Source organism: Malania oleifera, chromosome 1 (genome assembly GCF_029873635.1).
Source record: "Malania oleifera isolate guangnan ecotype guangnan chromosome 1, ASM2987363v1, whole genome shotgun sequence".
In the NCBI taxonomy this organism is placed as follows: Eukaryota; Viridiplantae; Streptophyta; class Magnoliopsida; order Santalales; family Ximeniaceae; genus Malania; species Malania oleifera.
This window is the reverse complement of record NC_080417.1, coordinates 155,078,666-155,150,754: the sequence shown is the minus strand read 5'-3', so window position 1 is coordinate 155,150,754 and position 72,089 is coordinate 155,078,666. Positions and strand designations below refer to the sequence as shown.

The window sequence follows — 72,089 nt, the reverse complement described above, 5'->3', positions numbered from 1 at the left end:
AAGTTATCGAGATTCGTCCAAATTGCCTACGTCCCCACCTTGGCCAACAAGTACAAGGATTACCACTATAGGCTCACTTAATAGGTGGAGTGGCACCAAAACAACCAGGTCAATTAGCACAGGGCTAACCTCAACCTTAACTAGGTCAATTAGCGAGACTGACCTCAACCTACACGTCTTAACAGGACGACGCACCTAACTTTCCTAACTGGGTCTAAGTCAATCCGGGACTATTCCAGGGCTAGTCTCCGTCTTCAGGCCCGTACTTGGAAATACAATAGATGTGTATTATAATCAAATGGTACAATGATTGTGCTTTCATGTAAAGAAGATATGTACTCAAATACGCGCAATAACATACACCACAATATGAAATAATATGTAAGCTCAGTGTGGTTTAAGATGTCTACTCTCAAATATATTTACTATCATTGTAATGAGTACGTGGGAGTGCAAACCTATACTGAAACGCCCTGAACCCTTAAACCTGGGTTCCATGCGTTATACCTGATCATATCCTCATAAATCACATTCCATAACATACGCAGTGGAAAACATGATCATAATCTCCATATAACATAATACCAGAGTTTACTAATTCTAACTACCAACCATAATAAATTAATCATCCACTAGTATTCAATTATATACATGTCTTCAAAACATTATCCACTAATACAAGTATGTTTCACAACTATCCTTTCATAACTGAGTTAAAACATAAAGATATAAAACATAAAATATACATATCAGAATTAAGATAAAAATATACCCTTTTTTTTATATCTTCCAAAAATGTTATAAAATCTCGAGCTCTCAAAGCTCGATCCTGAGAAATCCTGAAAAAAATAAACTCATATTCGGGTGAGACACATCTCAGTAAGGGAAGAAACCATATATTAAAGCATTGTGTGGCCAACATGAGTTTATATATAACATAATATTTAACATTTGAAAATCCTTAACATAATTTTCGAAATCAGTCCTTAATCCTAATCAAACACATGCAAATATTTAACTCGCGAGATTTCCCGAGGATAGGGGTGATTACACGCCCATACAAGTAGCACCCCTCTGCTCTGATACTTAGGCAACCCAAAGGTCGCAGCTAAAGCATATCAGGACACTCACCTTACTCAGTAAGCCCTCAAGTGATAAATTAATCTCGTACTCACACCATTCAACAATAGCTTACCGGAAAAGGCCCTAAGAATAGGGAAATCTACCCGCCCATACAAGTAGGTTCCCTCTGCCCTAGTACGTTATGCGGCTACCGCCACATCTGTAACTACTAGTGCACTCGCCTTACTCAACAAGCCCTCAGAAGAAAAGTACGCCTTACCCAATCGTAACATGTTCTATGTACATACATACTTCTAATATCATAATACATCATTCTTTATATCATTATTTAATTATACACATCTGTTCATATTCATGGCTTAACATTGTTTTGTATTTCACTTTAAGTGACTCTTTCCCATTTTACATTGTTCACATTTCACATTTCATTTCCATTCATTCATTTCCCTTTTCATTTCATTTCATTTCATACCCAGCATCTTTCAGCTGTTTTACCCAGCTTCTTTCAGCTGTTTTGCCCAGCATCTTTCAGCTGTTATACATTTACCCAACCACTTTCAGCTGTTTCACATTTACCCAACCACTTTCAACTGTGACACATTTACCCAGCCACTTTTAGCTGCGACACATTTACCCAGCCACTTTCAGCTGTGATACATTTACCTAGCCACTTTTAGCTGTTTTATGACTCACTCGAAAAATGAGCAACTCGGAAGCTATCCCAAGTATAGGAGTTCTGTCGTGTAATATTAAGCCCAAGGGCTAGATCGTCTCCTCAGGGAATGCGTTTAATCTCAGATTTTACGTTCATCCAATCGAAAATAAAAAATGCACTGAACTTGGTTCAGATTCGGGGTCTCAAGTTTGTTCAATTTCGCTTTTAACGAATTAAATAACATGTAAATTGAAATCCTAAATTAACATGTATTGAACTAAAGAACAAAGACGGAAACCCTAACCTACTCAAGGAAACATCATAGCACGCATTAATTAAGGATGGTAACCTAGAACATGGAATTAAAAACACACAATAGAAGCTAAACCAAACACACACACGCGCAATAAAAACCGAACCTTTAATTAAAGAAAACTTCGAACCAAAATTAAACTATTAACGATGAAAACAAAACACGATAAAAATTAAATAATTAAAACTTTACCAAACTAATTAAATAATTCAAATATTAATTAAATCTATGGAAAAATTCAACTAAGAGAATATTAAATAAACAATCAAAGTTCAACAATAATAAAACACCCAAACTAATGTTCAAAATCCAAAATTTCACTAGTTAATTAATAATAAGTAATGATAGAGAGAAGATGAGAGAGAGAGAGAGAGAGAGAGAGAGGAAGAAGAAAAGTAGGAGCTAGCTGCTGGAAAAAAAACGCTGCGGAGGCTGTTCGGTGCTGCTGCAGACGGGAACTACTCGTCTGGCTTTACTAGTGTGGTGAGGCAGTTGTGGAGTGGCTTCGGGGAGCTGGCATGGCCCCTGGAATTGCAGAGGTACGGGTGGTCTCAGCAGAGGCCTTCGGGTGCTGTTGTGTTGCTGATGTGCTTGAGGAATGGGGGCTGGCCGAGGAAGAAGGAAGTTGTTCTGTTGCTGTTTTGCTGGGACTGGAGAAGACAAGCGACTGCTGTGGCTTAGAGAGGTTGCAGAGGGTAGAGCAGAGGGGGCCGTATAGATATGCTGGTGTGAGGGAAAACATAGGAGAAGAAAGAGAAGGAGGGAGAAAAGAGAAAGCTCGGGAGAGGAGAGAAATAAAATAAAAATAGAGGGGAAGAGAAGAGAATAGGGTGAGGGAATAAGGGAGAATGAAAAAAATAAAGGATCAAAGGAAGAGAGGGAAGAGAGTTGGTGCGTAGGGCACACCCAGAACAGGGGAAAAAGAAAGAAAAAATAGGGGAGAAGGCTTGCCTTAACCCACGACCCGGATAGGAGACTCGACCCGAATTGTTATATTTTTTCATTTTTTTTCATTCTCTGTTCATCGCATATCTGACTCTTCTGAAGCTCGTTTCTCAGAAAACTCAAAACATAAAAGTTGTAGATAATCCTTTCCTCTTTCTCCAGAAATTTGAATCGTCTCGATCGAAGCTCGGACAGAAAATTTATGCACGAAATATGAATAAGTATCGGTTTTGATTTCCGAGATTTTTCTTGCAACAAAAAATTACCAAAACTTCATAAATAGTGAAATAAAGTTCAAGAATGATGATTTTGGAACTTTATTAAAATTATTGGATAATTTTAGACATTTAATTAAAAATATAAACCGTAAAACCAGGGTTAAGATGCCCAATTACGTAGTTTTGACGCGTAATCATTTTACCCAGCATATTTCAGCTGTTTACCCAGCATTTTTCAGCTGTTTACATGATTGCATTAACACACATAGGCAACATTGTCCATATCATATTTTATTCTCATTATTTTACTTACTTAGCCTGCATCTCATACATTTAACATTTATTTGCACTGATTCTCATGCCACAGAATTTAACAGTAAAATTCATACATTACCTGTAAAATAAGCCAACCAACATTTAACGTTTATATATTGAAAATACCTTTCATTTCTTACATAAATATTCTAAAAATATTTTTCCACTTTCATTAGTTTATTTTCACACATACATATCTAATAAACAGCCCTAAACTCGAAAAAATATAATTTAAACAGTTGGCATTTTACCCACAATGAAACATATGCACGTACATATAACACAATTTATTTTTCCATTAAATTCATAAAAATTCAGATTTAATATATATTTTTCCCCTTACCTGATTTCTTAAACTACGCCAACAGAGACTCCGAAAAATACCTGCGGCGCTCACCCAGACCCTGAAATTAAATTCCTAGTTCCAATAAATTATTCATAAATAAAATATTAATTTAATACTTCCTATGGCCATAATTCCTAAATAAATAATAATACCCTTAAATTTAGCTAAATTGCCAAATTTCCCAAATCCCACTTTCGCTTTGGAGTAGGGCCTAGAAAATTCCAATTGAAAAATTACCCACGTCAAAATGACGATGACGACGACTAGGAGCCCATGGTTGTGTCCGTTCATCGATTTAACCACATATTAACGGCGAAATTGAGAAAATAGGAAAAAATTACCTTTCCCCAAGAGCAGTGCCTAAGCCATTCCCATGAAAAATCTGCTCCAGTAGAAATGTCGGCAGCAGAATCAGGATTCCAACGGCACCTTCCGTTTCCCGATCCGTCGCAAACTCGCCGAGAAATGGAGAGAAGGAGAGAGACAGAGACGAACGCAGAAAAATATTTTTCAGCGGGGGGGCATGCAACTCCAGCTTCTGTTCTTCTTCTTCCTTCTTCTTTCTTCTTCTCTTCTTATCTCATTCTTCTACTTTACTTTATATATATATATATATATATATACATATTACTTTAACATATACTTATCTTTTATATATATATATATATATATATATATATATATATATGTGCATCTCCAGGCTCTGTTCTTCTTCTTCCTTCTTCTTTCTTCTTCTCTTCTTATCTCATTCTTTTACTTTACTTTATATATATATTACTTTAACATATACTTATCTTATATATATTACATATTACTTTAACTTATATATATCTTATTTTAATTATTATTATTTTTAAATCCAATACAATAATATTTAATTTAACAACTAGTTATTTAATTATTTAATTTATCTTAATTTAATTTAATTTCTTTAATTTTTAATTTTTTTTCTTCTTTTTCCCACACCATTCCTTTTATTTATTTATTTGTTATTTTATTTATTTATTTTTTTTTCTAAATTATTTTAATCCTTTTAAATTTTCGGGTCTTTACATATACGATCTTTGTATCACTAGATATTCAATCTAAATGCTCAAGCAAAGATATTAGCCACACTTCATATATTTCAATCAACAAGTTTTCTCAATACATATATGTATATGAAGCTCAAGTAGTATATTGATTTGGTTTGCAAAATGAGATTAATCTTTTGTATTCAACTAAAGATATAAATCAATGAATATAACAACAAATATTTTTCTCACACAAACAAATATCTCTTTAAATATTTATCAAGATAAAGCACACTAGATATTTGAAGGTATTTTGAAAATATTTTGCAACCAAAAACAAATACAATCTTCTCAAGATATTGCAATGAAAGTGCAAGCTTAGAAGATCTATCAAAGTCTTCTCAGGATAGACTTATCAACAAAGTCCCCTAAGAATCCTTAGGTTTGGCTCTCAAGAAAATTGTGTCAATCAAATAGAACAAGGAGAGCAAACATTTCCAAATAAACACCCAATCGACTTATAGAAGGTTTAGACAATAGTAGCAGGTAAGTATGAGTGACTGGGGCTTAGATCTGAGTATTATGGATATTTGAACTTGAAAGAGAATTTTTAATCAAGTAGGTTAATCAAGTTTCTAATCTTCCCAAATGAAGGGGTATTAATAGACATGGGAGGAAATATGATCGATGGGGACCTATTAGGAATTATTGAAAAAGTTTGATGACATTTAAAATATTTTAATCCTGTTTAAAAAATATTTAACTGCGGTCAAAATCAGGGCAACCCGAGAGGTCCGGTCGACTAAAAATGTTTCGGTCGACCAAGTCTCATATGGTTCGGTCGACTAGGGGGATTTTGAACTAAAGGCTCGGTCGACTAGGAGAAGGCGATTTTTCAAAACTCCGAGGTTCGGTCGACCGGGCCATTTTGAACTGGCTGGTTAAGTCAACCAGACCATTGGGATATCTCCCGAGGACCCTCGGTCGACTAGGTAATGGGAGTACAAAAGTGGTTCGGTCGACCGAGAGGTCAAAGTGTTGACTCCCAGGTGGTTCGGTCGACCGGGTATAAATGAACTGTATAAGTTTGGTCGATCGGGCTATGGTCAAACTGTTGACCCAGTCAAGGTTCGATCGACCGACAAAAAATGAACTGCGGAGCTCGGTCAACCAAGCCATGGTCAAAATGTTGACCCGGCACCGATTCGGTCTACCGGGGCAGAATTAACTACCAAGGACGGTCGACCGAAAGTGCACAATGTGTACATTTCGGTCCTGTTTCATCACACATTCATCCTATTCAAGTGCCTATCAATTATTAGTGCAATGGTGTGTGTTTTAAGGTCATTTTTGTCCAAAATAAAGACACCGAAAACATCCGGTGTTGGTCGACTGAAGGTCAACCGAAGGGTGTTCCCTAAGGTCTTTCTAGATGCTTTTTGGTTATTCTTAGTTTGAGCTTACATATTAGATCATGCAAGTCATGCACGCAATTATTACAAGCCATAAGCCCTAATTACTATTACAGACCAATTACACAAATGAATTATATATTACAACACAAAGTAATTGGGTCTTCAATCTTTACTTGCTCTTTGTGCATTGGGATCTATCATTTTGAGTTCCTGCACATAATCTCAAACACCCATTAGATACAATGAGGATTTTTTCATAATCAAAACCAAGCGTGACCTATAAGGTCAACACTTAGAGGCAATCAGATAGAAATTCAGGGAAAAGTATTACTAGCAGATCTTATTGTATTTGATACGTGTGGGTTCGATATAATACTGGGTATGGATTGGTTGGCTGCCAATCACGCCAGCATTGATTGTTTTCAGAAAGAAGTAATTTTCATACCTCTTAGAGAGCAGGAATTCAAATTCGTTGGTTCACGGGTATGTGCTCCAACACAGCTGGTGTCCGCCAAGCAGGCAAGCAGATTACTCATGGATGGAGGTCAGGGGTTTATAACATTTATGAAAGAAGCATCTGAAAATGAATTGAAGATTGACAGCACCCCAGTAGTACGAGAATTTCTAGATGTTTTTCCAGAGGAGCTACCAGGGTTGCCTCTTGTGCATGAGGTAGATTTTCCTATAGATTTACCTCCAGGGACTGTGCCGATCTCTAAGGTTCCTTACCGTATGGCTCTATTTGAATTGGGAGAGTTAAAGGGACAGTTGCAGGATTTGTTGAACAAAGGGTTTATACGACCCAGTGTATCGCCATGGGGAGCTCCAATGTTATTCGTAAAAAAGGAAGACGGGTCCATAAGGATGTATATTGATTACAGGGAGATAAACAAAGTTACTATCAAGAATGAATATCCTCTACCCCGTATAGATGATTTATTTGATCAGCTCTAGGGTACACGGGTATATTCCAAGATTGACCTCAGATTCGGGTATCATCAAGTGAGAGTAAAAGCGGAGGACGTCGGGAAGACAGCCTTCAGGACCAGGTACAGGTACTATGAATTTCTCGTTATACCGTTTGGTTTGACGAATGCCCTGGCTGTGTTCATGGACTTGATGAATAGAGTTTTTCACTAGTATCTGGATCAGTTTGTAGTAGTTTTAATTGATGATATACTGGTGTACTCGAGGAGTTTTGAGGATCATGAGGTGCATTTGAGGCAGGTGTTGCAGACTCTCAGGGAGGAGAAGCTTTATGCTAAGTTTAGCAAGTGTGAGTTTTGGCTTGAGAAGGTGGCATTTTTAGGCCATGTGATCTCAAGAGACGGTATAGCAGTGGATCCCTGCAAGATTGACACGGTGGTAATCTAGTCTAGGTCGAGAAATGTGCAGGAAGTTAGGAGCTTCTTAGGATTGGCAACTTATTACCATCGTTTTGTTGAGAGGTTTTCAGCCTTGTTAGGTCCTCTCACTTGGTTGACTAGGAAAAATGCCAGATTCGTGTGGGATGAAGAATATGAGCAGAGCTTCCAAGAATTAAAGTAGTGGCTCGTCACTGCACTAGTTCTAACAATTCCATTGGGAGGCGATAGCTATGTTATCTACAGTTACGCATCCTTGAAAGGACTCGGTTGTGTGTTGATGCAGCAGGGTAGGGTGGTGGCATATGCGTCCAGACAACTAAAAGAATATGAAAAGAACTACCCTACTCACGATCTAGAATTGGTTGCGGTGGTACATGCATTGAAGATCTGGAGGTATTACCTTTATGGTGAGAGGTGTGAGATATTTTCTGATCATAAGAGCCTAAAATACATCTTTACACAGAAAGAGTTGAATATGCGGCAGAGGAGGTGGTTGGAACTTATCAAGAATTACGACTGCACCATCAATTACAACCTAGGTAAAGCAAATGTGGTAGCCGATGCACTGAGCCGTAAGTCAGGAGACACAGCACAGCTAGCAGCGGTAGTTTAGCAAGCGATTCTAGCAGACTTAAAGAGACTCGGTGTGGAGTTAATGGAGGATGTTCCTCAGGAGCTTATTGTCAGTTTGATTGTACAACCCACATTGTATGAAAAGATTAAAGCTGCTCAGAGAGATGATCCAGAGTTAGTGGAGGTGATAACCAGAGTACAAAATGGTCAGGGGGAAGAGTTCAGTATTTTTGATGATGGGGCTTTGAGATTTCGCACCAGATTGTGTGTGCGTGCAAATGACAACATCAGGAGGACGATTTAGAGGAGGCACACAAATCTCTATATACTGTTCATCCTGGCAGTACAAAAATGTATAGGGATCTACGAAATTATTTCTGGTGGAGTGGCATGAAGAGAGAGATAGCAAAATTTGTGCGATAGTGTTTGACATGCCAGTAGGTTAAGGCTAAGCACCAAAGGCCGGCTGGTCAGTTGTAGCCATTTTTCATTCCTGAGTGGAAGTGGGACAACGTGTCCATGGATTTTGTTACTGGGCGGCCGCCGGCATCGCATGGTCAAAATGTCATCTGGGTGATAGTTGATGATTGACGAAGATAGCGCATTTTCTGCCTATTAAGGTCATCTACCCTATGAACAGGTTAGCAGAGATTTACATACAGGAGATTGTTTGATCCCATGGAGTGCCGATATCCATAGTCTCGGACCGTGATCCACGTTTTACATCACAGTTCTGAAGGAGTTTACAGGAGGCACTAGGGACTCAGCTAGCATTCAACGCAACTTTTCACCCTTAAACCGATGCTCAGACTGAGAGAACCATCCAAGTATTGGAAGATATGCTTCATGCCTGTGTGCTAGACTTTGGAGGTAGCTGGATTCAGTTTTTGCCGCTAGTTGAATTTTCTTATAATAACAGTTATCAGGCTAGCATCGGTATGGCACCCTATAAGGCATTATATAGTAGGAGATGTAGATGTCCTCTTTTCTAAGATGAAGTAGGCGAAAGGCGAGTTTTGGGTCCAAAGATATTCAGCAAGCATGTGTTAAAGTCCAACTTATTCGAGATAGGATCAGTGCAGCACAGAGTTGGCAGAAAAGTTATGCAGATACTCGCCGCCTGGAACTGGAATTTGGAGTAGGTGATCATGTATTTCTGAGAATAACTCCATTGAATGGGATTTTGAGATTTGGGAAGAACGGTAAGTTGAGCCCTAGGTTTATTGGCACATTTGAGATACTTGAGAAGATTGGGTCAGTAACCTATCGGCTGGCTTTACCGCCATCTCTATTTCAAGTTCATGACATATTTCATGTTTCTATGTTAAGGAAATGCGTCCCAGATCCTTCCTATATAATTAGTCATGCGGAATTGGAAGTCAGTGAGGCTTTAGCGTATGAAAAAGCTCCAGTACAGATTCTAGATAGGAAAGAACAAGAATTACACAGCAAAAGGATACCACTAGTGAAAGTTCTATGAAGAAACCACGCGATTGAAGAAGCCTCATGGGAGCGTGAAGATGAAATTAGACGGAAATATCCCCATCTATTTGATGAATTATAGTATTGATGTATATGCTAAGATGGTAATTTTATTTTGTGTTGAGTTCAGTGTAATTGTAATGTAGAGTATAGGTTAGGTAGTATTTTGGTTTTGGGAGAAATTTTTTTTTATGGTTGTAATCTCCCAGAACTACCCATGTAACCACGATATTCCTCCACCATAAGAGAGGGCTGGTAATAAAATAAGTAGACCCTTTTCTTTTACTGGATGATGGAGAGTATAGATAGAGATGTAGATAGTAAATTTCAAGGATGAAATTTTATAAGGAGGGGAGAATGTAGTGACCCAAAGAATAATAGTATTTAAATAATAAGAGGGAGAAAAATGGAAAAAGAAACAGAAAGAGACTGTAGACTTCATCGACGAACGCACATTACATTTTGGGGAATAATAATAATTTCAAGGAAATTGTTAGGATTCATCGACGAATGCAGGGGTTCGTCGACGAGTGCATAAGAAAATTCATCGACGAATATAGGGATTCGTCGATGAGAAAATACCGAGCGAGGTTTTTGGGCTACTCTGAATTTCATCGACGAATAAAGGATTTCGTCGACAAATTTACTGAAGGACTCGTCGGCGAGGTGACGTGTCTCGTCTACGAATCTGACCCTATAAATAGCTAAAAATTGGATTTTTATCCATTTTCAATGCCTCTCTCTCTCTCTACGTTTCTCTTTCACTTCTCTCTTCGTTTCCGGGTCTGTTTCTCGCCGGATCGAAGATTTGAGGCTACCACGATGCTCCTGGCGAAGTTCTCTGCAAGTCTACCGTAGCGGATCGTTGGAGAAACGAAGTTGGATTTCATCCCAAATTCAGGGTAAGGTCTTTTAGTCCATTTATGGTCTTATGACAGTTATAAGAAATGATGTAGGCGAAGAAATACTGATATTCTATTCTGGCAATTGTGGTTTTCAAGGTGTTGTGTAGGAGGCCCTGTGGGTGTTAGGCTAGAAAACCATATGGGCTTTCTAGTAGTCAGGTAAGGGAAATATGATATGTTAGGTATTTTTAAAATATTATACAGTTTATTAAATTATGAAAATTATGTATTAAGGTATGGTGTGGCTTGTGAATATGAATATAGTACGGAGATATGTTTTATGATAATTCAGTACCTTGATTTTACGATATTTTAGTACCAAGATTTTATAAATCTCAGTACCATGATTATACGAATATCAGTATTATGAATATGCAGTTTTAGTGTTACGATTATACATTTCTCAGTTTTACGACGTATGCATTACAGTACAGTTTATGCAGCATCATGGTTATTACGATTATTTCAGAATCATGGTAAATCAGATAGTTGTATGTAGAAATACATTATATAGTATCAGACCTTATTGGACCATACAGCAGAGCACGGTACCATTGCTACAGATATTATGTTACGTTATGAGTGCAACCACCTATTTAGATAATACGTGGAATAGGTCGATCACCTAGGCCCTTGACGAGGACAGGCTCCCCATCAGATATAGGTTGAGGTGGGCAGATCAGACCGATGGAGTATAGTGATTTATTCCTAGTTGGCCAGCCAGGGTAAATCTCGCCTACGGGCCGCACAACCTTGTCATAAGGGGTTAAATCATGACACACAGTTATCCACAGGGAACATTTTCAGTTACTATTACGTATGTACAGATTTACAGAAATAGGGAATTTACTTATGTATAATAGAAGTATTCTGAATAGTAACCTATGATACTGTTATGTTAAGCAACATAGAAAGGGGATAAATTTTATTACTTATACCGTACTTACATATGCAGTTACACATGTTTATCTGAAAACGAATTTTCTTTATATTGTAGCTCATTTGCCACACACTAGTAATAGCATATTTCATCTTACTGAGCGTTGGCTCATCCCAGTATTGAAACATTTTTCAGGTGATCCAGGTAGGCGAGCAGACCAGGCTCGCAGATAGAGGGGCCGCGGTGCTGCCCTGTCAGTAGAGAGTGAGTACTTTTTGGGAGTGTTTTTGTATATCCCAGCATAGTTGAGGGAATTTTGGGGAAACAGATATATGTGTATAATTTGGGAAACATGTAGTACTCTGGTATTGATTTTGTATTGTGTATATATTTTCATATGGTTATGTCTATGTGATTTATGCTTCTCACTGCTTAGGTTAATGATTGGGTGTACCCCAGCATGGTATTAGAGCATGTAGAATGTCATTGTATATATATAAAAAAAATAGTTAATTAAGCAGGTCATTATAGGGAGAATGTAGTGACCTGAATAATTTTAATAATTAAATGATAATAGAGAGGGAGGAAATAGAAATGGGAAAGGAAAGAAGCAGCACGCCTCATCGATGAGTGTATGTTTCGTCGAAGAGAAAATACCAGGAGAGGTTTTGAGAGGTTCTGAATTTCGTCGATGAGGAGAGGGTTCGTTGATGAGTTGTCTTCATGACCTCGTCGACGAGGTGACATGGCTCGTCGACGAAAGCCAGTGTATAAGATTTTGGCTGTAGAAATCTCTTCTCTCTCCTCCTTCGATTCCCTAACCTTCTCTCTAAGATCTCGAGCCAATTTTCTATCGGTTCGACGATCTGAAGCCACCACGACGCTCCTAAGAAAGTTCTTTGCAAGTCTGACGGAGAGGATCGTCAGTGGGGCTAAGTTGGAAACCATCCCAAATTTAGGGCAAGGCTTTCTACTCAGTATTTGCTTTCTTGACAGTTGTAGGAAGTGTAGTACGCATAGAAATATTAAACTTTACTTATGGGAAATGTTGTATTTAGGGTGTTGAACGGGGAACCTTGTGGGTGCGGGACTGTTTGTTTTAGGGGGTTTTCAGGACTCGGATAAGGGGATAAACTAAGCTAGTTATTTTATAAAAAAGTATGTATGTTATTACGACATCTTATTTTAGGAAAATAAATATATTTATATATGCTTTATGTTTGGGAAATACTGTTATAAAAGATGGTATGTTTAAATATGTATAAAACCCATTTTGTGTGGCATGAGTGGAATTTTATAATGAAATATTGTTTTTTGGGAATATGACAATGATATGTATATGATTTGCTAGCGTATGTGTCATGCTATGTATATGATTTGTCGGCGTACAAGCCGTGCTATGGATATGATTTGTCGGTGTACAGGTCGTGCTATGTATATGATTTTCTGGAGTACGGGCCGTGCTATGGATATGATTTTCCAGCATACGGTTGTGCTATGAATATGATGTGCCAGCGAACGGGCCGAGCTATGGTAAAATACGAAATACCGGCGTACGGGCCAATGATTTTTATGACATATATATATATATATATATATATATATATGCAAAATGATGCAATGATATTGATGTGGCAAATATTAGTATGAAATATCCATGTATCATAGTTTGATTATATGTTATATGGTATCAGAACCTAGTTGGCTTGGTCTAGGCTAGCACTGGCACGATACCACTACTATGTGTTCATGATTTATCATAATATTTATGTTAACGCTACTGTACGAAGTAGCATAAGGTTGGATGGTCGATGTGGTTTTAAGAAGTGTGAGCACCCCTGGCATACGGACCAGGTCTGGCAGACCCATCAGACTTATAGACTGTACTTTTGACTTTACAGTGGTCGATCAACCATTGTCAGCTCCCGCCTTCGGGCTACATAACCTAGTCAGGTGGGGGTAATACATGACAAAAGTCAACTAACCTACCATAGTTGTTTTCGTATTATTGTTATCATATGAGATAAATTACACTTGTAGAAATCCATTATATTCTACTTTGAAATGAGTATACATGTTTTTCCCAGAAATAATTACATATAGTTTTATTGGTTATGTTTATATATATGATTATATGTATATCATAGGAATACTCATGTTGCCACACACTAGTATTAGTTTATCTCCTTTACTGAGAGGTGTCTCACCCCGAATTTCATTAACATTTCAGGAACCCTTGATAAGAGAGCGGATAAAGCTCTGCTGAGGTAGTACAGCTGGTTTGCCCCTCCAGAAGGGTAACTGTTTTGATAAGGTTGGATGTATTTTGTGGGAATGACCCTAGGAATCCTTTTGAGTTGTAAATATAACTATAGTGAATGTAGTAACTCTGGTATTGTGATGTATAATATAATGAGGTGTTTATGATTTATGTTTCCTGCTGCATAGGCTTTTATTTTGTATTCCTATTATATCCCTGGTACCCACGAGTTCATGATGATTATGATCTGCTGGATTTATTATATTGGTCTTATTATAAAAGGAAAAAAAATGTATGGAAATTAAGCAGGTCGTCACAATTAAAGCAGAGGGAAGTTACTTGTATGGGCAGGTAATCTTCCCTATCCTCGATTAATTGTGTGTGTAAGTGTAAAATAAGAATGATTTCATAAATGTGTTTATCTACTTAATGAATTGGTTGTTTTTTGTACACTAAATGCATGTTTGCCACACACTGACATTAACTTAATCTTTCTCTTATTGAGTTGTGCTTCATCCCTACTTTACAAACTATCTTTTCAGGAAATTTCGGGAAATGTTCTTAGCAAGCTAGAGGGGTTGAGACAGTAGTATAGTTTTTTTTTGTATGTGGTGAGTGTAGTTCGAATGGGTTTTTGTATAAGTATAGTACGTTGGTTTGTATTAAGGATTGTGGAACCTTTTGTATATAAAGGTAGTATAGAACTCTGGTAATATAATTTGAGAATTTCATATTTTATTTTCGCTACATTTTATATGATGAGTTTGGTATCAGGTACACAGACGTCACTAAAGTAGCACCTTGAGCCCCACGTGGTGGGTCGAGGCATTACAAAACCTCAAATGGGTCAGTACACAGAGGGTATCCTACTCACTGCCTACACTTCAGGGCTAATCGGCCTCCAACCCACACTTCCTGAATAATGTGGTTGCACTGTCGGCTATACACCAATCTAGTCCGCCCATCCTACTCTTCGTCAAACCTCTATTGGGTCGGTACACAGTGGGTGTCCTCTCTTCGATTTGGCTAGCTAGTTGTAGTACCGTGCTCTTAACATATGTAACCAGCCAAGTTGTTACTATATAATACATTTCACATAATGTATTTCTGTTCATAAATAACATTTTCATATTTCAAAAATAAACTCTGACTTTTGCATATTTCTGAATAAAAGCTATCATTTCATTATTTTCTGAATAAACTGTCATATAAAATATGGGTTTCAATATTTCTGAATAAAAGCTGACATTTCATAATTTTTGAATAAACTGTCATATTAAAACTAATCACGGCATCTGCGCCGACTGTCATTACTCGACATCTGCATCGGCTATCATTTCACAATATACTACATATATCTTAACTTCTGTAATGTTTATGATTTTTCTAAAACTTTCTATAATATCATACTTATTTTATGAAATAATAACATATTCTGACATGTTGTTATAACATTAAATTTATACCCATGTCACTCGAGTGAGTGCTACTTTGTATTATACTATAACATGCTATAAAATTTGTTTTCTCTATTCAACACCATTATTCCCAAAAACTACATTAATTCATAAATAAATTTCTGAAACATATACTGTATAATAATATTAAATTTTCTAAAAAATACCTGACTTAATCTACTCCCTTACCTGTTTCCTGTGAAGCATGTTCAAAACCTTAAATCATGCCCGCGGCGTTCCAAATTCCAAACCCTAAAATTATATTTATCCCAGTTCAATCAACTCAAACCCCTGTATATTAACATCTAACACATTTTCTAGGTTCAGAAATTCCAAATAACCACATAAAACCTAAAATAACTTACTTACCCTTATTTCGGGATGGTACCCAAGCACCCCAAATCATCAATCTACTCCGGTTAAATTGTAGAGAATCTCCATGGGATCAATGTAATAACTTCGAATTGTCAAAACGGGGTATAACAGAGCCGGATTAGAGGAGAGAAGGAGGGAGGGCCGAAGTAGAGAGAAAAAATGAGAGAGAGGAAGATTTCACGCTAAATTTCTGATTTCAGCGTATTTATAGACGGATGGCCACGTCGACGAGACACGTGTACTCGTCAATGAAATCTAAAAGGACATTCGTCGATGAAGATCCTAGGCTCGTCGATGAATTCCTGCTGAAGCCCTTTTTTTATAATTCTTTTTTCCTTATTTTCTTTTCCTTTATTCTCCCTTTTTCCTTTATTATTTTATTGTTATTATTTTTCCAAGTCTCTACATCTTCTATATACACTCTCGGTTGTTTAGGAAAACCATCGACGATTTTCCCTGAGCTCCTGAAACCGTTGATAGTTTGGTCCTGTGCCAAACCAATTTCCTTCTTTTCTTTTATTTTTTTTTTCTTTTCTTGGTTTGGGTTCCTACAATATGGACTAAAGCAATATGGATGCATGTGGTACAATTGATTAAGTGAGTACCTTGTGAAAGAGGGATTCATAAATGATCTAATTTGTCCATGTGTTTTTATTAAAAGATCAGAATCCGGATTTGCTATAGTTGTTGTTTATGTTGATGATTTGAATTTAGTTGGGACCTCTTAAAAGCTCACTAAAGCTGCTAATTATTTAATGGCGAAATTTGAGATAAAAGATTTAGGAAAGACAAAATATTGTCTTAGCCTGCAGATTGGATATGTAAATGGTGGAATTCTTGTTCATCAATCTAAATATTATGAAAAAAGTATTAAGGCAATTCTATATGGACAAGGTTCATCCTTTGAGATCTCCAATGATGGTGCGATCACTTGATGTTAAGAAGGATCCATTTCGACCTCATGATGAGGAAAAGGAATTACTTGGTCCTAAAGTACCATATTTAAGTACTATCAGCTCTCTAATGTATCTGATCAATTGTACAAGACTCAACATTGCATTTGCTGTAAATCTACTAGCAACATATAGCTCTGCTCCTACTCAGCGGCACTGAAATGGAATTAAGCACATTCTGCGCTATTTTAGAGGTATATCTTATTTGAGTATATTCTACTTATTTGATTCCAAATCTCAATTAGTAGGATATGTAGATGCTGGATATTTATCTGATCCTTACGATGCTAAATCTCAAAATGGATATGTATTTCTTTACGAAAAAACCATTATATCTTGGAAATCAATAAAGCAGACGATTATAGCAACATCCTCCAATCATTCTGAAACACTAGCTATCCATGAAGTTAGTAGAGAATACGTGTTGCTCATATCAATGATTTCTCATATCAAGGCAAATTGTGGTCTTCAATCAAGGATATTCCAACAATTTCATACGAAGACAATACTATATGTATAGCTCAACTAAGAGGAGGATACACAAAGGGTGATAGAACAAAGCATATCTCTCCAAAATTCTTCTATACACATGAACTCTAGAAGAATGGTAATATAGATGTTAAGTAGATCCGATCAAGTAATAATCTAACAGATTTGTTCACCAAAACTTTACCTATTACAACATTCAAGAAATTGGTTCATCTTATTGGAATGATACATTTTAAAGATCTTAACAGAATGAGTTAATATATAAGTGACATCCAAGAGGGAGTGTTATGAAATATAGGTGGATGTCCCCTATGTCAAGTATGAATCTATCCTATATATCTACACTAATTCATGTCTCATGTGAACCTGCCCCATATATCTGCACTAATTCATGTTTCATGTGAACCTGCCTCATATGTTTGTACTAATAAAGTGTATATCACCCCATCTTCCACCTCTTAGATTTTTCCTCCAACAAATGCTTAACTATCCATATTGCCCTATAAAGGACACTCTCCCCTTCTCATTTGGGACAAACATTTGATGTTTCCATGTAAGTAGACAAACAGTGAGGATAAGAAAAAAAGAGATATAAAGTGAAGTAGAGATAAAAATAAAACAGAGATATCTTGTATAATGTCAATTTCATATCATATCGTAATTTCTCACATGATAGTGAAATTTTGATTTCATCTTGTCTCTATTTATTTTCTATTTATTTTTTGCATCTTTTATAACAACCCTTTAATTAAATTCTTAAATTTTAACTTTCAAGCAAATTTCAACTTCTTTTTACTTATTTGAGTTAATTATTTTTCATAATCGCTCAAAACCCAAGAATTTTATGATGCTGCCTGCAATTTCCCAAGGCCCGTCTTTCCAAGAATGCGAGGCTATTTTCAAAGCCATATCTTGCGATAGGTCAAAATGCAGCAGGAGGGCTAAGCACACAACACATTAGTCTTGAACACACCAAGCATGCATCGAAGAAGGCTGTTGGCCACTTGCATAGAGACCCTAAACACCTTGCATCTTGGAATTGTACTTCTAACCATCACTTACATGCATTAACATTCATACCCTACCAAGTACCAAAAACATTAAAACCATCACAGCCGCAATTAAGTTTTATACACGAAAACATTAAACTTTGGCATACAGATCTTCCACCCGCTAACCAAGCTTCCTCTGCAGCACAAGTATGTCTGTGTTGCATAATATATATACATACATATATATATATATATAACACTAGATCACATCCTTCATACCAGCCAAAATATCAAATTGCCCATGAAACATTCTGCTCTTCATTTTATACAAACATATGATATATAGCTTGTTATGTAGCCAAGCCTTCAAACTCTACTTATTCCTTTTATTTTAAGGTCCAAATTTGTAAGTTTTGCTGGGGTTGCAGTCGAAGTTCTTGTCACCACCATAGCCATATTTAGTGTTGTAGCCCGGATAGTCCGCCAGCTGAAATCGCACCTTACCAATAGTTCGGAGGCCGAGATTTGAAGCCAATTCTTCTAATTTCCACCGGCTATGGAAACCGTTTGATTTGTGGGAAATGTGAATTTCCCCCTCGCCTGAGATCAGTTTCTTAGCATTCTTCAAGAATAGGCGCACCAGTTTTTGATGTCGGCTACAGAAATTAAGAAACAAGGGCATAAAAAGGAAATTCCATTAGTTCATACTTCATATTTGAACACAAGCAAATGCTTATACAGATGAATTCATGTAATTTAAGATAGACATCAATGCAGATTGCAGAGGCCTAGCTAGCTCTCACCGAATCTGGGACTCCTGCGATTCATTCTGGGAAAAGCCCGCATGCGGGAAATTAAAAATGATTCGATCAAATATCTTCTGCTTGAGCATGCCGTGGTATTTCATCTTGGTGGCATCCACCCCATGCATTACTTTGCATCCCCTAACCTTCAACTCTCTGATGTTGTCCAGGGCTTTCCCATAGTTTCCAGTCAAAAACTCTGAAGAAGTCATTGTCAAATTAACAGAAAGGATATGAAAAACTTTGAAATTTAAATTATACTTCTGCAGTAAGGATGAGGAAAATTATGAAATTTGTGGTCTAACTCATCCTATACTTCCCAGCAAGAATAAGTGGAAGATTTCAGAACATAATGAATTTATGCACTTCCATGGACAGAGTCAGAGAGGAAGAGGTAACAGCCAGAACATGGTTTAGCCAAGACCAGATTAAAAATAATTTAAAGGTAATTAATTCTCTAATCAGAAGAAAACGTTGAAAGAGAGGAATGTGAACAATATTTTTTTACCTACGGAGTTGAGAGAAGTTGCAATCATGTTAGTAGCAGATCCAAAAGCCAGGGCCAAACAAGCAGAGAATGAGAAGTCTCCTTCCCCCACCAGAAGTATCTTGTGCTGATTGCTGTAGTGCTTAATCCATTTTTCCTTTACTACAACTTGTTTGCACAGCTTTACCTCCTCTTCCTTCTTGGGTTCAGTTCTTTTTTTTGGCCCTTTACTCTTTCTTCCTTTGGTCTTTTGAGGATGTGGAGAAACTTGCCTCCCACCCAAGTCACATTCTTCAACTTGGATGTTTGAATCAACAACTGCAAACTGTTCAAAACCACCAACACTAGTGTCACCCGAACCCGAGCTTAGCGGGGTACCCACTAAGCCTTGATGGAATGCATCATTTACACTTGTGTCAATGCACAAGTCAGTCTTTGGTGGATAAATCTGCAAGTCATCTTCTTCAGACCAGATCTTCGGAGTAACCATAAACAGATCAAAACCACCATTACTTTTTGGTTGGGGAAACAGCACCTCCTGGCGCCAAGAAGCAGTTGGTCCAGAATCACTACTCGAGTCTAAGCACGGTGGAGAAGTTGCGTGAAAAGAAACACCTGCGCTCCCATCGCTACATGGACTGGCGATTGGCGGAGAAGTCTTTAGGCTTGTATCCAATGCATAATTTGAATCAACCACCAAAAATGGAGGCAATGCACCATTAGTATTGCCCAAATCCCTACATGAATCGCCCCACAAGTCCAACTTCGCTGAAGGAATTAGACGGCTATGGCGGTGGAAGGCAGAGCTTGATCCAGAGTTGCTCTGAGACTCCAAGTCTGGCTGAGAAATCAGTAACTTCAGCCCACTTGACCTTTCTTTCTCCTTTGCTCCACCACACAAAGACGAAATAAAATTGGAGATAACTTGACCCATTGCACCCCTCTTGCTAATTCCTCTCTGCTTCTCTGTGCCTTGCGTGGTTGCCTTGTCACTTATTCCTCACACGCCTGCTCATTGTAATAAAATAACCTTTACATTCCAATACTCTAGGCCAAAGACAAGAAGTTTAAGATCTCTTTCCTTCTTAATTTATTATTATTACTATGACTATTACTACCACAGTTTCTCCCCTTTTAAAATCATGTAATATTATGTACTAAATTTTCAACACTGACGGCTTGACACAGAAGTGTTGATTTCTCATTTCCTCTAAGAAAATCCAACAAGGCTAGGTTGAGAAACTCACAATGTTCAGCAATGACGATTAATCCTAAAACTGAAACATGCCATTAACTAGCAGGATAAAGTTTTCTGAAAATGGGAAATAGAGAACAGTATGTACCCAGTTAAGACATAGCTGTAAATGATCATAAAATGACTCATAACATCTAAAATTACATGCAATCTTAAATGCCAAGAGTAATTTAGATCGACGTACTGGATCATTTTGGAAGTTCATGATTGCAAAAAAGCATTAAGATTAGACAGATACATTTATATACACGCAAAGAGCAAGAACAGATGACGGTAGCTTCCTTTGTTCCTTTTCTCTAGAATTTTGATTAAAGAAACTAAGATCGATCTTTTAATCCTGGAGAACTAGCCTTTCATGCTTGAATATTTTCAAATTTTTTTTCCGGCATGATCATCTTTTCAGCGGCCAAACGTAAATAGCACAACCATAAAGGGCAACAATATAAATTCTAGGAAAGAGAGAGACATTCATGTCTGAATTTTACGGCAGAGGAACGATCAACTATATATGAATATTAACTTATATCCACTGTAAGTCTGCTAGTAATTAACCTCGGCAACACCCAAATGAACAAACGCTTTTATTCATGACCACCCCCCCCCCCCCCCCAACACACAGCAGATTTTAGATTTTGAAAAAATAAATTAAAGAAGGGTAATTACCATGACATTTATATGATCAGCCCAGCTACTCGCAGCATGTCAAAAGAAGCGTCAGAACCATAGTGGCGATGAAAAACTAATCCATCGATTGAACGAAAGAGAGAACATTAATTAAACGATCGAGATGATGATGAAGTTCATCACACCCATCGATCTAGATCATATCATCCATCGCTCAAATGGCCTATTCAATTCCTTCTTAAACATTGAAGTCCACTGTGAGAGAGAGAGAGCGAGAGAGAGAGAGAGTGAGTATATAAAGATGAAGAAGAACATGATTCTTAGGGACGAAGGAAGAAGGGAAGTGGAGACACATCACGTCCGTACGGTCAGGTGCTTTTTCCAAGTCTTCCTAAAGTCGTTTCACATTCTAAGAAGCACAGGACTTCAGTACAGAGTAGTAGTTGGTAGCTACTTTAACTACGCGGAGTGTATAAACATATATATATATATATATATATATATTAATTCAAATTTTTTTATAAATTTATTATCATAATTTAAACAACTTTTCTTACATAATAATGTTCATTCTTTATGACCGATTCGTCACGGGTTCAAAATCAAGAAAACAGCTGCTCTGCATTTTTTTTTTTTTATAGAGCCTAGTGGTTTGAAACACCCTTTACCTTTAAAAAATATAAATATTTTTTTTCCATATACTGTTCATACTTAATTTTTAATACAAATATTTTATTTATTTATTTATTTATTACAAAATTCTTAATTTTATTAATAGTTCTCCCTTATGATAAAGTAATACCATACTTACAAGCGTGACACATGAAATTTATACATAAACTATCAAAATCATCCCATAGATCAAAACCAATACTTAAAAAAAAACTAGTATTATTATCCAACTAAAACAATTCAAACATATCTATATGTAAACAAAACCGAACAAACACAAACATAAACAAATTATCTGCAAAATAATGTCAATTATCTGCAAATATAAATCAAAGGAAAACAAAGAAAAATCAAATGATGACAATTAAAGACAAAGGCTTAAAATACTCATCTTAATTTAGATATAGATATTCATATAAATTTGTGTAATTTTGGTCTGAATTAATTTATAACACAATTTTTTATAGGAATATTTGGTCTTACTTTCCAAAGATAAGGGTATTTTTCAAGTACAAAGTGATTTACTCACTTTAATTACCATAAAAATTTAATTCTTTTAGGATTATTTAATATTAGTTGTTGACCTTATAAGTTATTTCTGGTTTTGATAATGACAAATACTCTTTGTATTTGATGACCTTCAAGCTTGTGTACGGATCATACTAATTAGATCATATTGATGGTATGCGGCGACTTATAGAGAAGTGAAGACGTGACATATTTATTCATTATATTTTCTATTTGAGTTTGTAATTTCAATTTAAAAAAAAAAGCCTATAATAATTTGCATATCATGCATGTAAGATCTATAAGTTCAAGACTTTAAAGAGACCTTAGGGATCACCCTTCAGTCGACCGACGGCAGGTTTTTTGGCATAATTAAAAAGGTTTTAGAAAGACCCTAGGTCACAACACTTGTACGTAAGAAGGTCCCCAACATCACTTAAAATATCCGGGGAATTAATTGAAGCAAAATTGAATTTAAAATGAAAATCACCATGAGAGGTCGGACGACTAAACCCTTGATGTTCAAAACACCTCAGGTGCCCGAACTGCTGGGAAGTCAGCGAGTTGACTTATAGTTGGTTCTTTTTATTCATGGTTCTTTAATGTTAATGTAAATTTATAGATGGTTGTTTAGTGTTAATGTAAATTTATAGATGGTTCTTTTTATTCATTCAAAAATTGACTTATATTCCATTAATATTTAATATGTTATAATACATAATAAACTAATATATAATTATTTCTAATGTATATAAATTTAAAATATAATATTTTAAGTAAAAATTTAATAATAATTTTAATTTCAAATTGTTATTTAAATATTTTAATAAAATAAAAATAATGTAATATTATTTTTCAATTAACAATAATCTCATTCTTAATGTATATTTATAACATATGATTATCATATTAATTTATGTTAAAATAATACTATTAATTAAATTAATATTTTTAATTTTAAAATATTAATTTAAATTAATAGATGATTTTTCATTTTCATTCAAGAGTTGAATTATGTTTCATCGATAATTAATATGTTGTAATACATACTAATTAATAATGATTATCTTCTAATATATTTTTTTTAATTACAAAATAGTCAATAAAATTTCTTATATTTGCAAAACTAGTCTCGCCTCTAAATAGTGTCATTTATAAGTGACCAAAAAAGCTCTCTTTAATAGAGTGTTAATGAACTTCAAACACCATCATGTTTCATGTCTAAAAATTGAAATGGAAATATCATCTTATATGAATATTTTTATTTTTAGTTTTACCTTATTCTCAATAATATTGTTATTAATATCAACAAAAAATGAAGCCTTAAATCCCACTAGGTAAGGTCAATTATATGAATCATTCTTCACTGATTTACATGATTTGGACAATTTCCTCAACGAATTAAGGGCTATTAAATCCTTATTATCTCATTTCAAGTTATTTAATACATACCTCTTCCCCTCTTACTACTACTAATAATAACTAGTTTACGCTTTCTCATTGGCGTGCTAGCTAACATTGCAAATGTTCAAACAATTGCTCATTGGCTTATGTTCTATAGGTGTTATTTCAAACTGTGAATATGTTCATGCCTTAATCTATCTTTGTAATGTCATACGATTCATTTACTTTGTCGTTTTCATTTTGACAGTTTGTACTTTTTGATAATATTTCTTTAGTCACTCAATACTCTCTCTTTTTTCTTTTTTCTTTTTTTCGGTAAAAGAGGGCGACACCTCCTATCTTTATTAGAAAACCCCTCACTTATAGCGGAAGAATACCGTAGTTCCAACTGATTTAACCAATTTATTCAAAACCAATAAACCAATGACCAACAACCAAACAAATAAATAAGAATTAGACAACTATAAGTGAAAAACTAACAAAACTCTAGAAGGTCTCGAGAAATAAACCATCTATTACAACCTTCACAAATACCAGTACAAAGCATCACAAGCACAAGGAAAGAAATCCCAACAAATCCAATCAAATTATTCTTCTGACTTGCTGTGGAAGATCATCCTGACAATTATATGATCGAGATATACCAGATTCACCTTACTTGACAAAGAAATTCACACTTTGATTCTCCTCTCTATACACATGTTCCACTTTATAATGTATATGTAATGACCCCAAAATTTGCATGCATGAAAATGTAAAAATAAAATAAAATAATTAATTAAATTAAAATTAAAATTAAAAATTAAATTAATTAATTTTTTATTTTAAATAATAATAATTATTAAATAATATAATATAATAATATAATATTATACTAATACATATTATATTATAAAAGTTAAGCTGAAGGAATCATGATTCCTTTAGAGTATAATATAAGAAATCAACAACGTTTTTTCTTTCTTCTTTGTTTCTTTTTCTTTTCTCCTTCTCTACTTCCCACTCCTTCGTCTCCTCTCTCCCACTTTCCTCAATTTTTTCTCTAATATTCGATTGATTGGAAATTTGAAAATACCGGTGGACTCTGCTCGCCGCCACCGACACTTCTACTAGAGCGGATCTATCGTGGGAGCGGTGTAGGCATATCTCCTAGGGTAAGGTCAATTTTCAAACTTATCTGAATTTCTCTTAAACCATAAGTTCAATTAATAAACAGAAATTGTCAGGAGACTTGTAGGGAGATTCTCTACAATCTAACTAGAGTGGGTTTTTCGAATTGGAGCTATGGAGCACCAATCTTAAATCGGAGGTAAGTTTAATAATTTAGGTTTTATTAGGCCATTTAGGGTATTCAGAACTTAGGAAAATTTTAAGAAAAATTACTCTAAAAATTGTGATGAGTAATGTAATGAAATTTGAATTTCAGGGTTTCAAAGATTTTGAACGTCGTGGGGCGTAAGCTGAGGTGTTAGTAGGCTTTTCAAGAATCAGGTAAGAAGATTAAGTTAAATCAATAATTTTATGAAAATGAATACAATTTAATTGTTATGTTTATATAAATATATTTATTTATTTATTTATTCATTTGGAAATTTAAAGGCTATTTCGAAAATCAACCATTCGAAATGAATTTTACAAACTTATGATATATGGTATGGTATTTTTGAATAAAATGAACGGTGAAAAGTTTGTTTTTTTATATGGATATATTAAAATGTGAAAAATCGTGTGGCAGATGATTTAATTGGTATGGATTATTATATATCTGGATTTGGGATTGTGAAATACTGAATTATTTGAGAAATACTGGAATTGTTTATGAAATGCAGGAGTTTAAACTAACAGCTAGTGGTCGGGTATTGTTTGATTGACCAAGGGCCAGGATTATTATTTGACGGTCAAGGGCCGAATTATAATTGATAGCTATATGTCGGATTATATTTTGTGGTCGGGGGCCAGGTTTTTGGAATAATAAGAAATATATATAAATTAACGTTTTAAATGGTGATTTCTATTATCTAAATTGCATGATATGCTTTAGGAATCATGGGAACCAGTGTATTGTGAGCACGATACCATTGCTAGTTAGACCATGTGCACCCACACTGTTTTGGATAGAAGTGTAGGGGGTCTAGCCGACTGCCTACGTGAGGTTGAAGTTAGGGCGTCAGACCTGCAGCTTTTCTATGGATGCCTGCAGATGTGTTTGCAAAGGATGTTGTTTTCTGACTTTGTTTGGATTGATCACCCAGGCTTAGTCCAACCTTTGGGCCGCACAACCCATGCCATGGGGGAAGTAAATGACGTGTTTGTCACAAGGAGTGTCTTATATGCATATCTGTTAATTTATGTGAATACGAATAATTAATAAGATAATTTCGAGGGCTTACTGAGAAAGGTGAGTGTCCTGGTAGCAGTAATGGTACTAGAGCAGAGGGAAGCTACTTGTATGAGCGGGTAATCTTCCTTATCCTTGGCTAATTGTGTGTGTGAGTATAAAATAAAAATGATTTCATAAATGTGTTTATCTATTTAATGAACTGGTTATTTTATGTACACTAAATGCATGTTGGTCACACACTGACACTAACTTAGTCTTTCTCTTACTGAGCTGTGTCTCGCCCCTACTTTACAAACTATTGTTTCAAGAAATCTCGGGAAACGTTCCTAGCACGCTAGAGGGGTTGAGATGGTAATATAGTTTTTTTTGGTATGTGGTGAGTGTGGTTTGAATTGGTTGTTGTATAAGTATAGTATATTGGTTTGTATTAAGGATTGTGGAACCTTATATATATAAAAGTAGTATAGAACTCTAGTAATGGATTTTTGGAGATTGTATTTTTTTTTTTTTTTTTCGTTGCATTTTATATGATGAGTTTGGTATCAAGTACACAAACGTTACTAAAGTAGCACCCCGAGCTCATGTGGCAGGTTGGGGCGTTACAGTATGTCTCTTAATGCTAACACAAGTTCTTCCCACAATTCCCATAAGTTCCAAGTCGAACACTTCTCAGAATTAATCCACTGAACCAACAAAGCAGAGTCATAGGCAATCTCCACTTGATCAAACTCGAAATCTTTGCACAGATTAATCCCTATAATAATTGCTTTCAATTCAGTCATATTATTGGTTTCATAACCCAGTAATGAGGAAAAAACTATTATAAATAATCATTTTTCATCTCTTATCACGCCTCCACCACCATAATTACCTAGATTACCTCTATAGCTTCCATCCACATTCAACTTAACCCAACCTATCTCAGGTTTACACTATCTGACCACACGAGGAATACGAACCCTCACATTTTTTACTTAAATATCCAAAGCACGAAGAACTGCAATATCCATGTAAGAAGCAGGTCCACATTTAGATAATTTGTTCGAAATGGATCTCATCCAATATTTAATATCAAGCCACACAGTTCTCACTAAATCATGAATTGATTTCATCCTAACTCTACATCGACGAGTCTAAAGTCTACAAAAGATCCCGTGCAAAACACATGATCTAGAGATTCAATCTTAACATTTGAACAACAATCACACCGAGAGGCATGATAACTCTTATATTTGTTTAACAAAACTTTTCTTTTAATTTTAAGGACGCACAATAATCACACAAAAACACTCGAAGTGCTTTTCTATTTCACCCAAAAAATTCTTTCACCCTTGTGTGAGTAATGAGGCTTAAAGGCATAGGTTCATAAGAGCATGTTGTTATGCACATTGAACCCATTTCGTATGTTGGGACTAGAAAATGTTGCCATTGACATTATGTAACATAACATAACGTCGGGAAATAACTCCATTACACGTCGCTAAGTGAGAAAAGCAGCCTCAATTGCCCCAGTAGGCCTCACATGAACAATTATACTGGAGGACTTCTTCCTTCATGTGTTTATGTGCATGTATTTTAGATGTTATATATGTTGCAAATTGATCTTATATTCATTAATATCATGCGTATAAAATAAGAATTCATTTCCAATATATTTAGAATTTAGGAAAGAGGTAAAAACACGTGGAGAAAGAGATCTCTTATATAATATCCCACGCACAGCCACATAATATGGTTCCTACTCATTTTGTTATAGTAAATTAGCGCAAGAAATGGTACAATAGAAATAGAAGTTTGGCGATAAAATTAGAAGTAATTATGGTCAAGTGAACAAAATAAAACTAAACTAAAAGAGGTAAAGACACATGGAGAAAGAGATCTCTTATATAATACCCCCCCCACAGCCACATTAATATGGTTCCTACTCATTTTGTTATAGTAAATTAGCGCAAGAAATGGTGCAATAGAAATAGAAGTTTGGCGATAAAATTAGAAGTAATTATGGCCAAGTGAACAAAATAAAACTAAACTAAAAGTTTAATGACAATTTTAATAATTTACCCTCCCCTCCCCTCAACCCCCCATCGCCGAAAAAACACATGCCACTTTTTCTTGTCATATACATTGTTTACTAACCATAATTTTGATGACTCACAGTGACGCAGGTACATAAGCTTTTACCAAGTTTCTATTTTAATTTTGCAAAAATATCAAATTTTCAATTATGAAATTTAATAAATTGCTCAAGTTCTAGTAGAATAATTGGTGCAAAATTATTAATATTCATTTAATCTAGTAAATAAAACAAACCGAGATGCATGATTTCAGACACATGGCATTACCCTCTAGCAACCATGAATATGATTTTCAAATGAATGTAAATAGAAAGCTCGGCTGCAGAATGGAGCTCAGCTCTGAACCCCAAGCTCTACAAGTGGAAGGCCTTCTTATCTCTGCGTGTTCAAGTTTACGTCCAAGATTTTTTTTTTTTTTTTCTTTATCATAACCACATGAAGTAATCACCTGGTGACCAAAAATGGGCAGCACATAACCCTGTATTAATTAATTCTCCTTGTTAATAATCATATTATGCAACTTTCGGGCCATCATTCCAAAAGAATTCTACTTTGCATTAATCATATTATATTATCATCATCATTATCTCATACCCAGCAAATTAAAAATCGCAGCAAGAAACTAATACAGAATGCACATATCAAAACCAACGGGGATGATGTTAAGTCATCAATCAACATGCACCAAAATCCAAGTCATCGGTTTGGTTGATCACAACAAGATCAGTGGATCACCATTTGGGAGATCCCAACAAAAAGCACAAATGAACCCTGAACCACGGGGACTTTTGCATTTTCTGTAAGCATTAGAACAGTGTCAAAAGCAAAAAAATTCAAATTCAGACCCAACTTTAAATCCACCACCACCCCCTTTTGCCATTCTCAAGACCAACACATTGGTCCCACCACCTTCAATCAAAAGCTTCTTTCCCTCTTTGCTTTCCTTAATCCAATCGACTTCATAGTTTATTTAAAGAAAAAAGAGAGAGAGAGACTCCCACATCCACCATTCCCCAACATTCCTTCCTCAAGAGGTTTGTTTTTCTTCACCCAAGATGCTTCCCCTCCCACCTCCACCCCAACTCCAAAAGCAAACCACACCAGCCCCTCTCAACCAAATACTCCTATCAAAGCAATCTATAATAAAGCTCCGGCGACCTCGCCGGACCAACCCAGTTGTGTGGTGCTGCTCAGTTGTGTGCCTCCTGTTGAGCCTTCTTCTCATCTTCTTTGGGGTTGCAACTTTGATCATTTTCATCGACATCAAACCAAGAAACCCGTCTTTCGACACCCCTGGTCCAAGCCTCGGCAGCATCTACTTTGACTCGCCAGAGTACTTCAATGGCGACTTTACCTTCATCGCAAATTTCTCCAACCCAAATCGGAAAATCACGGTGAGGTTTGAGTATGTAGACGTACAGCTCTATTTTCATGACAAGCTCATAGCAACTCAAGCACTTCAGCATTTCACACAAAAGCCAGGAGAGACAAGATTGGAATCAGTTCACCTGATTTCGAGCCTGGTTTATCTGCCACATAACATTGCAGGAGAGCTTCAAAAGCAAGCACAGAGCTACAGTGTAAGAACCCAAAATATGAAAAATGGATTTAAATATTAAGAGAGGGGCAAAATTGGAAATTCTAGGTCAAAGGGCTATAAAATGAAATTTCCTTTACTTCCTCATTAAGAAATCTCAAATATTTCTCTCTCTCTCTCTCTCTCTAAACCTCTCCCTACTCCTTCTCTTTAGAATCTTCGCCGATCGTTGACAGAATCGAAAAACGGAAACTACTACAAGGATCATGGAAGGATTCTCTACAACTTCTACGGATCAGAATCTCGTTTCGAAGATTTTTGGGTTTCGGCGTAAAATCGAGGTAAGACTCGGTTTTTAATTCTGATCTGGTAGTTTTGTAGGTATCAGTATTGTGAGTATATTCTGTACTATGATTTGTAGGTTTTGGAACTCGGTTCGCTGTTTAGGGACCTTGGAGTTCGGGATTTGCTTACGGGGTTAAGGTAAGGGGAAACTGTGTTATCTTAGTTATTTTTTAAATCGGATTAGGTGGAACTGTGGTCCACAGTCTTGTATGTGTTTTGGCTACTCATTTGGGGGGGATCTAACGGAGAAAACTATAAGTTTTTCATTATTACAGTTTTTAGGAAAAAGGGGGCAACGGGCTGAATCTTGGGTTTTGTTGAAAATCCAGTATATGTGTGATTTATACTGTGATATTGGGATGGTCGTGTCTTGACTTTGTTTAAACTGTATTTTTTTGAAAAACCATAATTTAGATTACCAAATGAGTGTGGTTTGTTTGGTTATATGAGCATGCATGTGTGTGATATGTTGAAGTGCTAATAGAAACGTGGTTCCGAAATTGTTCCAGGTACGGAGAGTGGCCGGCTCTATATCCGAGGGCGTGAGCCTATTTCAGCAGATCAGGCCGAAGGGTATGGATCCACCAGTTAGAGTCGGTACGATGCCATGGGAGTCGAGGACTAGCCATGTGTCGGTGGCGCCGTGCTTCGCAGGTTAGCTACGGGCCAACGCCGGAATGCCAAACCGGCTTCGGGCCGATGGGTGTGACGACATCGGATTACTGATCATGTGTGTGTATTGTTACGGGGCTGCGTATAAATGGTCGTCGTGTGCGTGCGTGTGTGCACTATGTAAATTAGTACTAGATTGCATTCAACTGCTTGTATGTTGTGTCATGATAACACTCAAATGCCACACACCGATATAACCTATGTTCTTCCTTACTAAGAGGTGTCTCACTCCTACTATACGTACATTTTTACAGGTCCTTCGAGTAACCGGAACTAGCGTCTTGGTGTAAGGAGCGTAGTGGCCAGTGTACTACGTTAGCACTTGGGTAAGTGTTAGGATTGTAGTTTTGTTGGGTTGCCATTTTGAGTTGTATTTGGGCACCTAGTTTGTACATTTTGTTAGAGCCATGTTCTGCTCTTGTATAAACTTTGGTATGGTATTACATATGTTGATATAGAATGACTCTTTCCACTGCGTATATGATTATGATTAGATGTGTTTAGGGTGCCTGGGAACCCCACGAGGTCGGACCCTCATCCAGTGTACTGTATCTGTGAAGATTTATATGATACAGGGACAGGTTAGGTTACAATTTTCACCCTCAGGTCCCATTTCCGGGTTCGGGGCGTGACATACAAGGTAACGTATTATATACAAGGAAACTTTAAAGTGAAAGCCTCTTTGGGTGTAACTCATTTTTCTTATTGGTTGCACGGAAGATGTCAACTAGAGATGACTGGTCCACCAACTAGTACCCTGGTAACTCGAAGCTGCAAAACAAAGAGATGAAAATGCAATTTCCATTTTTTTTTAATTCCCTCTGTCTGGATAGAGATCTGGAAGGGAGTTTTCATATACAATTTGTCTCGTGTTATATACCCTGAATACAGCAGAATTCTTTGAAGGCTGTAATGGTTCAAGAGAAGGGACTAATTGTTAAACCTCAACTCCACTGTGGAGCCATCGATCTTTATGACTTTATTCTATGTTTTTCATTGTTAGTTTTTGTTGTGAAACTTGAGATTGTTCCACCTAACTTTACCACAGTTTACTATAGTACAGGTAAATAGACAGTAAATAATTGTTCAAAATTACACCAGGTAAATTCCCAAGGAAGTGGGAGGTCACAACGGACTGCTTAAATCCCTCTTTCCTAGACAGAATTTTCCTTAGACATGTAATTAACACAATATATTACTACAACTATACCCGACAAAAGTTAACTATTGAATAGATGAAAGGAAGAACACCAAAATTTAACAAGGTTCGGCTAATTGTGCCTACGTCCTTGGACACTATCAATCAAAATATTTCTCTATTGTAGAAATATTACAAAATGAGATAGAGAAGAGAGAATGTGCCTAAGAGATAAGTAGGCAAATTTGAGGATGAGATTACAAATGGAGGTGATGGGTTTATATAGGTTTAGAAAATAACACTAGTACAACAACCCATCACCTACCATTGAAAAACAAGCTCACTATTGAAGACTTCAATGGTAATGGTAAGCTTCTAGAATAAGTCATAATTCAACAAATCTCCACCTTGGCGAAATTCCATCTCTTAACATATCTCATAGATTCCATAATGTCTTCAAACGCGCTTGTAGTGCAAATCTTTCAATTTTCAACAATGTTGATCAAGTTCAAGCAATGTTAAAACTTGACCACACTCACCACTTTTGTCATCATATCAGCAGGATTCTCAGTGGTTCGAATCTTCTGGATTACTACTCCATCTTCTTCCAGAATTTCTCAAACAAAGTGATATCGAACATCAATGTACTTTGTCCTTGAATGGTAGACTTGGTTCTTTGCTAGATGGATAGCACTTTGTGTACCACAATGCACCTTGATGTGCTTCTGTTCAATTCCCAAATCTTTCATCAATCCTTGAAGCCAAATTGCCTCCTTCACGGCCGCTGTGACTGTCATATACTCTACCTCTGTAGTAGACAAAGCAAATGTTGACTGTAAAGTAGACCTCCAACTAACCGGCGCTTTTGCAAGAGTAAAAACATAGCCAGTACCGACGCTTATCCAAATCACCAGCGTAGTCGGAATCACAGTATCCAACAATACTATGATCATCTTGCTTATCCTGCTCAAATATTAGTCCAACATCTACCGTATACAAAATGTATCGTAGAATCTATTTCACAGCTTGCCAATGTTTCTTTCCAGGATCATGCATATACCTACCCACTACTCCAACGGTTTGTGAAATATCGAGCCTTGTACACATTTTGGCATACATCAAGCTACCAACAGCACTTGAATACGATACTTTTAACATGTATTCTCGTTCTGCTTCAGTTTTTGGAGACATAGATGCATTCAGCTTGAAATGAGGAGCAAGCGGAGTACTAATAGGTTTTGACTTCTCATTCATACCAAAACGCTTCAGTACTTTCCTCAAATATTGTTTTGAGTCAAACAAAGTCTCCCCAATTTCCTATCTCTACTTATCTCCATACTGAGAATTTTCTTTGCTTCGCCTAGATCCTTCATCTCAAACTCCCTATTCAACCGAGCATTCGGTTTGTCAAAATCTATTTGACTCTTGGAGGCTATCAATATATCATCAACATAAAGAAAAAGATATATGAAAGATCTATCTTGTAGTTTGAAAAAATACACACAGTGATCATATTTGCTTCTTCTGTACTTTTGCCCCATCATAAACTTGTCAAATCATTTATACCACTGCCTTGGGGATTGCTTTAATCCATACAACAATTTTTCAAGTTTGCACACCATATTTTCTTTTCCAGCAACTTTGAAACCTCCTATCTGAGTCATGTAGATTTCATCTTCCAAGTCTCCATGTAAAAATGCAGTTTTTACATCTAATTGAACTAGTTCCATATCCAATTTTGCAACCAAAGCCAATAAGATTCTAATGGAGGAATGTTTTACTACTGAAGAAAATATTTCATTGTAATCAATTCCCTCCGTTTGTGCATAGCCTTTCGCTACCAACCTTGCTTTGTAGCGAACACTATTCTTGTCAAAAAATCCATCTTTCTTTGTATATACCCATTTACACCCAATTGTCTTCTTTCCCTTCGGAAGACTAACAAGCTTCCATGTTCGATTCTTATGAAGGGACTGCTTTTCTTCATTCATGGCTTCCCTCCACTTTTCTTCTTCTGAACTTTGGATTGCTTCATTGTAAGTAACAGGAGTATCATCGTTTGCAATTGGAGATGCGGAAGCCACCATGTCAACAAAGTGAGCAGGCTTTCTAATTTTTCTCTTTGGCTTACTCAATGCAATAGATTCATGTTGCTATGGAGGTTCTTGGGTTGAAACCTCTTCTACAAGCGACTCTTCTTCTACCATAGGAGAGTCTTCATTTTCTCGGTAAACAATTCTTCTATCAAACTCCACCTATTTTGGAGCACCTTCTTTTCGCTCAACACTTTCTGTTGTCACCTTTCTTAAAAAAAGTAGATTCATTAAAGGTAACATCCCTGCTGAAGATTATTTTCTTTGTCTCTAAACACCAAAGACGATATCCCTTTACTCCAGAGGTGATTCCCATAAAGATTGCTTTCTTAGCCCTCGGATCCAGCTTTGATTCCTTGACATGATAGAAGGCAGTGGAACCGAATACATGTAAGGAATCATAATCTATAGCAGGCTTTCCAAACCATTTCTCCAATGGTGTTTTACCACAATTAGCAATAGATGGTAGGCGGTTGATGAGGTGGCAGGCATATGTTACAGCCTCAACCCAAAATTCTCTACCCAACCCACCATTGGACAACATACACCGAACCTTCTCCAACAATGTTCGATTCATACGTTCTGCCACTCTATTCTGTTGTGGTGTACTTCTCACTGTGAAGTGTCGTATAATACCTTCATCTTCGCAGACTTTAAGAAATGAATCACTTCTATATTCTCCACCATTATCTGTACGAAGGCACTTGATCCTTCTGCTTGTTTGAGTTTCCACCATATTTTTCCATTTAAGGAAGCCTCCTAACACTTCATCCTTAGTTTTCATAGTATACACCCATACTCTTCGAGAAAAATCATCAACAAAGGTCACATAGTAGTGTTTTCCTCCTAGTGAAGTTGTCTTGGAAGGTCCCCACACATCAGAGTGAACATAATCCAAAATGCCCTTGGTATTATGGATTGCAGTACCAAATTTCACTCTTGTTTGCTTCTCTTTGTTGTAATGTTCACAGAAATCTAACTTGCAGGTCTTTGCTCCCTTTAATAATCCTTGATTTGTAAGAAGTCCCAAGGATTTTTCACCTGCATGCCCCAAACGTATATGCCATAACCTAGTTGCTTCTATTTCTTTATCATTAGAAGAAATTGTTGCTGCCGTTCCAATAATTGTACGACCTTGATAGTGATACAAGTTATTGTTCTTCCGAATTCCCTTGATTACCACGAGTGCACCAGAGATGATCTTTATGACTCTGTTTTCTACTGTTACTTTGAATCCCTTTGATTCTAGGGTTCCCACAGAAATAAGATTCTTCATCAAACTTGGTACATATCTAACGTCCGTCAATATTTTGATTGATCCATCTTGATTCCTCAAGCGGACTGAACCAATCCCATGTGTGGTAAGAGGAATATCATTTGCTGTGTAGACGACTCCACCTTCTAGTTCTTTAAAATCAAAGAACCAATCCCGATTGGGACACATATGATGGCTACACCCAGAATCTAGTAGTCATATACTCGAAGAACTAGTTAATGGCGTAACAGCAAGTGAAAGATCTGAGCTTCCATCTTCGTACTCAGCCACATTTGAGATAGCCTTTCCTTTATCAGGTTTGCCTTTATTCTTTAGCTTCGGACAGTCTTTCTTCCAGTGCCCCTTTTCCCAAAAAAAGGCACATTCATCTTTGTTTGGTCTGAACCTTGACTTGGATCTCTCTTTCTTTCTACTATTTTGGCTTTGTGAACGGTCTCGTACTACTAGAGCATCGTTGGCTCCACTTGTGCTTTCAAGCTTGTCTCCTTCCTCAATTCATAGCTGTACAAAGCGGCACAAACCTCGCCAAAAGACACTTTATCCTTTCCATGGAGTAGAGTAGTTTCAAGAAACTCAAACTCCTTAGGAAGGGATCCCAACAAAATCAAAGCCAGGTCTTCATCTTTAAAAGTCTCATCCAGATTAACTAGATCAGTAACCAACCTATTAAAGTTGGTGATATGATCATTCATAGTGGTACCCGAGACATAAGTGAAGCGAAATAGTCTCTTCTTCATATGGAGTTTGTTCTGAGAGCTTTTCTTCAAAAACTTTTCCTCCAGTGTCTTCCACAACTTATTTGTAGAAGTTTGCTTACAGAATGCATACTTCTGCTCTCTTGAAAGACATGATCGAATTGTACCACATGCTAACCGATTGATGGTCCCCCATTCTTTCTTCTCAATATCTTTTGGTTTCTCTTCTTCAATGGCAATGTCAAGACCTTGCTTAAAGAGAGCGTCTAGAACCTCACTTTGCCACATACCAAAATGACCGATGCCGTCAAAAATCTCCACTGCAAATCTAGCATTTGTCACAGTAGTTCTTGCCAAAATAGACGAGTTTGATGTGGATGTTTTTACACTATCTGCCATCCCTGCCATAAATTCTATTCAATAGTTGTCGATGCGGAATGCCAATAGCCTAAGGAAAACTTTTCTGATGTCGAAGATCAGACTAAGCTGCAACCACAGAGCATACTAAGAATAACCTTGGCTTTGATACCATTTGTTGTGAAACTTGAGATTGTTCCACCTAACTTTACCACAGTTTACTATTTTACAGGTAAATAGAGAGTGAATAATTGTGCAAAATTACACCAGGTAAATTTCCAAGGAAGTGGGGGGTCACAACGGACCGCTTAAATCCCCCTTTCCTAGACAGAATTTTCCTTAGACATGTAATTAATACAATATATTACTACAACTATACCTGACAAAAGCTAAATACTGAATAGACGAAAGGAAGAACACTAGAATTTAATGAAGTTCAGCTAATTGTGCCAACGTCCTCAGACATTATCAATCAATATTTCTCTATTGTAGAAATATTACAGAATGAGAGAGAGAAGAGATAATGTGCCTAAGAGAGAAGTAGGCAAATTTGGGGATAAGATTACAAATGAAGGTGATGGGTTTATATAGGTTTAGAAAATAACACTATTACAACAACCCATCACCTACCATTGAAAAACAAGCCCACCATTGAAGACTTCAATGACAATGGTAGGCTTCTAGAATGAGTCATAATTCAACAGTTTTGCTTATAGTCCCCATCGATATGCTCATAAAAAGCAGTACCTATAGCATTCCTGCTTAACTTGTGAACCACACAGGGTATCAAAAAAGCTCATTTCAAGAATCAAATGTACCAAGGTTCAAACCCCATACAGGTATAAACAAGCAGCACATAATCCACAAGGCCAATAAGAACTTCATTCAAATAAATTCATTTCCTTAACACGGAACTACACTGTCGCTAACCAGCTTTGAAAAAATTGGGTGTTTTCATGACAAGCAACTTATGCCTAAATGAGAAGCATCGTTTCATCACCTAAGCTTTATGAGTGTGAAACTTTCAAGGTCCAAAAGACTTGAGCCAAATAATGTTAAGATTAGTCGGAGATCTGTGATGGGATTGAATTGTCAGTTTCCTATCAACACCTTTCCTTCTTTAATTATTACATAATTCAATAACGGTGTCCTGCCATTCCACTTTTAATTTTATGGTTAGCCAGCAAATGCTAATTGATCCTATAACAATGACCAACTAGAGTCATGCAAATGAAATACAATGATCAAAGAGAATTCTGAACTCATCTCCTAGTGATATCATATCAGACTGGCTCACTGGCAGACCCTTGATTACTTTGATAATGCCAAAGCACGTGACGTTGTTAACTTATATGCCAAAGCAATATCAAAAGATGGCTAGTCATGTGGGGTTTGGGGGATTGACATTCTATGTTGCACAGGAGGAAGCACAAAGAATCCGAGGTGTGTGAGAACATAATATGTTTAGAGATGGACATGGTTGGAGGCTGTGGTCTTTGACAACTTTGCTATAATGGCTGATCTTGAATGGTGCTGCTAGATGCTTAACTCCGAGTACATGTCAAGTGCCTCAATGTCATAAGGTGCATGTTCATGTGTGGATATGTGTCACGAGTTAAGTTTGTTCAAGACATTATGTTTGCCTATGACTAGGGGTGAGTATAATTCGAAAAAACCAAATTAACCGGCTGAAATTGGTCAGTTCGATTCGGGCAAAAAAATCGGTTCAGTTGGTTCGATTGGGCTTCACCACAATTCAGTGAATCCAGTGAATCGGGTTTCAATTCGGTTAACAAAAAATATAAATTCGGTCTATAGATTAACCGAATTATTAATTAACTAATTTTAGATATAAATTATTATATGTTAAAGGGTTGGGGCTCGGCTTGGGGGGAAAAAAGGCGGAGCGGAGGGCTAGGGCCTGTGCCTGGCACTGTGCATCGTTTGCATGGCGCTGAGGCAACCAGAGTATTCCCAAGGCACGAAGTACGAGATTCACGTGACCAACGGGTTCAGGACCAACTCTTCAACTCCGCTGGTGATATGGTGTTCGACGGAGGAGGATGATCTTGGGGGGGGAGCACTGCAGGAGGGGGAAGAGTTCAAGTTTCAATTGGGGACGCCGGATCGACTTATGGGGAACCGTCCAATTCTCATGCACCGTCAAATGGGATCGCTGGAGGAAGCAAATCAAGTAGCGAGATTTAAAAACAAATCTCGCTACTCCAAGTAGCGAGATTACGCGTGTCGTGTCGTGTCATGCACTAAACATGTTATGTCGTGTCATGTCATGCACTAACCATGTCATGGTGTGTCACGTCATGCACTAACCATGTTCGGAAGGGTTAGAATCGCCTTTGGACAGTTGACCAAACATGTAGTTCAAAAATTCCTTGGTCGACCGAACTTGGCAACCCAGTTGATCGTTTTGGGTTCACCGTCAAATTGGACTTAGACAGATACATTTATATACACGCAAAGAGCAAGAACAGATGACGGTAGCTTCCTTTGTTCCTTTTCTCTAGAATTTTGATTAAAGAAACTAATATCGATCTTTTAATCTTGGAGGACTAGCCTTTCATGCTTGAATATTTTCAAATTTTTTTTCCGGCATGATCATCTTTTCAGCGGCCAAACGTAAATAGCACACCATAAAGGGCAACAATATAAATTCTAGGAAAGAGAGAGACATTCATGTCTGAATTTTACGGCAGAGGAACGATCAACTATATATGAATATTAACTTATATCCACTGTAAGTCTTATAGTAATTAACCTCGGCAACACCCAAATGAACAAACGCTTTTAATGATGAACACCCAACGCAACACCACCCCCCCCCCCCCCCCAACCCACAGAGCAGATTTTGAAAAAATAAATTAAAGAAGGGTAATTACCATGACATTTATAAGATCAGCCCAGCTACTCGCAGCATGTCTAAAGAAGCGTCAGAACCATAGTGGTGATGAAAACTAATCCATCGATTGAACGAAAGAGAGAACATTAATTAAACGATCGAGATGATGATGAAGTTCATCACACCCATCGATCTAGATCATATCATCCATCGCTCAAATGGCCTATTCAATTCCTTCTTAAACATTGAAGTCCACTGTGAGAGAGAGAGAGCGAGAGAGAGAGAGTGAGTATATAAAGATGAAGAAGAACATGATTCTTAGGAACGAAGGAAGAAGGGAAGTGGAGACACATCACGTCCGTACGGTCGCGTGCTTTTTCCAAGTCTTCCTAAAGTCGTTTCATATTCTAAAAAGCACAGGACTTCAGTACACCGCAGTAGTTGGTAGCGACGTTAACTACGCGGAGTGTATAAACATATATATATATATATATATATATATATATATTAATTCAAATTTTTTTTATAAATTTATTATCATAATTTTAACAACATTTCTTAAATAATGTTCATTCTTTATGACCGATTCGTCACGGGTTCAAAACCAAGAAAATAGTTGCTCTGCATTTTTATTTGATCCTTACGATGCTAAATCTCAAAATGGATATGTATTTTTTACGAAAATATTGTTATATCTTGGAAATCAATAAAGCAAACGATTACAGCAATATTTTCCAATCATTCTGAAATACTAACTATCCATGATGTTAATAGAGAATGCGTGTTGCAACTATCAATGATTTTTCATATCAAGGCAAATTGTGGTCTTCAATTAAGGATATTCTAACAATTTATATGAAGACAATACTGCATGTATAGTTCAACTAAGAGGAGGATACACAAATGGTGACAGAACAACGCATATCTCTTCAAAATTTTTCTATACACATGATCTCTAGAATAATGGTAATATAAATGTTCAGGAGATCCGATCAAGTGATTATCTAACAGATTTGTTCACCAAAACTTTACCTATTACAACATTCAAAAAATTTGTTCATCTTATCGGAGTGATACATCTTAAAGATCTTAATAGAATTAGTTAATATATGAGTGACATCAAAGAGGAAATGTTATGAAATATAGATGGATGTCCCCTATGTCAAGTATGAATCTGTATTATATATCTACACTAATTCATGTCCCATTTGAACCTACCTCATATATCTAAACTAATTCATGTCCCATATGAACCTGCCCCATATGTTTGTACTAATAAAGTGTATCTCACCCCATCTTCCACCCCTTAGTTTCTTCCTCCAACAAATGCTTAACTATCCATATTGCCCTATAAAAGGACACCCTCCCCTTCTCATTTGGAGTACATATTTGATGCTTCCATGTAAGTAAACATATAATGAGGATAAGAAAAAAGGAGATATAAAGTAAAGAAGAGATAAAGATAAGATAAAGATATATAATATCAGTTTCATATCATAACATAATTTCTCACATTATAGTGAAATTTTGATTTCATCTTGTCTCTGTTTATTTTTTATTTATTTTTTGCATCTTTTATAACAACCATTTAATTAAATTCTTAAATTTTAACTTTCAAGCAAATTTCAACTTGTTTTTACTTATTTGAGTTAATTATTTTTCATAATCGCTCAAAACCTAAGAATTTTGTAATGCTGCCTGCAATTTCCCAAGGCTCGTCTTTCCAAGATTGCGATGCTATTTTCAAAGCCATATCTTGCGATAGGTCAAAATGCAGCAGGAGGGCTAAGCACACAACACATTAGTCTTGAACACACCAAGCATGCATTGAAGAAGGCTGTTGGCCACTTGCATAGAGACCCTAAACACCTTGCATCTTGGAATTGTACTTCCAACCATTACATGCATTAACATTCATACCTACCAAGTTCCAAAAACATTAAAACCATCACAGCCGCAATTAGGTTTTATACACGAAAACATTAAACTTTGGCATACAGATCTTCCACCCGCTAACCAAGCTTCCTCTGCAGCATAAGTATATCTGTGGGGCATAAAATATATATATATATATCTGCAGCATAAGTATATCTGTGTTGCATAAAATATATATATATAACACTAGATCACCTCCTTCATACCAGCAAAAATATCAAATTGCCCATTAAACATTCTGCTCTTCATTTTATACAAACATATGATATATAGCTTGTTATGTAGCCAAGCCTTCAAACTCTACTTATTCCTTTCATTTTAAGGTCCAAATTTGTAAGTTTTGCTGGGGTAGCAGTTAAAGTTCTTGTCACCACCATAGCCATATTTAGTGTTGTAGCCCGGATAGTCCGCCAGCTGAAATCGCACCTTACCAATAGTTCGGAGGCCGAGATTCGAAGCCAATTCTTCTAATTTCCACTGGCTATGGAAACCGTTTGATTTGTGGGAAATGTGAATTTCCCCCTCGCCTGAGATCAGTTTCTTAGCATTCTTCAAGAATAGGCGCACCAGTTTTTTATGTCGGCTACAGAAATTAAGAAACAAGGGCATAAAAAGGAAATTCCATTAGTTCATACTTCATATTTGAACACAAGCAAATGCATATAAAGATGAATTCATGTAATTTAAGATAGACATCAATGCAGATTGCAGAGGCCTAGTTAGCTCTCACCTAATCTGGGACTCCTGCGATTCATTGTGGGAAAAGCCTGCATGCGGGAAATTAAAAATGATTCGATCAAATATCTCCTGCTTGAGCATGCCGTGGTATTTCATCTTGGTGGCATCCACTCCATGCATTACTTTGCATCCCCTAACCTTCAACTCTCTGATGTTGTCCAGGGCTTTCCCATAGTTTCCAGTCAAAAACTCTGAAGAAGTCATTGTCTAATTAACAGTACGGATATGAAAAACTCTGCAATTTAAATTATACTTCTGCTGTAAGGATGAGTTATGAAATTTGTGGTCTAACTCATCCTGTACTTCCCAGTAAGAATATGTGGAAGATTTCAGAACATAATAAATTTATGCACTTCCATGGACACAGTCAGGGAGGAAGAGGTAACAGCCAGAAAATGGTTTAGCCAAGACCAGATTAAAAAATAATTTAAAGGTAATTAATTCTCTAATCAGAAGAAAACGTTGAAAGAGAGGAATGTGAACAATATTTTTTTACCTACGGAGTTGAGAGAAGTTGCAATCATGTTAGTAGCAGATCCAAAAGCCAGGGCCAAACAAGCAGAGAATGAGAAGTCTCCTTCCCCCACCAGAAGTATCTTGTGCTGATTGCTGTAGTGCTTAATCCATTTTTCCTTTACTACAACTTGTTTGCACAGCTTTACCTCCTCTTCCTTCTTGGGTTCAGTTATTTTTTTTTGCCCTTTACACTTTCTTCCTTTGGTCTTTTGAGGACGTGGAGAAACTTGCCTCCCACCCAAGTCATATTCTTCAACTTGGACGTTTGAATCAACAACCACGAACTGTTCAAAACCACCAACACTAGTGCCACCCGAACCCGAGCTTAGCGGGGTACCCACTAAGCCTTGATGGAATGCATCATGTACACTTGTGTCAATGCACAAGTCAGTCTTTGGTGGATAAATCTGTAAGTCATCTTCTTCAGACAAGACCTTCCGAGTAACCATAAACAGATCAAAACCACCATTACTTTTTGGTTGGGGAAACAGCACCTCCTGGCGCCAAGAAGCAGTTGGTCCAGAATCACTACTCGAGTATAAGCACGGTGGAGAAGTTGCGTGAAAAGAAACACTTGCGCTCACATCGCTACATGGACTGGCGATTGGCGGAGAAGTCTTTAGGCTTGTATCCAATGCATAATTTGAATCAACCACCAAAAATGGAGGCAATGCACCATTAGTATTGCCCAAATCCCTGCATGAATCGCCCCACAAGTCCAACTTCGCAGAAGGAATTAGAGGGCCACGGCGGTGGAAGGCAGAGCTCGATCCAGAGTTGCTCTGAGACTCCAAGTCTGGCTGAGAAGTCAGTAAGTTCAGCCCACTTGACCTTTCTTTCTCCTTTGCTCCACCACACAAATACGAAATAAAATTGGAGATAACTTGACCCATTGCACCCCTCTTGCTAATTCCTCTCTGCTTCTCTGTGCCTTGCGCGGTTGCCTTGTCACTTATACCTCACACGCCTGCTCATTGTAATAAAATAACCTTTACATTCCAATACTCTAGGCCAAAGACAAGAAGTTTAAGATCTCTTTCCTTCTTAATTTATTATTATTACTATGACTATTACTACCACAGTTTCTCCCCTTTTAAAATCTTGTAAAATTATGTACTAAATTTTCAACACTGACGGCTTGACACAGAAGTTTTGATTTCTCATTTCCTCTAAGCAAATCCAACAAGGCTAGGTTGAGAAACTCACAATGTTGAGCAATGACGATTAATCCTAAAACTGAAACATGCCATTAACTAGCAGGATAAAGTTTTCTGAAAATGAGAAATAGAGAACAGTATGTACCCAGTTAAGGCATAGCTGTAAATGATCATAAAATGACTCATAACATCTAAAATTACATGCAATCTTAAATGCCAAGAGTAATTTAGATCGACGTACTGGATCATTTTGGAAGTTCATGATTGCAAAAAAGCATTAAGATTAGACAGATACATTTATATACACGCAAAGAGCAAGAACAGGTGACGGTAGCTTCCTTTTTTCCTTTTCTCTGGAATTTTGATTAACTAAGATCGATTTTTAATCCTGGAGGACTAGCCTTTCATGCTTGAATATTTTCAATTTTTTTTTCCGGCATGATCATCTTTTCAGCGGCCAAACGTAAATAGCACAACCATAAAGGGCAACAATATAAATTCTAGGAAAGAGAGAGACATTCATGTCTGAAATTTATGGCAGAGGAACGATCAACTATATATGATTATTAACTAATATCCACTGTAAGTCTGCTAGTAATTAACCTCGGCAACACCCAAATGAACAAACGCTTTTAATCATGAACCCCCAACACCCCCCCCCCCCCCCCCCCAACACACACACAGCAGATTTTAGATTTTGAAAAAATAAATTAAAGAAGGGTAATTACCATGACATTTATAAGATCAGCCCAGCTACTCGCAGCATGTCTAAAGAAGCGTCAGAACCATAGTGGTGATGAAAAACTAATCCATCGATTGAACGAAAGAGCGAACATTAATTAAACGATCGAGATGATGATGAAGTTCATCACACCCATCGATCTAGATCATATCATCCATCGCTCAAATGGCCTATTCAATTCCTTCTTAAACATTGAAGTCCACTGTGAGAGAGAGAGAGAGAGAGAGAGAGAGAGAGAGAGTGAGTGTATAAAGATGAAAAAGAACATGATTCTTAGGGATGAAGGAAGAAAGGAAGTGGAGACACATCACGTCCGTACGGTCAGGTGCTTTTTCCAGGTCTTCCTAAAGTCGTTTCATATTCTAAAAAGCACAGGACTTCAGTACAGCGCAACAGAGCTACGTAAACTACGCAGAGTGTATAAACATATATATATATATATTAATTCAAAATTTTTTAATAAATTTATTATCATAATTTAAACAACTCTTTATTTGCTTTTACCTTTAAAAAATATAAATATTTTTTTGTCAATATACTGTTCATACTTAATTTTTAATATAAATATTTTATTTATATATTTATTTATTACCAAATCCTTAATTTTATTAATAGTTCTCCCTTATAGTGAAATAATACCGTACTTACAAGTATGACACATGAAATTTACAAATAAATTATCAAAATCATCCCAGAGATCAAAATCAATGCTAAAAAAAAACTAATATTATTATCCAACTAAAACATATCTATATGTAAACAAAACCAAACAAACACAAACATAAGCAAATTATTTGTAAAATAATGTCAAATATCTGCAAACATAAATCAAAGGAAAACAAAGGAAAATCAAATGATGACGATTAAAGACAAAGACTTAGAATACTCATCTTAATACAAATATAGATAATTATATAAATTTGTGTAATTTTGGTTTGAATTAATTTATAACACACAATTCTTTTTAGGAATATTTGGTCTTACTTTCCAAAGATAAGGGTATTTTTCAAGCACAAAGTGATTTACTCACTTTAATTACCATAAAAATTTAGTTCTTTTAGGATTATTTAATATTAGTTGTTGACCTTATAAGTTGGTTCCGGTTTTGATAATGACAAATACTCTTTGTATTTAATGACCTTCAAGTTTGTGAACGGATCATACTAATTAGATCATATTGATGGTATTCGGCAACTTGAAGAGAAGCGACGACGTGACATATTTATTCAATATATTTTCTATTTGGGACTATAATTTTAATTAAAAAATGGCTATAATAATTTGCATATCATGCATGTAAGATCTATAAGTTTAAGACCTTAGAGAGACCTTAGGGATCACCTTTCGATCGATCGACGCCAGATTTTTTGGCGTACTTAAAAAGGTCTTAGAAAGACCCTAGGTCCCAACACTTGTACGTAAGAAGGTCCACAACATCACTTAAAATATCAGGGGAATTAATTGAAGTAAAATTAAACTTAAAATGAAAATCACTATGAGAGGTCGGATGATCGAACCCTTGATTTCAAAACACCTCGGGCGTCCAAACCGCTAGGAAGTCAGCAAGTTGACTTATAGATGGTTCTTTTTATTCATGGTTCTTTAATGTTAATGTAAATTTATATATGGTTCTTTAATGTTAATGTAAATTTATAGATAATTCTTTTTATTCATTCAAAAAGTGACTTATATTATGTTAATATTTAATATGTTATAATACATAATAAACTAGTATATAATTATTTCTAATGTATATAAATTTAAAATATAATATTTTAATAAAATAAAAATAATGTAATATTATTTTTTAATTAACAATAATCTCATTCTTAATGTATATTTATAACATATGATTATCATATTAATTTATGTTAAAATAATACTATTAATTAAATTAATATTTTTAATTTTAAAATATTAATTTAAATTAATAGATGATTTTTCATTTTCATACAAGAGTTGAATTATGTTTCATCAATAATTAATATGTTGTAATACATACTAATTAATAATGATTATCTTCTAATATTTTTTTTTAATTACAAAATAGTCAATAAAATTTCTTATATTTGTAAAACTAGTCTCGCCTCTAAATAGTATCACTTATAGGTGACCAAAAAAGCTCTCTTTAACAGAATGTTAAAGAACTTCAAACACCATCATATTTCATGTCTAAAAATTGAAATGGAAATACCATCTTATATGAATATTTTTATTTTTAGTTTTACCTTGTTCTCAATAATATTGTTATTAATAACAACAAAAAATGAAGTCTTAAATCCCACTAGATAAGGTCAATTTTATGAATCATTCTTCATTGATTTACATGATTTGGACAATTTCCTCAACGAATTAAGGGCTATTAAATCCTTACTATCTCATTTCAAGTTATTTAATACATACATCTTCCCCTTTTACTACTACTAATAATAACTAGTTTACGCTATTGGCGTGCTAGCTTACATTGCAAATGTTCAAACAATTGCCCATTGGCTTATGTTCTATAGGTGTTATTTCAAACTATGAATATTTTCATCCCTTCATCTATCTTTGGAATGTCATACGAGTCATTTACTTTGTCATTTTCATTTTGACAGTTTATACTTTTTGGTAATATTTCTTTAGTCACTCAATACTCTTTTTTTTTTTTTTCTTTTTTCCTTTTTTGGTAAAAGAGGGCGGCACCTCCTATCTTTATTAGAAAACCGCTCACTTATGGCGAAGGAATACTATGGTTCCAACTGACTTAACCAATTTATTCAAAACCAATAAACTAATGATGAACAACCAAATAAATAAATAAGAATTAGACAACTATAAGTGGAAAACTAACAAAACTCCGGAAGGTCTTGAGAAATAAACCATCCACTATAGCCTTCACAAACACCAGCACAAAGCATGACGAGCACAAGGAAGGAAATCCTAACAAATCCAATCGAATCATTCCTCTAACTTGTTGTGGAAGATTATCTTGACAACTATATGATCGAGATATACCAGAGTCACTTTGCTTGGTAAAGAAATCCGCACTTTGATTCGCCTCTCTATACACTTGTTCCACTTTGTAATGTATGTCTTTCAATGCTAACACAAACTCTTCCCATAATTCTCATAAGTTTCAAGCCGAACACTTCCCAAAATTAATCCACTGAACCAACAAAGCAGAGTCACAAGCAATCTTCACTTGATCAAACACAAGATCTTTGCACAGATTAATCCCTATAATAATCGTTTTCAATTCAAACATATTATTGATTCCATAACCCAGTAATGATGAAAAAGCTGCTATAAATAATCACTTTTCATCTCTTATCACGCTTCCACCACCACAATTACCTGGGTTACCTCTACAGTTTCCATCCACATTCAACTTAACTCAACCTATCCCGGGTTTACACCATCTGACTACACAAGGAATACGAACTCTCACATTTTTTACTTAAATATCTAAACCATGAAGGACTGCAATATCCGTGCAAGAAGCACGTGCACGTCTAGATAATTTGTCCAAAATGGATCTCATCCAATATTTAACATCAAGCCACATAGTTCTCATCGAATCATGAATTGATTCCATCCTAACTCTACATCGACAAGTCTAAAGTCTCCAAAAGATCCTGTGCAAAACACATAATCTAGAGATTCAATCTTGGCATTTGAACAACAATCACACCGAGAGGCATGACAACTCTTATATTTGTTTAACAGAATTTTTCTTTTAATTTTAAGGACTTACAACAATCACACAAAATGCTCAAAGTGCTTTTCTATTTCACCCAAAAAATTCTCTCACCCTTGTGTGAGCAATGAGGCTTAAAGGCATAGGTTCATGAGAGCATGTTGTTATGCACATTGAACCCATTTGGTATTTTGGGACTACAAAATGTTGCCATTGACATTATGTAACATAACATACCTTTGGGAAATAACTCCATTGCACGTTGCCAAGTGAGAAAAGCAGGAGGCTCAACTGCCCCAGTAGGCCTCGCACGGAAAGTTATACTGGAGGACTTCTTCCTTCATGTGCATGTATTTTAGATGTTAAATATGTTGCAAATTGATCCTATATTTATTAATATCATGCATATAAAATAAGGATTCATTTCCAGTATAGTTAGAATTTAGGAAAAAGGTAAACAGACATGTGCAAAAAGAAATCTCTTATATAACACCCCCCCCCCCCGGCGGGAGCGCGCGCGCAGTGACATGGTTCCTACTCATTTTCTTATAGTAAAATAGCGCAAGAAATGGTGGTGGATGGTTGGATTGCTATAGAAATAGAAGTTTGGCGTGAAAATTAGAAGTAATTATGGCCAAGTTAACAAAATAAAACTAAACTAAAAGTTTAATGACAATTTTAATAATTTACCCTCCCCTCCCCTCAACCCCCCACTGCCAAAAAAACACATGCCTCCTTTTCTTGTCATATACATTGTTTACTAACCATATATTTGATGACTCGCAGTGACGCAGGAACATAAGCTTTTACCAAGTTTCTATTTTAATTTTGCAAAAATATTAAATTTTCAATTATGAAATTCAATAATTTGCTCGAGTTCTAGTAGAATAATTGTTGCAAAATTATTAATATTCATTTAATCTAGTAAATAAAACAAACCGAGATGCATTATTTCAGACACATGGTATTACCCTCTAGCAACCATGAATATGATTTTCAAATGACTGTAAATAAAAAGCTCAGCGGCAGAATGGAGCTCAGCTCTGAACTCCAAGCTCTACAAGTGGAAGGCCTTCTTATTTCTGCATGTTCAAGTTTACTTCCAAGATCTTTTGTTTTTCTTTTATAATAACCACATGAAGTAATCACCTGGTGACCAAAAATGGGCAGCACATAACCCTGTATTAATTAATTCTCCTTGTTAATAATCATATTCTGCAACTTTCGGGCCATCATTCCAAAAGCATTCTACTTTGCATTAATCATATTATATTATCATCATCATTATCTCATACCCAGCAAATTAAAAATCGCTGCAAGAAACTAATACAGAATGCACATATCAAAACCAACGGGGATGATGTTAAGTCATCAATCAACATGCACCAGAATCCAAGTCATCGGTTTGGTTGATCACAACAAGATCAGTGGATCACCATTTGGGAGATCCCAACAAAAAAGCACAGATGAACCCTGAACCACAGGCACTTCTTTTGCATTTTCTGTAAGCACTTGAACAGTGTCAAAAGCAAAACAATTCAAACTCAGACCCAACTTTAAATCCACCACCACCCCCTTTTGCCAATCTCAAGACCAACACATTGGTCCCACTACCTTCAATCAAAAGCTTCTTTCCCTCTTTGCTTTCCTTAATCCAATCCACTTCGTAGTTTATTTAAAGAAAAAAGAGAGAGACTCCCACATCCACCATTCCCCAACATTTCCTTCCTCAAGAGGTTTGTTTTTCTTCACCCAAGATGCTTCCCCTCCCACCTCCACCCCAACTCCAAAAGCAAACCACACCAGCCCCTCTCAACCAAATACTCCTATCAAAGCAATCTATAATAAAGCCAGATCTTGGCACCTGCAGAAAATTAGAAAAGCAACCAATACTCCGGCGACCTCGCCGGACCAACCCAGTTGTGTGGTGCTGCTCAGTTGTGTGCCTCCTGTTTAGCCTTCTTCTCATCTTCTTTGGGGTTGCAACTTTGATCATTTTCATTGACATCAAACCAAGAAACCCGTCCTTCGACACCCCTGGTGCAAGCCTCGGCAGCATCTACTTTGACTCGCCAGAGTACTTCAATGGCGACTTTACCTTCATCGCAAATTTCTCCAACCCAAATCGGAAAATCACTGTGAGGTTTGAGTATGTGGACATACAGCTCTATTTTCATGACAAGCTCATAGCAACTCAAGCACTTCAGCCTTTCACACAAAAGCCAGGAGAGACAAGATTGGAATCAGTTCACCTGATTTCAAGCCTGGTTTATCTGCCACATAACATTGCAGGAGAGCTTCAGAAGCAAGTGCAGAGCTACAGGGTAACGTATTATATACAAGGAAACTTCAGAGTGAAAGCCTCTTTCGGTGTAACTCATTTTTCTTATTGGTTGCATGGAAGATGTCAACTAGAGATGACTGGTCCACCAACTGGTACCCTGGTAACTCGAAGCTGCAAAACAAAGAGATGAAAATGCAATTTCCATTTTATTTTCCTGTTAATTCCCTCTGTCTGGATAGAGATCTGGAAGGCATTTTTCATATACAATTTGTCTCGTGTTATATACCCTGAATACAGCAGAATTCTTTGAAGGCTGTAATGGTTCAAGAGAAGGGACTAATTGTTAAACCTCAACTCCACTGTGGAGCCATCGATCTTTATGACTTTATTCCGTGTTTTTCATTGATAGTTTTGCTTATAGCCCCTATCAATATGCTCATAAAAGGCAGTACCTATAGCATTCCTGCTTAACTTGTGAACCACACAGGGTATCAGAAAAGCTCATTTCAAGAATCAAATGTACCAAGGTTCAAACCCCATACAGGCATAAACAAGCAGCACATAATCCACAAGGCCAAAAAGAACTTCATTCAAATAAATTCATTTCCTTAACACGGAACTACACTGTCACTAACCAGCTTTGAAACAATTGGGTGTTTTCATGACAAGCAGCTTATGCCTAAATGAGAAGCATCGTTTCATCACCTAAGCTTTATGAGTGTGAAACTTTCAAGGTCCAAAAGACTTGAGCCAAATAATGTTAAGATTAGTCGGAGATCTGTGATGGGATTGAATTGTCAGTTTCCTATCAACACCTTTCCTTCTTTAATTATTACATAATTCAATAACGGTGCCCTGCCATTCCACTTTTAATTTTATGGTTAGCCAACAAATGCTAATTGATCCTATAACAATGACCAACTAGAGTCATATGCAAATGAAATACAATGATCACAGAGAAGTCTGAACTCATCTCCTAGTGATATCATATCAGACTGGCTCACTGGCAGACCCTTGATTACTTTGATAATGCCAAAGCACGTGATGTTGTTAACTTATATGCCAAAGCAATATCAAAAGATGGCTAGTCATGTGGGGTTTGGAGGATTGACATTCTATGTTGCATAGGAGGAAGCACAAAGAATCCAAGGTGTTTGAGAACATAATATGTTTAGAGATGGACATGGTTGGAGGCTGTGGTCTTTGACAACTTTGCTACAATGGCTGATCTTGAATGGTGCACCCAGATGCTTAACTCTGAGTACATGTCAAGTGCCTCAATGTCATAAGGTGCGTGTTCATGTGTGGATATGCGTCACGAGCTAAGCTTGTTCAAGGTATTATGCTTGCCTATGACTAGGGGTGAGCATAATTCGGGGAAAACCAAATTAACCGATTTAACCGGCCAAAATTGGTCGGTTCGATTTGGGTAAAAAAATCGGTTCAGTTGGGCTTCACCAAAATTCGGTGAATCGGGTTTCGATTCGGTTAACAAAACATATTAATTCGGTTAACCGATTAACCGAATTATTAATTAACTAATTTTAAATATAAATTATTATATGTTAAAGGGATGGGGCTCGGCTTGGGGGGAAAAAGGGCGGAGCAGAGGGCTAGGGTTTTTGCTTGGCGCTGTGCATCGTTTTCATGGCGCTGAGGCAACCAGAGTATTCCCAAGGCACGGAGTACGAGATTCACATGACCAACAGGTTCAGGACCAACTCTTCAACTTCGCTGGTGGTATGGTGTTTGTCGGAGGAGGATGATCTTTGGCCGCCGGGGGGGGGGGGGGGGGCACTGCAGGAAGGGGAAGAGTTCAGGCTTCAGCTGGGGACGCCGGATTGACTTCTTGGGAACCGTCCAATTCTCATGCACCGTCAAATGGGATCGTCGGAGGAAGAGGTTCGAGGCGTTTTGGGTTCACCGAGACGACCATTGGTGTTTCGATCTCAAGAAATGCTTTTGGCTGGTGATGGAGGATGGGATTTACTTCAGTAGCAATGAGGTGAGTTGGAAGAAAGATTTCTCATGGTCGTAGAGTTACTAGATTTTGAAGCATTCCCTAGCTATTTCGGTCCCTGTGGTAAAATAAAATCAGTCCCCCAACATGTTCACCCATCTTTTTTTCCGCAGTTAATTATAATTATATACTATTTTTAGCAATTAATTACAAATAATTTCGGTTAACCGAATTACCCGAAAAGGTAATTCGGTCGGGTGAGGTGAGGTGAGGTTCGGCAGTTCGGTTAACAGCATTTATTAATCGAAATTTTCGGTTAATTCGGTTAATTTCCCGAATTTGGCCGAACCGACCGTTTGCTCACCCCTACCTATGACCGCTTGTCTCATGTGCTCCGGAGAGGTTTCCATCATGTAAATACTAGTGTAGGGTTATTTTCTACTAGTAGTTTCTTTATATGCCAGATAAAGCAATATGACTCCTCGGTCACTTTGATGTTTCCTAGTGCTAGGATGAAATTTACATATAAACCTCTTTAGGGGAGGGTGAGTGTTCATCAATCTTCTAAAACTCACTAGCTATTATCAACGTGTTTAGCCTACTTGCCTCCCTTGCTAAACACGCAATGTCAACGGAGGTGTTGCTAATGAATTTCGTTGCTTTAATGTTTACTGCTTGCTTGCCACTGCTTTCATGATTGTTTACTGTTTCTGCTGCTATTTGATTGAATGCTAATGAAAGTGTTTCGTGGATGAATGTTAGTAAACGATAGGCTGGCTAGTTAAGGAAGAGTGCTTTAGCTAGTGCCACATGGCCCTTTCACAAAGGTGTGAAAATAGTCGGCTCGTGACACCTGGTATCAGAGCAAAGGTTAGTCGCTACGTGAATTCAATTACCTTCGTTGTGAGATTTGGAAAGCTTTGGTAAGTGACCCACCAAACAATGCTGAGAGAATCAACGTGCTAAAAGCATGGGCTGAGGCAACAGCCAACACTGTGGCCGCAAAGGTGGCCCAGATAAGGGAACTAGTTGATGAAGTGGTGGGATCACAAAAGCATCAAGCAAGTTTGATTGGTGACATGTCAGAAGACTTTCGGCATACAGTGGAAATTTTTCAATCGTGGATGGCTGATCTAGATGCAAAGATGAATCTAATGGTTCTTACTATGGGGAACTCCAACACTCTGGGAGTTAGCAAAATCAAGGTACCAGAACCTAGGACATATGGGGGTGCGCGTGATGCTAAAGAGTTAGAGAACTTCTTGTTAGATGTGGAGCAGTACTTTCGCACTGTGAGGATGGCCTCAGAACATGTGAAGGTGGATACTACGACCATGTACTTGGTTGGTGACGCTAAACTATGGTGGCGTACCAAGTACAATGAAATTTAAACTAGACGTTGTGTAGTGGATAGTTGGGCAGACTTGAAGAGATAGCTCAAGGCCCAATTCTTTCCTGAGAACATTGAGTACAATGCTAGGAAAAAGCTGAGAGACCTCAAGCATACTGGGTCAATCAGGGAATACGTGAAACAATTTTCTGCTTTGATGTTGGATATCAGTGACATGTCAGAGAAGGACAAGTTGTTTTATTTTCTAGAGGGGATGAAACTGTGGGCAAGAACTGAACTTCATAGACAAAGAGTTCAAGACTTGTCTACTACACAAACTGCTGCTAAACGCTTGACTAACTACACTAGGAATAACCCCGCTTCGTCCAAAGGGTTTGACGGAGAAGAAAACAGTGGAAAGTCTTTCAAGAAAGACAAACCCAAGAGTGGGGGAGCTGACTATAAAGTATCAACCTCAAAGGTAGCTTCGTCGTCTAAAGGAATCAACACACCCAATGGTAAGGGGAAGAGTAAAATTTCATGCTACTTGTGTGGAGGCCCTCACAAAGTTAGTGAGTGCCCACACAAGGGTTTACTCAATGCCTTACAAGCTTCCACTTTGAGATAAATGATGGAAAGTGATGCAAAAGAGGATGATGCCCCGAGGGTGGGTGCAATGCAGCAGGTGAATGCATTGGAAAAACAAGAAAAAATACCGAAAGTTACACGAGCAAAAGGATTAATATTTGTGGACTTAAGGATCAATGGGAAGAGTACCCGTGCTATGGTAGATACCGAGGCTACTCATAATTTTGTTTTACAACTGGAAGCATGGAGACTCAACTTATCCTTAGAGAATGATACAGGACGCATGAAAATAGTTAATTCTGTAACCTAGCCTACTCTGGGAGTAGCCAAGCAAGTGATTGTGAAGCTTGGGCAGTGGGAAGGTCATGCAAATTTCATAGCAGTGTCATTGGATGACTTTCCAATCATTCTGGGAATAGAAATCCTGAGGGATACGAAGGCAGTGCTGATGCCTTCCGCTGGTTCTCGGTGTCTGATGGAAGATAGTGCATGGTGCAAGTCGTTGCAACGAAAGGCGACGATGGGAAGTCACTTTCATCCATGCAACTCAAGGAGGGATTGAGAAAAGGTGAGCACACATATCTAGCCACGATGGTGGTAGATGAAGTAGTAGGCCAAGAGCTAGTGCCTACGACCATCCAAGTGGTGTTGGATGAGTACAAGGAGGTGATGTCGGATAAGTTGCCTCACAAATTACCTCCGCGACGGACTATGGAGCATGAAATCGAGTTGTTGACAGGAGTGAAACCACCTGCTAAAGGGCCATGTCGGATGGCGCCTCCAGAGTCAGCAGAGTTGGGGAAACAGCTTGATGAGTTGGAAGCGGGATGTGTTCACCCTTCCAAAGCACCGTTGGGAGCATCAGTGTTGTTTCAGAGGAAACATGAAGAGCATCTATGGAAGGTGTACGACAGGCTGAGGGAAAACAGTCTATAGGTGAAGAATGAAAAGTGCTCTTTCACTCAGCGGAGCAACAAATTCCTAGGTCATGTGGTTGAACAAGGTATCCAAAGGGGTATGGAGAAGGTAAGGATGATTCATGAATGGAAGATCCCCACGAAAATGGAGTTGTGTTCCTTTCTTGGCCTTGCCAACGATTACAGGAAGTTCGTTGAGGGGTATTCGTGGAGAATGACTCGAATGACAGGACTACTGAAGCAGAGGTATTATTGGCCACACATGCGGGATGATGTGGTTGATTATACCCGAGTTTGTCTCACTTGCTAGCAAGACAAGGTGGAGTGGAGGAAGATTGTAGGGTTGTGGGAGTCCTTACCAGTACCGTCCAAACCATGGGAAAGTGTCTAATAGACGAAGAGATTCAATGGGCTACTAGAAAAGTACTTGCGCCATTTCATCAACGACAACAGGTGCAACTACTTGATGTGGCTCCATTTTGTTGCAATGCCCAAAGGAGCTCAACAACCAACAAGGCCCTTTTGAGCTTGTTACAGGCCAGTAGCCACTGTTACCTCACACGGTGGGCAAGCCACATGGAGGAAAGGGTCCCAGGGCGTACATCTTCACCTAGAGACAGAATGTAGAGATTGCCCGAGCCTATTTGGAGAAAGCTTCTAAGCAAATGAAGAAGTGGGCAGATCAGGGAAAAAGACCACAGCACTTCAACTGGATGAAAGTGCATCATGTGTTTCACGTCAGCTGCCTCAAGACGTTCAATGTCGGCACCAATGATCTGAGCAGAAGTCATTTAAGCAGAGCGAAGTTTAAGATAGTGCCACCTAACAGACGTGAAGTTAAATATTTCCTTGCAGACAGAGAACTCATATCCTCAAGGAAGAAGCAGCAGGAGTTCCTAGTGAAGTGGAAAGGTCTTGGTGATGAAGAAATCAACTGGATTTCTGCGGAAGATACGTAACCGTTCGTGGACAAGTTGAAGTGTACCAAGCACCAAAATCCATGAGGACATCGACCGCATAAGTTGGGGGAGTGTCACGAGCTAAGCTTGTTCAGGGCATTATGCTTGCCTATGACCACTTGTCTCGTGTGCTAGGGATGGGTTTCCATCAAATACTAGTGTAAGGTTATTTTCTACTAGTAGTTTCTTTGCATGCCAAATAAGGCAATATGACTCCTCCGTCACTTTGATGTTTCCTAGTGTCAAGATGATATTTACATAAAGACCTCTTCATGCGAGGGTGAGTGTTCATCAGTCTTGTAAAACTCATTAACTGTATTGTCAACGTGTTTAGCCTACTTGCTTCCCTCGCTAAACACACAATGTCAACAAAGGTGGTGTTAATGAGTTGCGTTGCTTCAATGTTTACTGCTTGCTTGCCACTGCTTTCATAATTGCTTATTGTTTCCGCTGCTATTTGATTGAATGCTAATGAAAGTATTTTGTGGATGAATATTGGTAAACGATAGGCTAGCTAGTTAAACAAGAGTGTTTTAGCTAGTGCCGCACGGCCCTTTCACAAAGGAGTGAAAATAGTCGGCCCGTGACAATATGTCATGGTCAAAGAGAAATCATGCATCCCACAAGGGGTTGACTGACAGACTATGTGTAGTGTCAATGACAAAGGCAGCAGGGGGTTGACATGCTGACAGAGCGGTTACTTAACAGTTTTCCTTGTAGTGGCTTATATGCACACTTGTCTAGAGGCTATATCGTGGGGTTGGCATATGGCAACGTTTCAGCCATAAAAATATAGACATAATTGGTTATGCCCCGTTGGCAAATGCTGGTTGCATCCAGCACAGCCTACGTAGTTGGGGTTGTCAATTGCTGACGTTAGACCATTAGGGGTGTTAACTATACGAAGTCAACATGTGGTGTGACATGGGAAGTGGGAAATTCGTGGTTAATGTTCCTGCACATGTCTTGACTATGTATACTTTGTCTTGAATGAAAAATAAAGGTTGGGAGGTGTTGCCCCTGCAAAGTTCTTGCCTTGAGTATGTCATACTCTCACCACACTTGCAGAATTAACCAACGAACTTGATTGTGCGTTATTGGCTTAACCAAGCAGGATTTGGTGTCATCACAGTGTCAAGGATTGGTGAGAAAACTTAGACCCTATGACACTTACCCTAGTGGCAAGACAAGAACAAAGAGACCTGTGCTGAAGGACCACAAACACAAGTGTCACACTTGTGTAGATACAGGGCGTCTAAACTACAATTTGCCTTTCATGACAATAAACCGACTTCATTACAGTAATGAACAAAAACATGTAGAGATATTTGAGCTTGCATTAATTTGTAAAAACAGCGAAGGTAAATTAACAAGTAAGAAGGTATTCACTTTATCAGTTTTTTTTCAACGCAATTTCGAAGTAATGATTTGCAAAGGACCTTTGGACATAGATGTAGACTCAACAAATACCTAATAGCTACAAATTGGGTTTTTTTTTGGCCGGGGGGGGGGGGGGGGGGGAACATGTGTAATATAGGATCCTACAAATGAAAAGAGGCTTTGTAGGAAGCCAGTCAGAGGTGTGTTCAAAGCATACTTCAGAACATAAAGCCCACAGCACAAAGGTTTAACAACTAACAAAAGATTAAAAGTACAGCTTGTCATACTGAAAAGCATAGATAATCTCACCCACATCATAGCTGTGAATCGGTAACTTTTCATAATTTGTATTCACTAGATGATAGGAATCATCTAATGTCTCCCCGAGACAAATATTCAAAAACTCTAACACCTTGCATGCATATCACACCATCACATAGTTTAGCATATGGAGGAATCAGAATTTCATATATCTATACACAATGAAGTTCCTTGTTGGCCTTACAAGGCTTAACATCTTGTTTTGATGCTAACAAACAAGAGAAACTTAACATATTTGGTTGAATAATGATATTTCAGGGTTTAAGAAAGAAAATGTGCTAAAAGCTTATATTTTAAATAAGGTTGATCATATGAAGCTTAAAGCATGGATTTCAAGATGATATTTTAAAACTTGAAGTATATGAGAGAGAGCTTGAAAGTATATCAAAGCTTGAAGACTATGAGAGAAAGCTTAAAAATATATCAAAGCTTGAAGAAAAGCAAGAGAGGCAAAAGAAAGCAAAGCAAAAGAGAGCTCAAAGAAAAGACAAGCATGAAGACTCAAGCGCCAAGAATGTTCAAAGTTTTAGAAGTCTTTATGTAAGTGCTTCATATTTTAAATATCTTTTGAAATATTGTTGAAACTCTTTAGGGGATATTTATGAACTTAGAGACCTATTTTAAAACCCCGGAAAATGTTTTATGAAAGATCAAAGCAAGAGAGCAAAACTAATTTTGAAAACTAAAAATGAAAAACTAGAAAAATGAATTGGTCAGCCAACAGACTAGATTACACTGGGTTTACTCAGCTGACTGACAAGAATACAACGGTTAAATAAACTGCCCAGCCGACTGACCAAATGAACTGACCTTACTCAACAGACTGACAATGTCTAGCCGACTGACATTTTTGAACGTGGTTGAGCCAGCCGACTGACAAATTAATTGAATTTATTTCTGGCAGACAGAAATGCCTCAGCCGCCTGTCCAGCCGACTGATCCTGTGAAATACATTACCCAGCCGACTAACTTCACGGGATTTCAAATTTTTAAACTTCAAGAGGAAAATTTTAAAAATTAGTTTTTCAAATGTGAACGTTATAAAAACTTAGTGGACACTCCAAGCAACGTGGGGAATAAGGAAATTCTTCCTAAAACCTCTATAAATACATGGTTTTACAAATCAAACTATACCAAGAGCCAAGGAATTGAAAAATCTGCTGAAAGCTATCTTGCAAACCAGTTGTTCTCTCTTGCTCAAATCTTTGCCTAGCTGATATTGCTGAATTTCTAAAAGAGCTGATCTTCCTAATCTATTCCTACTGCTAATCCTCATCTAAGAAGAATATTGGTGAATTCTATACTTGAACTTCAATTCTATTTCATATTTGATATTTAAATTCTTTAAGTACATAAGTGCTGAATATTGTACTAATCTGCTCTGTTTTTTAGAGTGTTCTTGTACGCAGTGTTTACTTCATATTTCTTGTAGTTCTTGGACAATTCAAAGTGTTTGGATCGTTGGCTAAGCATGAGGTATCGCTTAGAGAGGCGGACTCTAGCCTAATTGAAGGAGTGACCGAGTGAGGGGATATCACTTGGAGAGACGGGCTCTATCCTACTGAAGGAGTGTGTAACAGTGTTGTTCTGCCCGGAAAAGGAACAAGTTTAGTGAATCCTTTAGTGGTTTGCCAAAGGCGAGGACGTAGGCTGGGGATAAGCCGAACCTCGTAAAAACCTAGTGTCACTCTCTTTCTCTTACTCTCCTTACTTTCAGCATATATAAATTGCGTGGATGTTTTAAATTCCTAAAATCATATACACTACGTGGATTTAATATTAAATAAACTTAAGCTTAATTTGTTTTTGGGATTGCGGAAACCGAAAGGAAGTACGTTGGTTGATCCATACTTTGCGGAAACCGTAAGAAAGTACGTTGATTGGTGAAACACTCAAAGACTCTTTAAACTGAAAGTTTATTTAATGTCTAAACTTTTGGAAAGAGAACTGGATTTTATATTGCACTTCATTTTGGGAAAGCAAATTCATTATCACAGGGTTTGCATTAACCACAGGGCTTGAATCAAACTTTCATATATACAGGGCTACAAACAAACAAAAGCTGAATCTTATATCTTAGTTTGGATATTGTGGTTGATTGGAAAATTGATTGGTTGGTTACTTGATTGGTTAAATAAATTGTGTGGTTGTGAATTGTATAAATTAACAAGAAGTCAAGAATTCATTAAAAGAAGTAAAAGAGGTTGAGGATTCTTAAAAGGAATTAAAAGAAAATTTTTAAACTCAATTCACCCCCCCCCCCTTCTTGGGACTACACCTTAGTTTTCATTCCTCACCTTAAATCTCACTGACCCACAGCCTTTTGGACTATCTGCAACAAATGGAAAAACTATCAAATATTAAGACATGAATTGTGTAGTGCAACACCGCCTCAAATGCTATATGGGGCTGGCTACATCAATACTATTCGGCCATATCTTAATACAATAGATTACCAAAGTTGCACATTTCAAATCCTAAATTTGAAGTACAATATTTGAAATCAAATTTTCATATTTGAACCATGAACCCAACACTTGCTTACATTCATTTTAATGGTAAGCAATCCTACTATGTACATAATAATTCATATTTTTTATTTTTTACCTAAAAGATACAAGAAGTAAATTCTGGTAGTAGACTCAGTTGCTCAGATAGTAAAATGCCACAAAGCCATTGTCTATGCTACACCGGGCCTAGGCCTGCAAAAGCCATCACCTAGACACCTTTTGTGCTCTAGGCCATATCTAAATCTATGACCATAATTTTTTTATTTTTTTATTTTTTTGAGAACATAAAGAGTGCCAATTTTCCATTTGGTGTTCTTCAAAACAAAGAAGCATATAAAATGAGGCTTTTGACATGAAGAAAATTTTGGCGATTGATAACAACCAGATGGAACAGCATAATCACAGGCCATTAAATTGATGGCGCAATACTCCAATCCCCTTATAGACATTTAAAAACAAATATGATGTCCCATTGGAAACACAGATAAATCTGGGAGTACAGAAACTTTTAGATGTCAAAAAGAAGGAAGAGAGAGAGAGAGAGAGAGAGAGAGAAATTCAATATACAAAATGTGGTAGAATAGATGTCCAACTAAATTTCAAAGCACCATTTTGTGACAATTTTAGACCAAATAAAGCTTAGAAGTTAGAACAAATGGGAACGGGGTAAATCCTAATTGAATAAAAAATGAATAAATAAAATGAGAACAGAAGGCCATTTGACTTTGAAAGGTCAAGGACAATAACAAATCTCAATCATCTTTCAAAGATAAAAACATTGACAGATTTGTTAAGGAAATCACATCAATGAAGTGGAACAGAGTCCCAAAGTTCATATACAGAATACATCAAATCTCAAAACAACCAACAAATTTGTTAAATAAATCAACCAAAAATACAGTGCTATCAAAAGGAAAAATATTGAGCGCCAAAACTGCTTCCTCTTAGATTCTGACAAAAATTGCAAGAACAAAAAGTATTGGAACTTCAAACAACAACAGAGATGAACAAGGCTTCAAGACATCTCCTTGACTTTATACTGACTATAAATTGAAGTACATTCATAGACAATTAAACATAGAACTCCCAATACAAGAAGTAACTGGTAATATAGGATAAACAAAAGCCAGATCCGTTCAAAGCAGCAACCAAAGAAGATTTATTACACTACTAGATTTCCAATTCCGCACATAGTAGTCAAAGGTGCGCCTTGGCATGAGGCACCCTGGAGTGATGGAGCTTGCACCTTATACAGCAGGTCCAGACAAGGCAACATTTAAGCGGTGCACTGAGGCGATCCAAGGCGCAGAGAGGCACAAGGCGCAGTGGTCATGCATTTTGACCTCACATATTTTTTTCCTATTTCAATCTCAACCATATAATTTGTGTCTATGATTATAAAAAACAAAAGTACAAAGAAATGTGAAAAGCAGTGGATAATATCTTATTTTATCTTGTATCTAATAATTCTCAACTCCCAGCAAGGCCATATCCTCTTGAACTGGAAAAATAAAATAAATTACCCTTTTTTTTTTTTTTTTTTTTTAAATCCTCAGTATCCCATGAGATAGGCAGAGCTACAGTCACAGGCCAATCCAAGATTACTAAGGCCAATTCTATAACTACAATCAAGCACTCATCCAGAATCCATCAACATGTGATAAACCAAGTAATAAAGCATTCGTGTTTCTTTTCTTCTTTTCTGTCACCATTTTCTTCTACTCCTTCCTGATCAACAAAAATCAATGATTTGGCTGCTCAGAGAGAACTGCTGTGCCCCTCCCTCATTCTCCCTCCACCCTTCTTTTTGAAATTTCTGTCACTTTTTCTTGAAAATTTTACTCTACAGCTCTCAGCCTACTTTTCTTCTTTCTTTCCTTCCTCTTTTACTTCAACTTCTGGCCTGCTCTGATCAGCCTGAGACATGGCCCCCTTCTTGGCCTCAGCTCCTCTACCACACACTCATGCATATCACTGATGCTTTGCGTGCCTAAATATGAGCCACGTAATAGGCAAGAAACAGTACCACGTCATTAAACCCACATTAACATCCTGTTATTAGTGACAAATATTTGAGTATGCAAAGCCCCAATGCTATGCATTAGCTCATAGCAGATGAGCTGGAGCCACCTCTTTTGGTGCTATGATTTCCTCTCTTTTTTTCTTTTTTTTTATTTCTTCTGCAGCCCTCAGTCTTTTCTTCTTTCTTTTCTTCCTCTTCTACGTCCATCTTCTGACCTGCTCCAATCAGTCAGAGAGGTGGCCTCCCTTTTTGGCTTTAACTCCTCTATTATGAAATCATGCATATCACTTATACTTTGCACGCTTAAATATGTGCCATGTAATAGGGAAAAAATGTTCCCACATCATTTAACCCACATTAACGTCCTGTTATTGGTGACAAATATTTAAGCATGCAAAGCACCAATGCTATGCATTAACTCATAGCAGAGGAGCTAGAACCACCTCCTTTGATGCTTTGTTCTCCCTTTTTTCTGATTTCTTCTTTTTTAGGACTGGAAAGTACAATAATTGAGAAAATAAGTGAATAATAAAAGAGAAATGCAAGAGCATTGACACAAGATTCAAGTGGTTCGGCTTATAACCTACATCCACAGGAGAAGATGACAAGAGAATTTCACTATTAGGAAGAGATAGAATACAAGAGCATCTAAGATATTATGCTCTCTGACACACTTTCCAAAGAGCCAAAAAGGCATTTATATATACACCCCGTCAAGAGCAACTCCCTAGCAGATCAAATTAATTCTCCCTCAAATTAGGGATGAAAATTAACTCTCTCCTTGAGGTCAACTATTTAATTTTCTTTATTCCAATTAAAAAAAACAAAAAAGACTCCTCTCTTTAATGAGAGAATGAACTCTCAATTTATTACAACCAACTCTTATCTTGAATGAGAGATTTATTGTGAAGCATGAATGCATTGAGGTATGGGAAGACAAGTAACTCCTCTCTTGAATGATAGATTTATTGCGAAACACTTGTATGGAGCTAGTTCTCATATGGGGCTGGTCCATCATTAACAAATCTCCCCTTCCAATCACATATGGATGATAATTTTCTTCTTCCATCTTCTCTATCTTATGCCCCCCATGGGCATATTTCACAAACTAAAAAATTCCAATTAAGTCCAAGCCTCAATATGTTTTGTTCTTTCATGAAACATTTGATCCTTAGTCAAATGAATAGAACCATGGTTATCACAATGAACTATAATCTTGTCCCAACAAGATGTAAGCTCGCCAATCAAACCCCTTAAACCAAATAGCTTCTTCGACTACCTCTGTTATGGCCATGTAAGTTGATATTTATGTTGGATGTTTCAAATTAAAATATATATATATATATATATGATATTTATGTTGGATGTTTCAAATTAAAATATATATATATATATATATTTAATAAATACTATATAACAGTCGTCGATTTTATTTTAATTAACTAAACGTTAAATTTAATATATTAGTTTTAACGTTTTAAAATATTAACTACTACTTTTAACGGTTTTGTATTTATGATGCTGGAAGTTATACTTAATTTTATCTATATAAATTGTGATCTAGCTTCATTTCAAGATACAGTTTGTCTTCTTCTAAGTAATTTTATCTTCTACTCTTTCTTGAGATTTATATTTTGTTAGGTAACTAAATGACACTATATCTCCTATCGCTCTAGTGTTTGTGAGTGCACACAAAACTAAGTCAACTGAGTAATCCTAGAGGTTGTGCGCGCAATGACTATAGGCAAGAAGAAATGTTCTTCGTAGGCGCGAAATTGGCTTTAAAGACAATGGTCCTTCCATGCCTCAACTTCTGATAAGTATTTGTATTTTTATTTAATATTAATTTTATCAGTAAATGTTTTTCCTTCTATTATATTTCCAACAATGTATTCTGCCTTGGTAGAGGATGACGCAACAACATATTGTAGACTTACCTTCCAACTTATGGCGCATCCTCTGACAGTGAACGCATAGCCAATAATAGATCTTCTCTTGTCAAGATCCCCTAGCAAATATGAATCAACATAACCAATAGCATTGGACCTATGCCTTCCAAATTCTAAACAAGCATCAAATGTACCTCTTAGATATCAAAGTATCCATTTTACCGCTTGTCAATGCTCTTTACTTGGATTAGCCATCTACTTGCTCACAACACTAACAACATGTAAAATGTTTGGACTGATACAAAATCATAGCATAAATTAGTTTTCCAACTGCACTCAAATAAGAAACATGCGACATGTAATTACTTTCTATGTCTAATTGTTGAGATGAAATAGCTAACAATTGGAAATGAGCAGCAAGTGGAGTGCTAACTAACTTGGCATTTGTCATCCCAAAACACTCTAGAACTTTTTAAACATATTTTTTTTCGTGTCAAATACAACAATCCTTCTTTTCGATTTCTACGAATTTCCATGACAAGAATCGTCTTTGCTGCTCAAAAATTTTTCAATTCCAATTCCCTAGCAAGTTGGTTCTTACCTTGCTAATCTCAAATTTATCTTTAGAAGCAATAAGCACTTCATCAACAAAATAAATTAATTAATTAATTAATTTTATGTTTGTCGAAGTACAGGAAACTATCAAGTGTGTTCCTTAAATAAGCAATGTCCAACATAAACGAGTTGAAGCTTTTATACCACTGAGTCACTGACAAGGAGATTGCTTCAATCCACATAATGATCTTTTTAGCAGACAAACATGGCCTTCTTTTCTATCAATAAAAAACCTTCAGGCTAATGCATGAAAATTTTTTCCCCAAGTCCACATCATGCATAGCAACAAAAGATAATAATACAAATATAGAGGCATGTTTAACAACAGGAGAGAAAACATAATTAAAATCTACTCCTACAATTTGACTATAACCTTTAGCAACTAACCATGCCTTATACATTGCATCCTTAACTCCTGGAATACTTTCTTTTTTCTTGAAGATTCATTTACAACCTACAATCTTCCTCCTCTTGGGAAGCTTTACTAATTCCCAATTGTGATTCTTATGTAAAGACTCAATCTCCTCTTGCATAGCCAATAACTACTTTAGCGTAATAAACACAAGAAATTGATTATGAATATGTTATAGGTTCTCTAGTTTCATTAGTTTCTTAACTTCCTTGTGCAATTGCCAAAGCAATAGGATTATAATGACAAAATTGTACAACAGTACTATAACTTGAAGGTAATTTGATCTCTCTTCTAGGCCTATGTTTGGGAATGCCATAAGATTCTTCATGTGGCATCTCTTCTACTTCACTAGTGTTCTCGACAAAGCCAATCTGACTAGAAGTTGTTTCCTGCAAAGGGGAAGTGTCATCTTCTATCTCCACTTTCTTGATATTATTCTTGATTTGGTTAACTTCTACAATGGTATCTTTCTCCTTCTTTGGGTTAAGCATAATCGTCTCATCACAAATAACATCTTTACTAATAATAAACTGGGTGATTTGGAATCATGACATCAAAGTCTATAACCCTTCACCCTAGTTGCATAACCAAGAAAAATACATTTCTTGACTCTTGGCTCTAATTTCCCTTAACTAACATGCACATAGGTAGGACACCCAAAACTTTTCGGATTAGAATGATCAATAGATCTACCAAACCATACCTTTTCTAGGGTCTTGAACTCTAAAGCTGAGACTAGAGAGTGATTTATAAAATGGCAAGTAGTAGAAATAGCCTATGCCCAAAAATCCCTCAATAAATCAAACATTTAGAAGCATACAACAAGCTCTCTCCAAGAGGGTTATGTTCATGTGCTCAACTATCTCATTTTGTAGTGGCGCAGGTTTGACCGTCTTATGCCTAACAATGACTTCATTTTTGCAAAATTCTTCAAATTCGTGTAAGCAAAATTTCAATTCATTATCAATTCTAAGTCGCTTGACCTCCTTTTCAATTTGTTTTCCATCATTGTTTTCCGTCACTTGAAAAATCTGAACACTTCGTTCTTATACTCCAAAAAGAACACCCAGGTCTTTCTTGAGTGGTCATTGATGAAGGTAAGCATGTATCGAGCTCCATCTTTAGAAGGAACACAAAAGGATCCCTAAAGGTCAGAATGTATATGGTCCAAAGTACCTTTGGTTTTGTGAATGCCAATGCTGAAAGTGACTCTCATGTATCGAGCTCCACCTTTAGAAGGAACACAAAAGGATCCCTAAAGGTCAGAATGTATATAGTCCAAAGTACCTTTGGTTTTGTGAATGCCAATGCTGAAAGTGACTCTCTTCTATTTTCCAAACACACAATGTTTGCATAATTACATCTTACCTGTACTTTGACCAAAAAGAAGACGTCTTTTGCTTAGTAAGATTAACCCTTTCTCACTCATATGTCCCAATTTCACATGTCATAATTTGGTAATATCAGAATCTAACATAAAGGATTGAGTAACAATAGCAACACCTGAAACTATAGCACCTTGCAAAATATATAAATTAGGAGGTAATTTCTTTGCTTTTAAAATAATGACACCTTTGCTGACCTTCATAACTCCACCTTCAGCGGAGTGAAATTTTTCGAAATATTTGATATTTGATAGAAAATGAGTTCTTTCCTTGCACCCTTTGGAATCAAGGGCCCCAAAAGAAATAAGAATATTTTTCAAATTTGGAACGCGCTGAGCTTCGATAAGAGTTCTCACAACACCACCATACATTTTGATTCGTACCGTTCCAATCCCAACAATTTTACAAGTTGCGTAGTTTCCCATCAATACAATCCCACTAGAGATTGATTCATATAAGTAAAAGCAATCTTTATTGGGACACATATGAAACAAGCATGTTGAATCCATCACCCAGTGATCTTTAAACATGCATAACTGGTGATGGAAAGAACAAATTTAGCACCTTCAGATTAGTTGCGGACAACATTTGCCTCAGCCTCTTTCTCATTATTTCTTTGATTTTGGCCTTGTTTGTTCTCTCTATACTTGTTCTTCAATCTGCAGCAGTTTTGTCTTTATGTGCCCTTTCTTCTTGCAGTAGATACAAAATTTATTTGCATGTCCAGATCTTAATTTGAATCAGCGATCTGAATTTTTTTCCATGGTCCTCCCCTGGCTACGAAAGCATAATGAAGTTTTAACATCCTCTAAAGAAATGGTATCTCTATCAAATAAGAAGGTTTCTCTAAAATGCTTGTAGGGAAGGGGTAAGGAACATCATAATAAAAGGGATTGATTTTCTTCTTCAAATTTGACATCAGTTGAATTCAAATCTACAACAATAGAAGTAAATTCATCTACACAGGATTTCATGAACATACCTTCTACCATCTATAGCATATGCAAGCAGTGCTTCAAATATAACTTGTTAGTGAGGGACTTTGTCATGTATAGAGACTCCAATTTAAACCATAAATTGGCAGCAATTTTTTCTAAGAGTACTTCTCTCAAAACAGTATCTGAAAGATATAATTATATTGCCGTCAAGTTTTTTCATCCATCTCGTCCTCATGATCACTTGTCAAAGTACTCGGCATTTCCTTTTTTCCCAGAAATACTTACACCAACCCCTTTGAGGTCAAGACATCGCGCATTTCTACATGCCAAAGATTAAAACTGTAGGAACCATCATATTTCTCAACGTAGGTACGAAGTTGAAGCCATTGGGAACTTCACTCTAATACCATTTGTTAGGATCGGCAAGTATGAGAATAGAGAAAATAAGTGAATTAAAAAGAGAAATGCAAGAGAACTGATATCTTATAGCCTACATCCATAGGAGAAGATTATAAGAGAATTTCACTATTAGGAAGAGATAGAATACAAGAGCATCTATGATATTATGTTCTCTAATACACTTTCCAAAGACCCACAAAAGCATCTATATACACACCCAGTCAAGAATAACTCCTTCTCAAATCAAATCAATTCTCCCTCAAATTAGGGATGCAAATTAACTCTCCTTGAGGTCAACTCTTTAATTCCAATAGGGGAAAAAAACAATTCTCTCTTTAATGAGGGAATAAACTCTCAATTTATTACAAATGACTCCTATTTTGAATGAGATATTTATTATGAAGCATGAATGCATTGACCAAGGCATGGGACGACAAGTAACTCCTCTTTTGAATGAGAGACTTATTGTGAAGCATTCATATTGGGCTAACCCAAGCATTCATATAGAACTGGTCCATCATATAGAACTAGTCCATCATTAGCATTCTTCTTCTTCTTCTTCTTCATATGGGGCTAACCCAAGCATTCACATAGAACTAGTCCATCATTAGTATTTCTTCTTCTTCTTCTTCTTCTTCTTCTTTCCTCTCAGACAAAGCTACTTTGAGCCCCTTTATGTTGAACCATGCTTGGTACTCAATAATTTAGCTATTCTACATTCACCTTGCGCCCCACGTCTAGAGGTATCCTATAGGCCTTAATGCGCCTTGTGCATTTGACGACTATGATTTTGTAGTTGGTTTGGACTTTATAGACGAGGAATTTCAAGGTGGAACTTCATTTAAACTTGTGCATTCTAAAACGCATGTACTAAATCCATCTCTATGATTAACAATATTTGGGATTGAGAATCTAGGATCCTCCCGAGTATTTCGATATGGGACTTTGACCCCCAAAACCTCTTTTCAAATTCCATCTCTTTAAGAGTAATATGTAAAAATCCCAAGTATAAAATCCTAAGTAGGGTGTAGTAAGGGATTTTTAAGATAATAGGTCATTGTCAAATCCCTACTACAACTATAAAATCACCCTTACAAAAAAAATCTTAGTAATCCTGTGATTTGTAAATACAATATTCAGAAACTATTACTTATGATAACTGGGTCTATATATAGCATAACATATGGCAAAGTTGAAGACAAATATAATAAGGCATTTCAAGAATTCACCAAAGTAGAACTCATTTATGTATTTCAATTATTCGAAGTATGATGTTCCGAATTAATCAATATTCCAAATAAGTATACATTCAAATCTATCAATAAACTGAAGAAACGATGCGCATTTGACGCTTACAAGATTATATAAAAGGGAAAACGAAGGAACCTCTTGTCACGGCCACACTTCATCCACCATTAACTTCAGAAGGTGTCTTTGCAACAATTGACAATGCATGTAGCCCACACTGTAACTCCTCCTGCAACAAGTTGTAAACCATCCTATGCCTCTTGACCAGACTCTTCCCTTCAAACTCTTCTGAAACGACTTTGAGATTAAAATGTGTCTCGCCCTCACTGCCCCTAACACCCGCATGCCCTGCATGCTGATAAGAAATATCTTCAACTTGCAATTCAATAGGACTAAGCTCTCTCTCCAACCTCTCCTTAATTCGATGCCCTCTCTTCCCCAGCTGCATCCCTGAATTCAAACTCAAATCCTTAGTACCTGGTTTTGAGCTCGAATATGAACCCCGTTCCAAACTGGCTCTATTCCTTAAATCCCCACCACCAATACTAAAATTTGAGCTAGAATTCGAACTCACTCCACTGCTCAAATCCCCACCACCACTAACCAAATTTGAGCTCGCAATCGTGTTTTTCTCCCCACCTTCACCGACCAAATCAGCAACCTTCTCAGCATCCACATAAAGCTGCAACGCCTTCTTCTGCATTAACTTTAACATATTCAAGAAACCATTATTCCTAGAAGGCGTTAAACTCTGTTGAAGCCCAAGCAAGACTACGAAATCCGGCGAAACCCGCACAATTTCCTCCACAGGCCGACCTGAAAGCCCCTGAACGAGAAGGGCGGCGAGTCCCTTTGTGAGCACCGAGTCCGAATCGGCTTCGTATCGAACATTCTTCTCCTCATCAAGGTATGCCCTGACCCAGACCTGAGAAACACACCCCTGAACCTTATTCTCAGTTGTTTTGAACTGGGTATCAAGAGGAGCTAGGGTTTTGCCGTAGAACAAGAGCTGTTCGTATTTAGCCTTCGGCTCCTGCACGGCTTGGAAGAGCTTCACGATATCTTGTAGCTTTGGCGGGAGTTCTTCAATGGGTTGTAGAGAAACATAGGAAGAGGAAGATGATAACGATGATGATGAGGATGAAGGGCGTTTAGTGGGTAGTCTTTGGATTGAGACTGATCTGAACAGTGAGAGCTTCGGGGGAATTGGAGGTGTACATGAAATTAAGATTTTGGAGATGGGGAGATTGGAGCAATGGAGAGAGTATGGGATTTTAAGTGAGATTAATCGAAACGAAGACGAAATCGACATCGCTTCGGCCCTGGCGAGAATTCTGGCTCAGAAGGATTAACCAACCTCCTATAATTCACGCAGGCGGCGAAAGAGAGATTAAACCTCCCAGCCAACCTCTGTAGGGGTGATTTGTTCGTGAAATTTGATTAATTAACTGAATTAATTAAATTTTTTAATTAATATTAATCCCTAATCAAATCGATGGAATTAATTGTTGTATTTGACCCGATTGGACCAACTTTTCAACTAATTCGATCAACCAAATTTGACCGAATAAATTTAAAATCAATTATAAAAATGAAATATAATTACAAACTTTATTTGTAGTTTATCAATTCTAACTTAATTAATAAAATGATTTATTGATAAAAGAGATTTTTTAATATTAAATATTTAAGATTTAACATATATCATATATTATAAATAATTCAGGTAATTCGGTTAACCAAACTAAAGATTCCTTATACCCAAATCGAAAATTTAATACCTTAAATTTAACAAATCTCAAACCAAACCGAATCGAACCGAACATATAAATTAATCGAACCAAACCAACCGAACTTGATCGATTAATTCAGTTAAACCTAAATTATGCTTACCCCTAAACCTGTGCGGCTATTTTGACATCGTTTCGTCACACGCTCTCACTCTCTCTTCTCTCCGCCCACTTCTTTAGACTTTAACCTTATTGAACTTTGTTTATACGACATATGCTACATTTGGAGTATAGATTATTTAAATTTAAATAGATTTAAATAAATTTTAATATAATTTTATATTATATTTATTTAAATTCAATATAAATCTAAATCAAAAATTTGTTTTGATGATATTAACATATTTGTTGTTTCTAGTGTATTCCTATCTTTGCAGATCATGTTAAGTACAGGTACAAGTGACAAATACATGAAGTACTGGATTAAAGGCAAAGATTGGACCGAGTAAACGTTCGAATAGGAAAGATTAAGAAGGACACTCATTCAAAAGAACTCAAACACATCCAAGGAAGCTAGTATAGAATTATATGTAATGGAGAATGTTTGAAATATGAATTATTGTAACTCTTGCGGTTTTGTTTCACACATGATTTTTGAGTAAGAGTTGAGCAAAATTGCATGTGCATACTAAGACACAAGAGTATATAAGATTTCACTAATTCACAAACTCAATAATCATGATTTTCAAAGATAAAACAAAGAGTTTGATAAATATCTTATACTCAAATATGTTTTGAAATGGAACAAGTTTTAAGTGGTATTTGTGTAATAATCTTTTATATACTTAGCCTAAAACAAGTTTTATGTCCTAAAGCCTCAAGAAAATTAAGTATATATTCATAAGGACAAATTTTAAATCATATTAGTATTATAATCTTTTACAAACTTGGTGATGGTTGGGTTTAAAACCTCAGTTATGTACCTCTCAAATTTTCTGAACACCCTTCGGTATTTGGGGCATAACATTTGTTAGAAGAATCCAAAAAGGACAATCTTGGTATCTACGGAAAGCTAAGAAAAAATCCAACAACTTTCATATTTAAGACTTTCTGGAAAAAACTATCAACGGTTTCAGAAAACTGCCGACGGTTTGAAACGGAAATAGAACACCAACAGGCGAAAAATGACTAGTTTTCCAAATAGTTTTTTATATTAAATGTCCAACGGCCATATAACGGCTAGTTTGCCTATTTGCCTCT

At 36.8% G+C, this 72,089-nt stretch overlaps 5 protein-coding genes and 1 long non-coding RNA gene across 7 annotated transcripts; 3 read left to right on the top strand and 3 right to left on the bottom strand.

The window, feature by feature from the left end:
• Positions 1–18,144: 18,144 nt before the first annotated feature.
• LOC131168087 (uncharacterized) lies at positions 18,145–21,674 on the bottom strand. Of its 2 annotated transcripts, XM_058127299.1 has the most exons (5): positions 21,564–21,674; positions 21,245–21,460; positions 19,348–20,334; positions 18,840–19,038; positions 18,145–18,692 (listed from the first exon to the last, which is right to left on the bottom strand). In XM_058127299.1, exons 3-5 carry the CDS (start codon positions 20,258–20,260, stop codon positions 18,428–18,430), a joined length of 1,377 nt encoding a protein of 458 aa, XP_057983282.1. In that variant the 5' UTR covers positions 20,261–20,334; positions 21,245–21,460; positions 21,564–21,674; the 3' UTR covers positions 18,145–18,427. The 2 variants fall into 2 exon arrangements, with proteins under 2 accessions (XP_057983282.1, XP_057983275.1); XM_058127292.1 differs by having other exon boundaries at positions 21,245–21,670.
• A 7,550-nt stretch (positions 21,675–29,224) lies between these two features.
• On the top strand, positions 29,225–31,548 carry LOC131168148 (uncharacterized). Its single transcript, XM_058127402.1, has 2 exons — positions 29,225–29,784; positions 31,399–31,548. The coding sequence occupies exons 1-2, from the start codon at positions 29,260–29,262 to the stop codon at positions 31,546–31,548; spliced, it is 675 nt and encodes a 224-aa protein (XP_057983385.1). The 5' UTR covers positions 29,225–29,259.
• Positions 29,989–31,137, top strand: LOC131168180 (uncharacterized). The gene is made up of 4 exons (XR_009140242.1): positions 29,989–30,082; positions 30,163–30,224; positions 30,596–30,816; positions 31,013–31,137. It is a non-coding gene; the product is annotated as an uncharacterized LOC131168180 (long non-coding RNA).
• A 9,764-nt stretch (positions 31,549–41,312) lies between the features above and the next one.
• Positions 41,313–44,635, bottom strand: LOC131168059 (uncharacterized). Its single transcript, XM_058127237.1, has 4 exons — positions 44,249–44,635; positions 42,344–43,330; positions 41,840–42,038; positions 41,313–41,692 (listed from the first exon to the last, which is right to left on the bottom strand). The coding sequence occupies exons 2-4, from the start codon at positions 43,254–43,256 to the stop codon at positions 41,428–41,430; spliced, it is 1,377 nt and encodes a 458-aa protein (XP_057983220.1). The 5' UTR covers positions 43,257–43,330; positions 44,249–44,635; the 3' UTR covers positions 41,313–41,427.
• Positions 44,636–49,598: 4,963 nt separating this feature from the next.
• Positions 49,599–50,613, top strand: LOC131168052 (uncharacterized). The gene has a single exon (XM_058127227.1). The coding sequence runs from the start codon at positions 49,699–49,701 to the stop codon at positions 50,413–50,415; it is 717 nt and encodes a 238-aa protein (XP_057983210.1). The 5' UTR covers positions 49,599–49,698; the 3' UTR covers positions 50,416–50,613.
• Positions 50,614–66,856: 16,243 nt separating this feature from the next.
• On the bottom strand, positions 66,857–70,496 carry LOC131168041 (sufE-like protein 1, chloroplastic/mitochondrial). The gene is made up of 2 exons (XM_058127215.1): positions 69,208–70,496; positions 66,857–67,291 (listed from the first exon to the last, which is right to left on the bottom strand). Exon 1 carries the CDS (start codon positions 70,409–70,411, stop codon positions 69,257–69,259), a length of 1,155 nt encoding a protein of 384 aa, XP_057983198.1. The 5' UTR covers positions 70,412–70,496; the 3' UTR covers positions 66,857–67,291; positions 69,208–69,256.
• Between the last annotated feature and the right edge of the window lie 1,593 nt (positions 70,497–72,089).

What these genes read in the sequence shown, in the direction of transcription:
- LOC131168041 (XM_058127215.1), bottom strand. Translation starts at nt 70,411, where the DNA reads ATGTCGATTTCGTCTTCGTTTCGATTAATCTCACTTAAAATCCCATAC.
- LOC131168059 (XM_058127237.1), bottom strand. Translation starts at nt 43,256, where the DNA reads ATGGGTCAAGTTATCTCCAATTTTATTTCGTATTTGTGTGGTGGAGCA. An exon ending in AACTTCTCTCAACTCCGTAG is followed by an intron (nt 42,039 to 42,343) that starts GTAAAAAAATAT and finishes TGACTTCTTCAG; the next exon opens with AGTTTTTGACTGGAAACTAT. An exon ending in TCGCAGGAGTCCCAGATTAG is followed by an intron (nt 41,693 to 41,839) that starts GTGAGAGCTAAC and finishes TAATTTCTGTAG; the next exon opens with CCGACATAAAAAACTGGTGC.
- LOC131168087 (XM_058127299.1), bottom strand. Translation starts at nt 20,260, where the DNA reads ATGGGTCAAGTTATCTCCAATTTTATTTCGTCTTTGTGTGGTGGAGCA. An exon ending in AACTTCTCTCAACTCCGTAG is followed by an intron (nt 19,039 to 19,347) that starts GTAAAAAAATAT and finishes TGACTTCTTCAG; the next exon opens with AGTTTTTGACTGGAAACTAT. An exon ending in TCGCAGGAGTCCCAGATTCG is followed by an intron (nt 18,693 to 18,839) that starts GTGAGAGCTAGC and finishes TAATTTCTGTAG; the next exon opens with CCGACATCAAAAACTGGTGC.
- LOC131168052 (XM_058127227.1), top strand. Translation starts at nt 49,699, where the DNA reads ATGCTTCCCCTCCCACCTCCACCCCAACTCCAAAAGCAAACCACACCA.
- LOC131168148 (XM_058127402.1), top strand. Translation starts at nt 29,260, where the DNA reads ATGCTTCCCCTCCCACCTCCACCCCAACTCCAAAAGCAAACCACACCA. An exon ending in AGCAAGCACAGAGCTACAGT is followed by an intron (nt 29,785 to 31,398) that starts GTAAGAACCCAA and finishes GTGACATACAAG; the next exon opens with GTAACGTATTATATACAAGG.